Raw genomic sequence first — 72,089 nt, forward strand, 5'->3', positions numbered from 1 at the left:
TTGAGTTATTGAGATGTGAAGGCTACAAGCCTGCAGTGCTGCATCAGGACAACACCTAAACCAATACGTGAGGCATCGGTAAATACAACAAATCCATCACTCCCAGAGGGAAGAGTGAGGATAGGAGCGGACGTCATACGGTCCTTCAGATCCACGAATGCCCGCTTACATGCATTAGTCCAAATAAAATCTGCGCCCTTCTGAGTCAACCTGGTCAACGGGGCTGCAATACGGGAGAAGCCCCAATGAAACGTTGATAGTACCCTGCTAAATCAAGGAAACTACGGATCTCAGATGCAGTCGTGAGCTGGCCCCACTGATGCACTGCCTCAACCTTCGCGGGGTCCACTGCGACACCCTCCCTCATCACCACGTGACCGAAGAACCTCACCTCCTGCCAGAACTCGCACTTCTCCACCTTCGCATACAGCTGGTGGGCACGGAGGGTTTGTAAAGCGGTCTCCAGATGCTGCATATGGTCCTCACGGGTCCTCGAATATATTAGAATGTCATCGATGAAGACCATAACAAACTGATCGAGATATGGACGGAAGACCTTGTTCATTAACTGCATGAAGACCGCGGGTGCATTAGTCAGTCCGAAGGACATGACCTGAAACTCAAAATGACCATAACGAGTTCTGAAAGCCACCTTCGGGATATCCTCTTCTCTTACCTGAATCTGATGATAACTAGAACGCAGGTCAATCTTCGAAAAGAATTGTGCACCCTTCAGCTGATCAAACAAATCATCTATCGTCGGTAGCGGGTACTTGTTCTTGATTGTGACCCAATTGAGCTCGCAATAATTTACGCAAAGCCTCAACGAGTCATCCTTCTTCCTGACGAAGAGTATTGACGCTCCCCAAGGAGAACTGCTTAGACGAATGAATCCCAACTCACGCAACTCGTCCAACTGTCGTTGCAGCTCACGTAACTCCATCGGTGCCATACGGTACAGGGCCTTCGATATAGGCATGGAACCGGGCACAAGATTGATCTGGAACTCAATATGTCGACACGGCGGTAATCCCAGAATCTCCTAGAATACATCGAGAAAATCACAGACCACCGGTAACTGATCGATACATAAGGCAACGGGCTCCTCAACTGCGCAGGACATGAGGCAAGACAACGACTCTCCTCTAGGCTCGGCAATGAACTGGAATTGTGGCAAGCCGGGTATAAAGAATGTGACAGTCCTCGCGGAACAGTCCAACACCACGTGGTGCTTGGCAAGCCAATCCATGCCCAGGATGACGTCGAAATCTGACATCGATAGCTCAAATAAATCGGTAGGCAAAAAGATATCATCGACCCGAATGGAACAAGATGAACAGAAATAGCCCAACACTGTAGTCTTCCCCAAGGGTGTTGATACGGTCAACCCCTCGCAAGCAGACTCTATCGGCAATCCAGTCGATCGGCAAAAATCCTTAAACATGAATGAGTGTGAAGCATCGGAATTGAATAATACTTGGGCGATGCATGAAGAGATAGGAAGTATACCCTCAATGACTCCTCCGGAGGTCTGCGGGTCCTGTTGAGCCGCATAGAATCTAGCTTGAGCTGGCTGGGGGGTGCCTTTCCCCTCTGAGGTCCCTAGTGCTGCTGATGCCTCTGTTGCTGTGCTGGAGGCTGCTGCTGAGGTCGCTGCTGCGCTAGAGGTTGTTGTGGCCCTCTCGACTGCTAGAGATGAGGGTGAGGGCACTTAGACAGGCAGTGCCCTATCCCACCACATCTAAAATAGGTCCCTACAAATGGCTGATGGGGTGGCACTCGACGTGCTACTGGGGCTGCTGGTGCTCTAGCAGGTTAGTGGCTGTGGGCGCCGATGCTGTTAGGAGCTACTGGAGGGGGCCTGCCTCTTCCAACCTCTCCTCTGATCTCAATCACCCTGTGAACCGGTCCACTCAGTCTCGTAAATCTGGGGCCCTCTGCACTACTGCTTGAAAAGTCGGGAGCTCATGCCCAATCACATGGCCTCAAAGACCGTAACGTAAGCCGTTCTCGAAACGGCGGGCCTTCCACTCCCCATCATCAACCATATATGGCGTGAACCTCGATAGCGCCATAAAACGGGCCGCGTACTGCGCCATGGTCATGTCCCCCTGCACCAAAGTCTCAAACTCAAGTGGTCTCTAATGTCGAATGTGGTCAGGGGAGTATTGCTCCTCGAATCGGTCGATAAAGTCCTCCCATCTCTAGACATAGTCAAGTCCTGCAACGCGGATAACGGAGGTCCACCAGTACTATGCCTCACCCTGGAGAAGGAATACAGCCAACCGGACTTGTTGTTGGGTCGTACATGTCATAGTATCAAAAATCTTCTCCACATCGGAGCGCCATCTCTCAGTTGTTGTCGGATCTGGCTCGCCCTGGAAACGCGGAGGATCGAGCTGTCGGAACTCACGAAGAAGGGCACTTGCGCGCTCCTGCTCGACCTGGGCTGGAGAAACAACTGGGCGCCTGCCCTGCCCCTGAAGCACAGCAGTCACAGCCTGCAACATCTGCTGTAACTACGAGGCACTCACAAGCACGGTCGGGTCCGCACTGGCCTCAGGTGGAGGAACAACATCCTCAGGCTGTGGAGCAGGGATCTCTAGCGGTGGAACGGGAGGCGCATGTGGTAAAGCGGGAGCATTAGGTGGTGGAGCGGGAGTCGATCGAGTCACTCTCCTACGCGGCATGTCCTATAAGAAGAATAAGGATGCCGATCAACCTTGAGAATTGCACGTTAGGAAATTCAATCGGAAGGTTACGCACTCGGAACCTAGACTCATAGCAAACATGTGATGTTATTCTCGGTTATTCCCAAGTTATGCTCTGATACCAACTTCTGTCATACTAATCCGGCGTCGACAGCCTCCGTAGAACCCCATTCTCGGCTCCCGGTACCCATTTACCAGGTTCCGATCCTGGGATCCCCACGAGGAGGATTTCTAATATCATTTGATTCGTAATGAGCATAACAAAAGCATAACCCACGAACAATAACCACAAGAACACCATCACGAAATCCACTATGATCAAAAACTTTAAGTACAATGCGTATGAAAGGGAAATACAAGCTAATGAAAATAGCAGAAAACTCTAGAAGCTGGGCTGCACGCTCCAACGGCGGCAAGGCTATGGTTGCTTCCTGGCGTCACCTGCATGCATCAATCGTGCATAAGCTTATAGAAAGCTTAGAGGGTGGTGTAAGTGTGTGCGCAATACGAGCGTGCTCAGAATGCAAGGACAGAGTAATGTGGAATCATGCTGATGAGTACATGAATGTAATCAGCCGTACCAAGGCTATGTGATGCAAGATATGAATGCGATCGGCCATAATAAGACCAAGCGATGTGAGATGCAACACAAGCATGTTAATCCTCATATCAATGCAACCCATCACTAGAGCATCAAATATCAGTACAGTTCTCATTCTGGATAATACCGGGGTTTAGTACACTCCAAATGGCATTGCCGCTCTCCTAACCACACAGTCCAAGTGAGCGTAAGAAACCTCACTATTTGCCTGACCAATAGTCTGCTAATACCTATCCAGCACGTCGATAGGGGACTCATTCATGAGCTTGTCAAACTCAGCCTAGTATTGCCTCCTACTCTCGGGCGAGTAAGGTCACACCTTTTTCCAACTGACCACGACATAGTGGGAGATGCGGCCTCCTGGTATTTGGCCCTCGTGCGCTCATATATCCACTCGGTCTCGACGTTGGAGTCATCCTCTGGTACCATTGGGTTTAGAGATTTTCACCCAGGGACATCTATGGCGCCCCGATGCTAGAAACAGTATTTTCGGTATCCAATCTAGCCATCCACGATGTGTCTGTAGAATCTATGGCCCTGGTGTCGCAAGGGCATACAATAATCATAATCACACAAATGCAAGTGCATGAATCACTCTGCTAGACATGTAACAATCTTGCCCATATTGCGCGCTCATGTAGGGCAACTTCGCCTATCAGGGAGCCCATAAATAATCTACCCGAAGGCATATGCTATGATCAGTCACTCCTCAAATCAGGCATACATATGATGCATATGATCATGAATCATGGATCTATACTAAACATGTTATGTGGTGATGGGATCTGTTCATAGGAAAGATGGGCCTAGACGGCTTACATACTACAAGTATGGGCCTAACAATGGGCCCTAGGGAGAGTGACAATGTGGACATTTTACTACCATTATCCTACAATGTGGACGTCAAACCATCATTGCTCCCAAGGCATGACCTGCCATGAACATCATTACATAAACCATGGTGGAATCACACATTGTAATGGGCCTTATGTACATCCTATTGGGCCTTAACCCATGGACCTCACATACATCAAATGGGCCGCACAGCATGGGTCCTATATATATATATATCAAAGTGGGCCTCAGTGGGCGGGCCACAAATACATCAAGTTGGGCCTAATCACATGAGCCTTACATACATCAGAGTGGGCCTCATATCTATTAAGGCAGGCCTCAACAACGGGCCTCATACAAATCAAGGTGGGCCTCAACAATGGGCCATAATATGGTAAGTGGGTCACATGTATATCAAATGGGCCACACTCAAATATAAGTGGTGATAAGGATTTCCACCATTAGAATTCCCAAGGGTTTAATGGTGGACGTTCAAACCCACTGTTTTCTATAATGTGGTCCACTTGATCCTAGATCTGTCTTATATATATATATATATATATATATATATATATATATATATATATATGTATATATATAATTTTTATTCCATCACAGGCCTTAAAATAATCTCCAAAATGGATGGACGGTTTGGATGAAACACATGCATCATGGTGGGTCCCATAGGGATAGATGGCATAGATGAATTACATAACTCATGGTGGGGTCACACTAATAGAAGGTGTGGATTACTATACATACATACATCAGTGGGTCCCATGTGGGGCCCATCATAATGTTTATGTTCCACCTAACCTGTGGATAAGGTCACACAGATCTGGGGCCCACCGAAATGTTTATTTTTTCCCCATCCTGTTCACAAGGTCATACAGACCTGGGGCCCACCATAATGTTTGTTTTCCACCCAACCTGTTGATAAGGTCACACTGACCCGGGGCCCACCGAAATGTTTATTTTCCACCCATCCTGTTCATAAGGTCATACAGACCTTGGGTGAGGAGTAAAAACAAATTTCATACATGATCTAAAACTTCTGCAGCCCAAAAGGGTTTCAATGGCAAACCTTCAATCCAACTGTTTCCAGTGATGTGGGCTACTTGAGCTTTAGATAAGGCTGATTTTTGGGGGGCCCACTATCCGAAAGGGGACCTACCAATTGCATAGAATGGATGTTCCACATACATCATGGTGGGGCCCACGGCTGGGACCGTGAGTCCCTGCCAGTATGTCCGCACGCAGCAGCCGCCTGCACTGCACGGTCAGCAGCAGCAGGCGCTGCTGCTTGTATGTTTATTTTTTTTGAAAAAACCATTTTTCTATGGTTTTTCCGTGGTAGGGCCCGCATCATGTGAATCCACTCCAACCATTGGACTCCATGGCTCAAGACCGTCTAAATGAGCCCAATATGTAGCATGTTTTGGCGAGTAAAAACATCAATGCGGGTTTTAACGGTAAACACTTCTATTTCTCATAGAATGGCCTGCTTGATTATTAGATTCGCCTCATGTTTTGGCTCAACGACTAAAATGGGCTGGGGAACAGGATAGACAGCGTGGATTATATGTATATATCAAGGTGGGGCCCACATGAGCAGCCCACCCAAATACCTTATATAATTATATATATATATATATATATATATTATTTTAGCTTGTTAGTACACTCCCATGTCAGGACACGCACTCCATGTTAGCCACCCCTATCACATCCAGCATCCAGAGACACTGGATGACATGGATAAACATGGACATCATGGTGGGTCCCACATGTACGTGGCCCACCTGATGGGTCTGATATTTGTGTTTTTCCATTCATCTAGGCCCGTTAACTGGTTGGACGGTGTAGACCAACACATCCATCAAATGGGTCACACGAGGGTGGATGGTGCAGATAGATCACATACTTGATGATGGGGTCTACCTAGGTGGGCCTCACGGCCGCATCATCAAAAGAAAACAAAGAAAGAGAGAGAGAAAGAAAGACAAGAAAGACAGTGATGGAGGGGAGGGACCCCGCCACTATGGGCCCTGCCTTTCTTACATTACATACTTCAAATGAGTCCCACCACATGTGGCCCGAAAAATGAGAATTAACAGTGGATCACCCACCTCTAGGCCTTCTCCTTGATCCCTTGGACTCCTTAGCTCCTTACCTTCACTTTTGATGGAGGTTGATGGGGTTTTGATGGTGAGGATGAGAGATGAGTGGGTGGGCCACACTTGACTTTTGGGAGAGTTGGGGAGGCTTGGACATTTGGGGTTCTTAGTTGCTTGGAAGTGAAGAGATGGAATGAGAGAGAGAGAGAGAGAAAGGGAAGTAATGGCTAAAAGGGATGGGGTGATGTGGTGGTTGTAAGGAATGTATGGGTTTGTTTGATTTTTTTAAAAAGAGGGATGGTGAGGGGAGAGAGAGTTGACTTAAGGGAAAAGGAGGGATGGGTTGTTTGTACTTGGGGTAAGGTGTGTACTTGACTCAAGTGATTGATTGATTGATGGGACACATTGTAGAGATTCCCTCAAAATTCACAACGCGCGGCATTTCTTCTGGATGAATGCGGACCCACATCTCCTAGCCAGGGTATCTGTTCGGTGCACAAGTCGTGGCGTTAGAACCGCGGCGACGGTGCAGTCGCTAAGGTACAGGTTTCGGATTAAGCTGACTTCGATATATAGGACCCGGCTTAGAATCATGCTCAAATGTTGGATATAGGTTGAGGGTTACCGAAATTCGACCGGGAGGACCACGGAAGTCCACGGAATGGTACGGACTATGATACGGGTCTTACAATTGCAATACAAGGAAATATGTCTATATAACCAAACAATCAACCATACGACTTTCTATTACACCCGAAAATCACATTTGTACGTGAACTCCGTAAGATGGTTAGAAAATTGATATGCGAACTTCAGCTCCATCTGAAAATCTTGGTACAAGTGAAATCCATAAGGTGAATAGAAAATCAACCTTTAAACCTCTACTTCACTTAGGAATCATATTGTACGTGAACTCCGTAAGATGGCTAGAAAATTGATAAGTGAACTTCAGCTCCACCCGGAAATCATGGTACGACACTCTCTCTTCCTCATTTTTCCTTCTTTCTTTTCTTCTCTTTTTTTTTCCGTACTGTCAAGCAACCTGGACTAGACCCGTAGCGAACCTGGCCTATGCTTCGTTAGCTTAGCTCGAGCTTGAGCTGGGTTCAACTGACTCGACAGTGAGTCAGGTTTGAACCCACTCTCTCTCTGTCTCTCTCTCTCTCACGTTCTTCCTTCTCTCTTCTACTTTCCTTTTCTTTTTCTCACAACTCGCAGTGTCTGGGTTCAACCAGACACCGACCGAATCGAACAGAATCACCCGGGAGACTCAGCGTGTGCAGCTTGATGGAGCAGATGCGTCGGGCGTTAATGGCATCTTCCAGGTTGTCGCTGCTCCTCACAATCCCGTCCCTTGGGCAGTTTTGTAAGGGTCATAAGAAGCTTAAGTGATAGGTGGAAGGAGATTCAAACAGTGTTTGATCGGTGGGTTGGAGCTTGGGAGAAATAAGTGGTTTTTCTTTCGAGCTCTTGTAAGAGGTGAAGACCGACTACCCCTACCTGATCCTTTCTCATCTTAAGCACACCCTAAACTCCCCTAGGTATATTAGATCAAAGTTAGACGGTCCTGATTCGTTCCATGGCAGGGAGGCAGAAGAAAACCATTGGCGCAACAAAACTGAAATGGCCAAGTTATATGTCATAGAGGGGGGGTGAATAGGACTATGCCAAATTAAAAATAAATATTGCGAAATATGAAACAAGGAATACATAGCACTATACACCAATCACAGTATAGGAATGGAAAGCAACTTAAAATAGAGAAATTTAAACAAAAATTGTTTTAAGGGCAACCTTACACCAAAAACCAAAGTTTATGGTAGGACAACCTTATTTCTAGAACAAATAGAGAAACTGAAGCTTAAAGTAATGAAGAGAGCAAAAATATAATGCTGAAATGTAAATCTAAATTATTACAACATTCCCCACTGAGCTTGAAATGAAATGATTACAATATTCACATTTACACATACATTCCACAATTCTGAATGATAAAAGATAGGAAATATAAATCACACATCCACAACACAAAGAATTATAGTGGTTCGCCTGTGTGTTCACCAACTGTTAAACAACAGCCACATAGAATGCTAATCCACTCCTAATATCCTCACACATGGGATATTAGCGTTCACTATCAAATAGGTTTTCACAGGTTCACCCAAAACCTTCACAATTGTGTCTTTTTCAAAGGGCTTACACAATTCAAAAACCCTCACTTCTGAGTTTTCTGGCTCTCCTCAGATAACCAACAACTTTGAGATTTTTCTAGCTTAACCTCAAATAAAACCAAACAATGTAAATTACATAAATTGTAAAATACCTAATTTTCTCCTTCGTTGTAGCAGCCTAGAAGAACCAAGTCGGAGTAGAGATTTGAATGTCAAAGTTCAATGTCCAATACTCACTTTATAATGGTTCTAGGTTCTAATAGATTTTAAATTAAAACAAAAGGGCTAGCTCTAATTAATTTTGATTCCAGGAATGGAAGGATCAAGTTGATGCATGCCTTTGTTCAAGCGCCTAAGATATTTGCGCATATATTTGAATTGTAAATCATGGGTAACAAACATGTTTTCCATCTTAACATTTAGATTCTTAACTTTATCTTCCAATGCACTCAGACGTGCATCAAATGAAGAAGGCTCATAATCTCGATCATTTGTAGAATCGGACTCAAGTTCTTCAAAAATATCATCTATGTTAATATTATCAGGAGGAAGATCACCAACTTCTTCCTCATGTTCAGCTTCAGTACTGCCAACACCATCACCTTAGCCAGGAAGGAAGTCAAGCTTCATCTTATTGATATTGGAATTGTTAAATATCAGATGATAGATAGGAGCCTCTTCAACCAGCATGTTGACTGACATATGTGTAGCCAACACAGTCATCAAATATCCAAATGGAATGTCACTGTGACTAGGATGGAGTCGAAACTGAATGATGAAGTGACAAATCAACGATGGTAAACAAATGTTAACACCACTGACAACAGAATGAAGAATACGAACCATGAAGGACGTCAATTCAGATTTATTACCCGACCGAGGATACAAATTAGACACAAAGATTTTATGAAGAACTCGTATTTGGGTAACAAATATTTTGAAGGAAGCACATTCCCTTTATACGTCCATTGTACATCCAAATTGCATAAGTCCTTAGTCAGCATACATTTTTCAGCGACAGAGGGTTTATCAGATAAAGTATGGATGGGAATACCCTCATCATTCACTGGAATATCCATAAGAGTTGAAATCAAATGACGATCAATTTCAAATGGCCCTTCTCTTGTGGAGATAGAAAAAGTTAAATTTTCCAGTGAGAAAGCACATATACATGCAAACATGGATTGGGCAATGGACCGGTATGCTGGCCTACCCTAAAGTAATAAGTTATTCCAACTTATAGATTGGAGCATAGGTAAAATATCAAAAGGAGCAACATGATTAATATCTACTGGATGCTTAACAATAACATTATGCAATCTTATGTCCCGAACATAAGATGGATCGTCCTCAGGAGCCCTAAGATGACACTTAGTGATAGGGGCTGATCTGGAAGAGGAAGACGGACCACGGGACGTTGATTTTCTTCCTTTAGAAGCCATATGCAACAAAGATTTCAAGAATATAGAGAGTTGCAAAGGATTGAGAAAAGGGTTTTCTCAAATCAGATTTTTCAAAAGAAAAACCCCAAATCTCAACTAAATTTGAAATAGACAACTTCAAGAGAGAAATAGAAGAAATCTAGACACAAATCTACAAGTAAAATGCAAATGGAGCACTAACCTTGAAGATTTTGGAAGATGGGTTTGACTAGTCGTGTGTCGGCTCATTAGAGAGTGAAGTTAAAATGAAGAAGAAAGTGATTTTCCCAAATTTTAAGTGAATCCAGGATACTCACGACTAGTCGAGTACCACTTGAAATGGCTAAAAAAATTTGATTTTTTCATATTTTTCAAGATTTGAAAACTAAACTAACAAATATATACAATATGGTACAAATAGGCATAATTAATCATTTTAAAATGCACATGCTGAGATCAAATTTCATTTTGTTAAACTTGATTTTGTCGAGTGGTTTAGTGAAAATATCAGCACGTTGATTCTCGGTAGGAATATATTCCAAGGATATAACTTTTTCTTCTACTAATTCCTGAATATAATGAAACTTAATGGCAATGTGCGTAGTACGAGAATGCTGAATTGGATTTTTTGAAATATTTATGGCACTAGAATTATCACAATATAATAACATAGAATCCTGTTTAATTCTGTAATCACTTAGCATACGTTTCATCCAAACAAGTTGTGTACACGCATTACTAGCTGCGATATATTCAGCTTTAGCTGTTGAAAGTGATATAGAACTTTGTTTCTTGCTAAACCAAGAAACTAAATAGTTTTCGATATAAAAACAACCACCACTGGTTGATTTTCGATCATCAAGATTACCAGCCCAGTCAGCATCCGAGTACCCAGCTAATTGAACACTAGTCTAATGTGGATACCAGAGACCGAGATTAACAGTACTTACGACATATCATATAATCCGCTTGACAGTAGTCAAGTGCGATTCTTTAGGTTCAGACTGATATCTAGAGCAAATACAAACACTTAGAGCGATATCTGGTCTACTACTAGTTAAATACAATAGACTAGCAATCATACTCCGATATAGTTTCGGATCCACATTTTTACCTGCAGAATCTTTTGAGAGTTTCAAGGTTATACTCATAGGAGTATCATAGTTCTTACCATTCTCAAATTCAAATCTCTTAATCAAGTTCATAGCATATTTCGATTGAGAAATGAACATTCCATTAGGTTTTTGTTTTACTTGCAACCCGAGGAAATAATTCAATTCCCCAACCAAGCTCATTTCAAACTGAGATTTCATCAAATTTGCAAACTCAATAGTCATGTCAGTACAAGTAGATCCATAAATGATATCATCAACATAGACTTATACTAATAAAATATGATCCTTATGTTTTTTAATAAACAGAGTTTTATCAACACATCCCATTTAAAAATTATGGCTTAATAGAAACTTTGTTAGTTTCTCGTACCATGTCCTAGGAGCTTGTTTTAACCCGTAAAGTGCCTTTTTAAGACGATAGACATGATCAACATTTTTGGGGTTTTCAAAACCCATTGGTTGTTCAACATAAACTTCCTCATGTAGATCGCCATTTAAAAATACACTTTTCACATCCATTTGGTAAATCTTAAATTTTCTAAAACACGCAATGGATATAAAGAGTTTGATTGATTCAAGACGTGCTACTGGTGCAAAGGTTTCATCATAGTCAATACCTTCAATTTGAGTGTAACCTTGTACCTCTAGCCTAGCCTTGTTTCTAATTATATTGCCAAGTTCGTCAGACTTATTTTTGAAAATCCATTTGGTTCTAATGATGTATTTATCTTTAGGTCTAGGGACGAGTTACCAAACATCATTTCTTACAAATTGGTTAAGTTTTTCTTGCATTGCAACAATCCAGTTTTCATCAGTAAGAGCTTCTTTTACGTTAGATGGTTCTATCTGGGATGTAAAATATAAATAATTACATATATCCTTAAGTTGTCTACGGGTACGAACACCAGTGAGAGGGTTTTCAAGAATCTGTGTGGGTGGATGATCTTTAACAATCCTTAGTTCAGAATCAGTCTGATTAGATGAAGTATCAGGTTTATCAATTATAAGAACTTCATTATTATCTGAACTTGAGACAGGTGTGCTTAAGTGATCATCAATGACCACATTAATGGACTCTTGAATCACACTGGTCCTTTTGTTTAGAACCCTATAAGCTCGACTGTTCAAAGAATATCCTAGAAAGATCCCTTCATCACTCTTCATATCAAACTTTCCCAGATTTTCACGATCTCGTAAAATATAGCACTTGCTGCCAAAAACTCGAAAGTATTTGACAGTAGGCTTTTTATCAAACTACATTTTGTAAGCCATTTTATTATTACCTTTACTACTGTAAACCCGGTTAATAATATAGCAAGATGTATTGACTGCTTCAGCCCAAAGATTCTTAGAGAGCTTCATACTGTTCAACATGACATTAGCTATTTCTTAAAGCACTCTATTTTTCTTTTTCAACTATTCCATTTTTTTGTGGAGTTTTGGGCACTGAGAATTCATGTAATATTCCCTGGTCACTACAGAACTTCTCAAAACTGCTATTCTCAAATTCAGATCCATGATCACTACGAATCTTACTGACTTGAGAACCTTTTTCAGTTTGAATCCTTTTAAGAACCTTTTTCACTTCTTTAAAGGTTTCTGATTTGTCCCTTAAGAAGACTACCCATGTATATCTAGTAAAGTCATTTACAATTACCAAGATATATCTTTTGCCACCTCGACTTTCCATCTTGGTAGGTCCTACTAGGTCCATATGGAAAAGCTCAAGTGGTCTTGATGTGGTATCGGAATTCACCTTTTTGTGTGAGTTCCTTATTTGTTTGCCAATATGGCATTCACCACATATTTTATCTAATTTTTGTAGTTTGGGTAAACCTCTTATAAGTTCCCGTTTGCTTAATCTATATAGATTTCGGTAGTGTACATGTCCAAGACGTTTGTGCCATAAGTTAGTCTCGTCTGTATGGACCATGTAACACGATTGATTAGATGAGCTGGATTCACTAACAATATGGCAGTTTTTAGACGTTCTACATCCAGTTAGTATTACTATACCCTTATTGTTTAGAATCTTACAGCTTTGATTAGAAAACCGTACACTATGGTTATTGTCACATATTTGAGATATGCTAAGCAAGTTATGTTTTAGACCTTTAACATATAAAACATTTTTAAACAAAGGAAGGTTATAGAGTTGAATAGTACCTTGGCCCATAATCTTGCAGTTGTTGCCATCACCAAATGTGACTGAACCATCAGTCATGTCTTTGAGATCGGTGAATAAACCTTTATCAGCAGTCATATGCCTTGAGCATCCACTATCTAGGTACCACTTTGAATGGCTTGTAGCTTTGAAAGCGGTGTGAGCAACCAAGCAAGCAACTTTAGGAACCCATTTCAGAACTGTTTTGGGTTTAAGAGTATAGTTGGTCTTCTTCTGACTGATGTTGTAAGAATGACCTACTGAGTTAGATTTTAAGAGCTCCTTGAGTAAATCGACTATCTTTTCAGCAAGAGGGTTTCGGTTCTGATTTTTAAAGTTGACATGGCTGCTCTTAGGTTTTTGAGAAGTTTTTATATTTTAAAAAAAAACCATGATAAGTACTTTTCCCTTTTGAGTTTGAGGACTCTCCTTTCACAAACTTGGGAGGAGTATACTTTTGATTAAGAGATATATTCTTATCATAGCCCAATCCGGATCGATCGCCACTTTTTCTTTATCCAGATAATAGTTTTTCTAACTTTGGATCTCCTTGGGCATACCTCCATGTATCCTTTAAACTCAGAAGAGAAGATACTTCATTTTTAAGTATCTCATTTTCAGATTTCAGATTTTCAATCAGCGAGGTTTTGAATTCTAAATCGCATTTTGATTTTTCAAAACAATATGAAATTTGGGATTTTTCTAAAACAAGTGATTCAAAACATTCTTTGAGTTTAAAAAGCTTTTCTTTTTGAAGTTTAAGTTTGACAGCAATTTTACAACTTTCCTTGTATAGGGCATTATAAGCATCTTGAAGATCATCTTTATTTTCATAATCACTATTCAGATTTTCTTCGCTAGTCGAATCATCATGATCTGAAAAAGTGAATTTGGCTAGAGTCATAAGGGCTTTAACTTCACTGCCCGACTCGGTTTCAGAATCTTCTGATTCAGAAGAAGCTTCAGAATCAGATGATTCATCCCAAGTAGCCAACATACCCTTTCTTTTCGTTTTGTCCTTTTTAGGACATTTATTTGCTAAGTGCCCATACTCTTGGTAGTTGTAACATTGACTATCTTTCAAAGACTTCCAACTTTTAGATCTAGGTTTAGATCTTTTCTTATCATTTGATTTTTAAAAATCTACCCTTTTCCTGCTTTTGAAAATCTTGTAAAATTTCTTCGCTAAAAGTGCCATATCGTCTTCAGAATTTTCTAAATCCGAGTTTTTTTGAGAAATACCTTTAGAAGATTTGAGAGCAATAGATTTACTTTTAGGTGCTTTAAAGTTTAACTCATAGGTTTGTAAAGAACCAACTAGTTCTTCTACCCTCATATTATCCGTATCACGAAGTTCCTGGATTGCGGTTACCTTAGAGTTGAACCGTTCAGGAAGTGAGCGTAGTATCTTTGCACACACTTTACTTTCTGGGATTTTATCACCAAGACCCCACATTGAGTTCACAATGTCATTTAATCTAGTGTAAAAGTCCATAATCATTTCAATTTCCTCCATATGAATTTCTTCAAATTTGGTTGTGAGGAGTTGGACTTTTGATTTTTTGACAATTTTAGTACCCTCATGTGTCATTTCTAATATATCCCAGGCTTGCTTTGCAGTATCACAGGATATGATTGTTTTGAACTCATCCGGTGATAGTGCACAAGTAATTGCATTTAGTGCTTTTGCATTGGCACTACTCTCATTTTTCTGAAGGGTGGTCCATGAGAAATATGGTGTTACTCTCATTGATTTTAAACCATCAATACCAGTCACTTCAATGGTAGGTGGGTTCCATTTAGTCACTGTGGCTTGCCATACACTCTCATCCATTGATTTGAGGAAGATCCTCATCCTGGCTTTCCAATGGGCATAATTGGAGCCATCAAAGGGTGGAGGCCTAGTGACTGATAGGCTATCAAAATTTGACATCTTATATATAGCTTAGATCGTTAGCTCAGGAATTAAATCCAAATAAAAAGCAATAAGAGAGAGCTATTAGGCTTTGATACCACTTGAAATGGCCAAGCTATATGTCCTAGAGGGGGGGTGAATAGGACTATACCAAATTAAAAATAAATACTGCTAAATATGAAACAAGGAATAGATAACACTATACACCAATCATAGTATAGGAATGGAAAGCAACTTAAAATAGAGAAATTTAAACAAAAATTATTCTAAGGACAACCTTACACCAAAAACCAAAGTTTATGGTAGGACAACCTTATTTCTAGAACAAATAGAGAAACTGAAGCTCAATGTAATAAAGAGAAAGCAAAAATATAATGCTGAAATGTAAATCTAAATTATTACAACATTCCCCACTGAGCTTGAAATGAAATGATTACAACATTCACATTCACACATACATTCCACAATTCTGAATTATAAAAGCTAGGAAATATAAATCATACATCCACAACACAAAGAATTATAGTGGTTCGCCTGTGTGTTCACCAACTGTTAAACAACAGCCACACTGAATGCTAATCCACTCCTAATATCCTCACACAGGGGATATTAGCGTTCACTATCAAATAGGTTTTCACAGGTTCACCCAAAACCTTCACAATTGTGTCTTTTTCAAAGGGCTTACACAATTCAAAAACCCTCACTTCTGAGTTTTCTGGCTCTCCTCAGATAACCAACAACTTTGAGATTTTTTTGGCTTAACCTCAAATAAAACCAAACAATGTAAATTACATAAATTGTAAAATACCTAATTTTCTCCTTCGTTGTAGCAGCCTAGAAGAACCAAGTCAAAGTAGAGATTTGAATGTCAAAGTTCAATGTCCAATACTCACTTTATAATGGTTCTAGGTTCTAATAGATTTTAAATTAAAACAAAAGGGCTAGCTCTAATTGATTTTGATTCCAGAAAAAGGAAAACAACAATTCATCTTTTCAGATTAGATTGGAATGCAAGAAACAAAATCAATTAAGAAAGCTAAAGAAAGAGAATATTAAATATGCACACTTAGCTTAAATAGAGCACCAACTTATCTCTCAGAAGACCGAATTAAATTAACTTGAATTGCTTGTTTTGCTCTGAGATTCGTGCTCTATTTATAAGCGAAGAAATCTCGTCTTTGACTAGTCTAAGGACCTCTACGACTAGTCGTAGAACCAACAGATATTTGAAAATTTGGGCGCGATAAGATTTGACAGTTTCACGACTGGTCGTAGGTCTCCTTCGACTGGTCGTAGGATCCCTTCGACTGGTCGTAGGTGGCCAAATTTTAACATTGTTCTTTGAGTCGTAGGTCTACAACTGGTCAAAGATGCAGTCGACACTGTTCCTACGACTGGTCGAACACTCCCCAGTACTAGTCGAAGCCTAAAAGAAAATTTTTAATTTTTGTAACATACTTACGACTGATCCAGAAAATGTTTAGACAAGTCGAAGCAGTGCTAGGACTAGTCGAACAAAGTCTAGGACTAGTCTTAGAATAGGCCAAACTGACTTATATAAAACATATGAATTATGTATCCAAAATGGCCTACTCTAAAGGTCAACGTAAGGTCAGTCATACCTCAATAGTGAAGTATGGACATTGAAACTTTAGAGACGAGTGACCTTTGAAAGTAATGCAGCTTGAAGTCTTGATATCGTTTAAACTTGAGAGCTTTTTAAGATCTTGAGATTGAACTTGAAAGCTTCTTGAATCTAGTTGAACAATCTCACTTTCTCGACTCTTGACATATGAACAGTGCTTGTTAATCAAAGCTGATCTTGAGTAAAGCTTTGTTCTTCATATATGTAAGCTTCATAGTAGTGTCTTTGGCACCACAAATTTGACAACACAGAGGGCTATAAACTATGGCACTTATAAAAACCGACATCAATTTTCCACTAACAACCCTAATCGGCGTGATTTTGAATAGTGGGCCAGGATGTCTCTCATACTGTGGCTGAGATAGGGGAAGACTACCTTTTACAATCTGCCAGCTACACACAGAAGGGATTTTCTATTTTCGAAAACAAGCCGCAAGCAACTCCATTTGCGCTAGAGTTCCTGTACACACACATGCACAGTTCCACGTGAGAACACCTAGGGTTAGGTCAGTGATCTCGACTGATCATGATGGACGGTTCAGATCACCCGTACGGGCCATGGTGGTGGGCCACGATTGGAACCGATGGACGGCCCTTCGTCCGTTTAAAACGCGCTGAGCGAGGGAAAAAGGAAAGAAGGAATTTCCTTCTTTAGAAAATTTTCGGTCCAAGCTACTCTGACTAGTCTCCATCGTTCAGTGCACAGGGGGTGCACGTACCTGCTGTGTATACGCAGCAATTGTGGAGTCCACAGTGATGTCTGTGATCTAATCCACTCCATTCATGCATTTTGCCATGTCAATTTAGGGCCCGACCCAAAGAATAAGGTGGATCCATGGCTTAGGTGGGCCATATCACCTAATCGTGGCCCATAAGTGCCAACCACCGTCAATTTATGGTGATCTAAGGTCCACTCCTGTGATCAGAACCATTCACCTAACTAGTGGGCCAATCAGGTCCACAACCCATTTATATCAGTATCATCTTACTTATAAATATGTATATATACATATATATTGCATTATTTTATATTTGAATATAATTACTAACATATTATATTTTATATTAATAATCATTTATCAATTAATAAAGTTTAATTGGTAATATTATATATATATATATATATATATTTTCATGATTATCATTAAGAATATTCCAAGTGTACTATAGTTAATTTATGTAATATTCTTACACATTCATTATAATAATATTAGTAAATAATGTCTTAGATTATATAATAAAAATATATTTTTATATTTGTTTAGTATAATACATTAATAGTCATAGATAAGCATTTATTTACAATCATTAACATTTATAATGTACTTTCGTGATTATATATGATTATATTAGTATAGCAAAATTAATATTAAAAGATATATATTTTATATATAGTATAATACATTAGTATATAGTTAAAATTATAAATGTAAATGTTAATTAATATACATTGATTATATAATAATGTGTTGGTATACGATTTGTTTCATATATAGTTTAAATAATATACATAATTTAAATAATTTAAGTAACATACGTATTTTTACAAATAATTATAAAATTATTTTTGTATTATAATATATATACAATTATATTCCATTTAAAATGAATTATTTGGTCTTCCTGGTAACACCCGACTACTGAAAGTACGGGGTGTTGCACTCAATGTGTAGATGGGTTAGCACAAACACTAAAATAAGTTGAAAGCAAACTATTCTAGTCCTAAATTTCATGAAAACAGTAAACCTAACTACACCTTCGTCAGACTAAGAGGTCAATTCTGATACACAGGATCAATCGGAGGTATAAACATGTCCTCTGAATCAAATTTCTCAACAAATGGCTTAAAACGATGTCCATTCGCTTTAAAAGCATTGTTATTGTTCGAATTTTTATCTCAAAACCCCATGAGGATAGACATTCGTAACAGTGAAAGGGCCGGTCCAACGAGACCAGAGTTTACCCAGAAAAAGATATAACCGAGAATTGTACAAAAAGACCTTTTGACCAGTTAAGAATGATTTCCAAATGATGTTCTTGTCATGGAACACCTTTGTCCTGCCCTTATAAATTCTCGAGTTCTTGTATGCATCATTCCGGATTTCCTCGAGTTCATTCAATTGAAGTTTGTGCAGCGAGCCAGCATTGTCCAAATTAAAGTTCAAATTTTTAATGACCCAATAGGCTCTATGTTCCAACTCCACAGGTAAGTGGCAAGCCTTCCCATAGACAAGTCTAAATGGAGACATTCCAATAGGGGTCTTAAATGCGGTACGGTAAGCCCATAAAGCATCGGTCAAACAAATTGACTAATTCTTGCGATCAGGGTTAACCATTTTCTCTAAATGTGTTTAATCTCCCTATTAGAAATCTTAGCTTGCCCACTTGTTTGTGGGTGGTATGGAGTACTCACCTTGTGAGAGATGCCATATTTCTTCATTAAGTTTGCAAATGCCTATTATAGAAATGTGAACCTCCATCACTAATGTTGGCTTGAGGCGTTTTGAATCGGGAAATGATATTTTCTTTTAAGAATTTAATGATCGTTTGATGGTCATTATTCTAACACGGATTGCTTCTAACCAGTTAATGACATAGTCTACTGCTAGCAAGATGTATAAATTCCCAAAAGATCAGAGGAATGGTCCCATGAAATCGATGCCTTAGCAATTAAATGCTTTAATGATGAGAATGGGGTTCAAGGGCATCATATTTTGATGGGACAATGCTGCCAATTTCTGACAACGCTCGTAAGTTTTACAAAACTCATGAGTGTCCTTGAACATAGTGGGCTAGTAAAAGCCATGAAAAGGCCAAGCTATGTGTCCTAGAGGGGGGGTGAATAGGACAATGCCAAATAAAAACTTATAACAGTGGAATTAAAATGAATATGATAGCCAAAGTAAATCACAATGCAATAAATTAAAATAACCTCAAAATTCAAATCTTGAGAGGTTGATACAAACGTTGTTCTAAGGACAAACTTACACCAAAAACAGAGTTTATGGTAGGACAACCTTATTTCTAGAAAGATCTTTGTATCAAGTCTCAAACCGAAGAGGAATACAATAATAAATATAAACTGAATTGAAATAACTTGTAATTAAAAATGTATTGTTCTAGGGACAGCCATACACCATAAAAATGGCAGGGCAACCTTGCTGGAACAACTTTCAAATGAAATTAAAAATCAAGCGATAAAGGAATAGCAGAAAATAAATTCTAAGCTATTACAACATTCTCACAAAGCTTGAATTAAATAATTACAACATTCACCACCATACATACATCCCACAAAAGAATAATTAAAAATTAGAAGAATAAATCAATCAAACACAAGGGTTTATAGTGGTTCGCCTATGTGTTCACCAACTGTTAAACAACAGCCACACAAAAAGCTACTCCACTCCTAATATCCTCACACAGGGGATATTAGCGTTCACTAAAAATAGGTTTTCCCAGGTTCACCCAAAACCCTTACAATTGTGTCTTTGTATGTGGGCTTACACAATTAAAAAAACCCCACTTTTGAGTTTTCCTGGCTTTCCTCAGATAACCAATATAATAAGATTTTTCTGGCAAATCTTGAAAGAAACCAAAATAATAGAAAGGAATTTACAATATGTAAAATACCTGAATATCTCCTTCGTTGTAGCAGCCCAACTAAGTCGAGTAGATGATTGAATGTCCAAGTTCAATGTCCAGTACTCAATTACAATGGTTCTAATTCTAATAGATTTTAAATTAAACCAAATAGGGCTTGCCTTAATTGATTTTGATTCCAAAGAAAGAGAATAACAATTCCTCTTATCAAATCAGATTGGAATAACAGAAATAAAATCAATTAAATAAAGCTAAGGAAAGAGAATATTAAATAAGCACACTTAGCTTAGATGGAGCACAGAACTATCTCTCAGAAGTTCGACGAAGATTGGCTTGAATACTTTAATTAATTCGATGATTTCTTCTGAGATTCGTGCACTATTTATAAGTGAGAAGATCGGGTCTTCGACTGGTCTAGAGTGCTCTTCGACTAGTCGAAGCAACAACAGATATTTGAAAAATCCGGCGGGATATGCTCTGACCGTTCTACGACTGGTCAAAGCTTTCCTACGACTGGTCGTAGGTTTCCTTCGACTGGTCGTAGGTCTTGAAAATCTTCGCTGGACTTCGAGTCGAAGATTGTACGACTGGTCGAAGAGCAGTCGACACTGTTCCTATGACTGGTCGAACAGATTCTTGGACTAGTCGAAGGCTAATAGATTTTATCCGAAATTTGTAACAAACTTACGACTGGTCGAGGAATTTCTTAGACTGGTCGAAGCAAGTCTAGGACTAGTCGAAGAAGGCCTAGGACTAGTTGAAGAACAGACCAATCACATATAAAATAAACATTCGGTTTATGTATCCGAAATGACCTACTTCTAAGGTCAACCTATGGTCAATCAAACCTCAACCATGAAGTATGGACATTGAAACATTAGGAACAAGAGACCTTGAAGTATGAGCCTTGAAGTCTTGATGTAGATCAAACCTTGATGTAGCTCAATCTTGAAAGTGTACAAACTGCCTTGAACTCTTCTTGAAGTCTTGCAGCTTGAGTCTTGTCTTGTGAGCAGTTCTTTCATTTAAGATCTTGAGTCTTGTCTTGTGAGCTTTGCTTCTTGTGAGCTTAGCTTGTTCATGAATGTTGATCCTTGAAAGAGCTTCACTTAAGCAAGTTATATATAACATAACAGTGATTTTGGCACCACAAATTTGATAACAAACAGGGATAGAAACTATAGCACTTACAATCTCCCCCTTTGTCAAATTAGTGACAAAACACATAACCAAGATAAACAAAAGTAAAACTGGTTAATACCTGCAAATCCATATTCATTATTCAACATTCAACCAGTTTCAACATTCAACAATTTTCATTCAACAAGATCAAACATATACTCCCCTTGACTCCCCACTCCCCCTGAGTAACATAACCAATGCTACTCCCATAATCACATTAAGAAAACAAACCATTCTCCCCCTTTTTGTCACAATATGACAAAGGAGAACTAAATAAAGGAATTCATGAGAGGAAACATGAGGAAGTAAGAGAGTATAGCAAAAGAGTCATAGAGATACTCAAGATAGCATCACATATAGAATAAATATCCAGCATAAAATATAAATAGAATCCAACTCTAAATCAGCCAAGTGCAAAGTTATAAAGTTATTACATACCAAAAGTCTCATAAAAACTAGTCAGAACTAGAACTTGATGACGGAGCAGGAATAGAGGGATCAAGTTGGTGCATGCCTTTATTCAAGCGCCTAAGATATTTACGCATGTACTTGAATTGTAAATCATGAGCAACAGACATGTTTTCCAACTTAACATTAATATCCTCAACTTTACCCTCTAATGCACTCAGACGTGCATCAACATCAGATGGTACAAAATTTGGATCATTTGCTGAATCAGAATCCAGTTCCTCAAAAATGTCATCCACATTAATGTCAACACCAGCTTCTTCAGGACCACCACCACCACCACCACCTTGTTCAGGAAGCAGATCCAACTTCATCTTATTGATATTTGTATTGTTGAAGATCAGATGATGGATAGGTGCTTCATCAACAGGCATATCGACTAACATATGAGTAGCCAATACAGTCATAAAATATGCAAAAGGAATGTCACTATGACCGGGATGGAGTCGAAACTGAATAATGAAATGACAGATTAAGGATGGCAAACAAATCTGAGTACCATTGAAAATAGCATGGATAACACGAACCATAAATGAAGTCAAGTCAGATTTATTACCCGAACGAGGATACAGATTAGACACAAAGATTCTGTGGAGAATTCTGTATTTGGGTAACAAATACCTTGCGGGGAGCGCATTCCCTTTTTGAGTCCATTGAACATCCATATTGCACAAGTCTCTAGTAAGCATGCATTTTTCAGCCATTGAGGGTTTATCGGTTAAATTATGGATACGAATACCCTCATCATTCACAGGAATTTCCATAAGGGCTGAAATTAAATGACGATCAACGTCAAATGGCCCTTTTCTAGTAGAAATTTGAGAAGTTAAATTATCCTGTGAAAATGCACTAATACATGTAAACATGGATTGGGCAATGGACCGGTATGCAGGCCCACCCCAATGCAATAAGTTAATCCAACCTACAGCTTCAAGCATAGGAAGGATGTCAAAAGGTGCAATGTGATTAACATCAACAGCATGCTCAACAATAACATTACGAGATCTAATGTCCCTAACATATGATGGATCATCATTAGGAACAAGAAGATGACGCTTAGAGATAGCGGTCGATTTGGAGGAAGAAGAAGGACCACGTGAAGTAGTTTTTTTGCCTCTAGAAGCCATTTGCAACAAGGATTTAAAGGAATAAAGAAGTTACAAAGGATTGAGAAGTGGGTTTGTTCAAAACAAATTTTTTAAAATCTAAACCCCAAATCTCAAAGATTTTCAAAATAGAAAGCTTCAAGAGAGAAAAGGAAACAATCTTGACACAAATCTGCAAGAAAAACGGGATTTGGAACACTAACCTTGAAGGACTTGAAGGATGGGTTCGACGAGTCGAAGTTCGACTCTAAGGAGAAGAAAGAAGAAATGAGGAAGAAAGTGAAAAATTCCCAATTTGAAGTGAAACCCGAGTTCCATGACTGGTCGTGGGTATCTACGACCGGTCGTAGTACGACTGGTCGTGTATACTCACGACTGGTCGAATAAACCCCAAAAAATTCAATTTTCTTGCAATTTAAACAAAAATTGGAATTCAATCTAGCAAATATATACAATATTATACAAGAAGGCATAAATTATCAATTTAAAATGCACATGCCAAGATCAAATTTCATCTTTTTGAACCTGCTTTTATCAAGAGGTTTTGTGAAAATATCAGCACGTTGATCTTCAGTAGGAATATATTCTAGAGATATAACTTTTTCTTCTACTAATTCCCTTATATAATGAAATCTAATGTCAATATGCTTAGTACGAGAATGCTGAATAGGATTTTTTGAAATATTTATCGCACTGGAATTATCACAATGTAATAACATAGAATCCTGTTTAATTCTATAATCACTTAGCATTCGTTGCATCCAAACAAGCTGTGTACATGCATTACCAGCTGCGATATACTCAGCTTCAGCTGCTGAAAGTGATATAGAATTTTATTTCTTACTAAACCAGGAAACTAGACAATTTCCAATGTAAAAAGAACCACCACTGGTTGATTTTCTATCATCTAGATTGCCAACCCAGTCAGCATCCGAGTACCCAGCTAATTGGACATTGGTTTCATGAGGATACCAGAGACCAAGATTTACAGTACTTGCGACATATCTAATAATTCGCTTGACAGCAATCAAGTGAGATTCTTTTGGATCAGATTGATATCTTGCGCAAATACCAACACTTAGTGAAATATCAGGTCTACTAGTAGTTAAATATAACAAACTACCAATCATACTCCGATAAAGTTTTGAGTCAACATTTTTACCATTAGAGTCTTTTGATAGTTTCAGGGTAGTACTCATAGGAGTATCGAAATTCTTGCCATTCTCAAATCCAAATCTCTTGATTAGATTCAAGGCATACTTAGATTGAGAAATGAATATTCCTTCAGGTTGTTGCTTTACTTGCAATCTAAGGAAATAAGTCAATTCCCCAACCATGCTCATTTCGAACTGTGATTTCATCAAATCTGCAAACTCAGTAGTCAAGTCAGTACAAGTTGATCCATAAATAATATCATCAACATAAATCTGCACCATTAAGATATGATCATTATGTTTCTTAACAAATAGAGTTTTATCAACAGATCCCATTTGAAAATTATGACTTAAAAGAAATTTTGTTAGTTTCTCATACCATGCCCTAGGTGCTTGTTTTAATCCATAAAGTGCCTTTTTAAGCCGATATACATGATCAGTATTTTTGGAATCTTCAAATCCCATTGGCTGTTCAACATAGACTTCTTCATGTAAATCGCCATTTAGAAAAGCACTTTTCACATCCATCTGATAGATCTTTATCTTTCTAAAACATGCAATGGATATAAATAGTCTGATAGATTTAAGACGTGCTACTGGTGCAAAGGTTTCATCGAAATCAATCCCTTCAATTTGAGTATAACCTTGTACCACCAGTCTAGCCTTGTTTCTAATTATATTTCCACATTCGTCAGACTTATTTTTGAAAATCCATTTTGTTCTAATGATGTGTTTATCTTTAGGTCTTGGTACGAGATACCAAACATCATTTCTTACGAATTGGTTGAGTTCATCTTGCATCGCAACAATCCAGTTCTCATCAGCCAGAGCTTCTTTTACGTTAGATGGTTCAATTTGGGATGTAAAACATACATAATTACATATATCCTCAAGTTGTCTATGGGTGCGAACACCGGTGAGAGGGTTTTCAAGAATTTGAGTGGTTGGATGATCTTTAACAGTCCTCAACTCAGAATCAGTCTGATTCGATGAAGTATCGGGTTTATCAATGATTAGTACTTCATCATTATCTGAATTAGAAATTGGTGTGTTTAAATGATCATCAATGACAACATTAATGGATTCTTGAATCACACCAGTCCTTTTGTTTAGAACCCTATAAGCTCGACTGTTTAAAGAATATCCTAGAAAAATACCTTCATCATTCTTCGTATCGAATTTTCCCAAATTTTCACGATCACGTAAAATATAGCACTTGCTGCCAAAAACTCGAAAGTATTTAACAGTAGGCTTTTTATTGAACCACAATTCATAAGCCGTTTTATTATTATCTTTGCTAGTGTAGACTCGGTTAATAATATAGCAAGCTGTGTTGACTGCTTCAGCCCAAAGATTTTTAGAGAGCTTCATGCTATTCAACATGACATTAGCCATTTCTTGAAGCACCCTATTCTTTCTTTCTACAATTCCATTTTGTTGTGGAGTTTTGGGAACAGAGAATTCATATAAAATTCCTTGTTCGGTACAAAACTTCTCAAAATTGCTATTCTCAAATTCAGATCCATGGTCACTACGAATTTTACTGATTTGAGAAGATTTTTCAGTTTGAATCCTTTTGAGAACTTTTCTTACTTCTTCAAGGGTTTCAGATTTGTCCTTTAAGAAGACTACCCACGTATATCTGGTAAAGTCATCAACTATTACCAAGATATACTTTTTACTACCACGACTTTCCGTTCTGGTAGGTCCTATCAGATCCATGTGGAGAAGTTCGAGTGGTCTTAATGTGGTATTTGAATTCACCTTTTTGTGTGAGTTCTTTGTTTGTTTGCCTATTTGTCACTCACCACATATTTTATCTAATTTTTGAAGTTTGGGTAAACCTCTTACAAGTTCTCGTTTGCTCAATCGATATAAATTTCGATAATGTACATGTCCAAGACGTTTGTGCCATAAATCTGTCTCGTCTGTATGGACCATGTAACATGTTTCATTAGATGAACTGGATTCGCTAATAATATAGCAATTTTCAGACGTTCTATGTCCAGTTAATATTACAAAACCCTTATTGTTTAGTATCTCACAGCTTTGATTAGAAAACCGAACATTATGGTTATTATCACATATTTGTGATATACTAAGCAAGTTGTGCTTTAGGCCTTCAACATATAAAACATTTTTAAACACCAGAAGATTAAAAAGTTGAACTGTACCTTGGCCTATAATCTTGTAGTTGCTACCATCACCAAATGTGACTGAACCATCAGTCATATCTTTCAGACCGGTGAATAAAGCTTTGTCACCTGTCATATGCCTGGAGCATCCACTGTCTAGGTACCACTTTAAATGACTTGTTGCTTTGAAAGCAGTGTGAGCAACCAAGCAGGTGACTTTAGGAACCCATTTCATAACTGTTTTGGGTTTAGGAACATAGTTGGTCTTCTTTTGTGTATATTTGTAGGAATGACCTGTAGAGTTAGATTTTAAGAGCTCTTTGAGTAAATGAACTATCTTTTCAGCTAGTGGATTTCGTTTCTGATTAAAGTTGACATGGCTGTTTCTAGGTTTTTGAAAAGTTTTTGAATTTTTAAAAAAATCTTGATAAGTACTTTTCCTTTTTGAGTTTGAGGACTCTCTTTTAACAAACATAGGAGGAGTATACTTTTGTTTAGGAGGTAAATTTTTATCATAGCCCAACCCGGATCGATCGCCACATTTTCTTGATCCGGATAAAAGTTTCTCTAACTTTGGATCACCTTGGGCATATTTCCATGTGTCCTTTAGACTCAGAAGAGAAGATACTTTAGTTTTAAGATTCTCAATTTCAGATTTTAAATCAACAATTAGTGATTTTTTGAATTCCAAATCGCATTTTGATTTTTCAAAACAATCTGAAATTTCTGATTTTTCTAAGACAAGTGATTCAAAACAATTTTTGAGTTTAAAAAACTTTTCTTTTTGAATTTTAAGTTTGACAGCAATTTTACAACTTTCCTTATATAGGGCATTGTAAGCGTCTTGAAGATCATCTTCATTTTCACATTCACTATTCAGATTTTCTTCACTTGTAGAGTCATTATCTAAAAATGTGAATTTGGCTTGAGTCATAAGAGCTTTAACCTCATTGCCCGACTCAGTTTCAGAATCTTCTGATTCAGAAGAACCTTCAGAATCAGATGATTCATCCCATGTAGCCAACATACCCTTCTTCTTGGGTTTGTCCCTTTTAGGACATCTATTTGCTAAGTGCCCATATTCTAGACAGTTGTAACATTGACTATCTTTCAAAGATTTTTGAGATTTGGGTCTAAACTTCTTTTTGTCATTTGATTTTTGAAAATCAACCCTTTTCTTGCTTTTGAAAATCTTGTAAAATTTTTTAGCTAAAAGAGCCGTATCATCTTCTGAATCAGAATTTTCTTCTGAATTACATTTAGAAGATTTTAGTGTGATAGATTTTCCTTTAGGAGCTTTAAAGTTTAACTCGTAGGTTTGTAGTGAACCAACTAGTTCTTCTACCCTCATATTATCCGTATCACGAAGTTCCTGGATCGCGGTTACTTTAGAATTGAACCGTTCAGGAAGTGAGCGTAGTATTTTTGCACACACTTTACTTTCTAGGATTTTATCGCCAAGACCCCACATTGAGTTTACAATGTCATTCAATCTAGTGTAAAAGTCCATAAACATTTCATTTTCCTCCATATGAATTTCTTCAAATCTGGTTGTGAGGAGTTGGACTTTAGATTTTTTGACAATTGTAGTACCCTCGTGTGTCATTTCTAATATATCCCAAGCTTGCTTTGCAGTATCACAGGAAATGATTCTTTTGAACTCATCCGGTGATAGTGCGCAAGTAATTGCATTTAGTGCTTTAGCATTTGCACTACTCTCACTTTTCTTAAGAGTGGTCCATTGGTAATATGGTGTGACTTTCATTGATTTTGAACCATCAACTCCAGTAACTTCCATGATAGGAGGATTCCATTCGATCACCGTGGCTTGCCACACATTTTCATCCATTGATTTGAGGAAGATCCTCATTCTGGCTTTCCAATAGGCATAGTTGGAGCCATCAAAGGGTGGAGGCCTTGTGACTGAAAGGCTATCAAAATTTGACATCTTAAATAGCTTAAATCGTTAGCTCAGGAATTAAATAAAAAAAAAATGAGCTATTAGGCTCTGATACCACTTGAAAAGGCCAAGCTATGTGTCCTAGAGGGGGGTGAATAGGACAATGCCAAATAAAAACTTATAACAGCGGAATTAAAATGAATATGATAGCCAAAGTAAATCACAATGCAGTAAATTAAAATAACCTCAAAATTCAGATCTTGAGAGGTTGATACAAACGTTGTTCTAAGGACAACCTTACACTAAAAACAGAGTTTATGGTAGGACAACCTTATTTCTAGAAAGATCTTTGTATCAAGTCTCAAACCGAAGAGGAATACAATAATAAATATAAACTGAATTGAAATAACTTGTAATTAAAAATGTATTGTTCTAGGGACAACCATACACCATAAAAATGGCAGGGCAACCTTGCTGGAACAACTTTCAAATGAAATTGAAAATCAAGCGATAAAGGAATAGCAGAAAATAAATTCTAAGCTATTACAACATTCTCATAAAGCTTGAATTAAATAATTACAACATTCACCACCATACATACATCCCACAAAAGAATAATTAAAAATTAGAAGAATAAATCAATCAAACACAAGGGTTTATAGTGGTTCGCCTGTATGTTCACCAATTGTTAAACAACAGCCACACAAAAAGCTACTCCACTCCTAATATCCTCACACAGGGGATATTAGCGTTCACTAAAAATAGGTTTTCCCAGGTTCACCCAAAACCCTTACAATTGTGTCTTTGTATGTGGGCTTACACAATTAAAAAAACCCCACTTCTGAGTTTTCCTGGCTTTCCTTAGATAATCAATATAACAAGATTTTTCTGGCAAATCTTGAAAGAAACCAAAATAATAGAAAGGAATTTACAATATGTAAAATACCTGAATATCTCCTTCATTGTAGCAACCTAGAACTAAGTCGAGTAGATGATTGAATGTCCAAGTTCAATGTCCATTACTCGATTACAATGGTTCTAATTCTAATAGATTTTAAATTAAACCAAATAGGGCTTGCCTTAATTGATTTTGATTCCAAAGAAAGGGAATAACAATTCCTCTTATCAAATCAGATTGGAAGAGCAGAAACAAAATCAATTAAATAAAGCTAAGGAAAGAGAATATTAAATAAGCACACTTAGCTTAGATGGAGCACAGAACTATCTCTCAGAAGTTCGACGAAGATTGGCTTGAATACTTTAATTAATTCGATGATTTCTTCTGAGATTCGTGCACTATTTATAAGTGAGAAGATCGGGTCTTCGACTGGTCTAGAGTGCTCTTCGACTAGTCGAAGCAACAACAGATATTTGAAAAATCCGGCGGGATATGCTCTGACTGTTCTACGACTGGTCGAAGCTTTCCTACGACTGGTTGTAGGTCACCTACGACTGGTCGTAGTCTTGAAAATCTTCGCTGGACTTCGAGTTGAAGATTGTATGACTGGTCGAAGAGCAGTCGACACTGTTCCTACGACTGGTCGAACAGATTCCTGGACTAGTCGAAGGCTAACAGATTTTATCCGGAATTTGTAACAAACTTACGACTGGTCGAGGAATTTCTTAGACTGGTCGAAGCAAGTCTAGGACTAGTCGAAGAAGGCCTAGGACTAGTTGAAGAACAGACCAATCACATATAAAATAAACATTCGGTTTATGTATCCGAAATGACCTACTTCTAAGGTCAACCTATGGTCAATCAAACCTCAACCATGAAGTATGGACATTGAAACATTAGGAACAAGAGATCTTGAAGTATGAGCCTTGAAGTCTTGATGTAGATCAAACCTTGATGTAGCTCAATCTTGAAAGTGTGCAAACTGCCTTGAACTCTTCTTGAAGTCTTGCAGCTTGAGTCTTGTCTTGTGAGCAGTTCTTTCATTCAAGATCTTGAGTCTTGTCTTGTGAGCTTTGCTTGTTGTGAGCTTAACTTGTTCATGAATGTTGATCCTTGAAAGAGCTTCACTTAAGCAAGTTATATATAACATAACAGTGATTTTGGCACCACAAATTTGACAACAAACAGGGATAGAAACTATAGCACTTACAAGCCACACTGCAGAATTTTAGCCGTGGTCTTTTTGGCATAAAGTGACGACCACAGGCTTGAGAGTGACAGAAAGTGTAAGACCCCATCCATTCCGTACCTTTTCTATGCATATGTGCACGATGATCGCCGCCCTTGGCCAGACCTAAATTGGCCGTGCATAGTGCACACCCAACTGATCAGAACCCTAAGACCTTGAAACCCTTGCCATATCGATTGCCCCATCACCGCGGTCACAGAGGTACCACCTGTGCATCCGTGCGATGCTCCGTTAGTGAGATGTGCCGCAAAGAATCATTGGTGTATCATGTGCACATGGCGCCATATGTTCCATCTCACACATGTGTACAACACATGCTCTCACACATGCACCATACCACACATGGGTGAGAGAATCTCTACCCATGTGTGTGATGTCACCCTCCCATACCACCCCTCTCATGTGTACCAAAAGTCAACTTTTCTCCATACCATACCCTATGCATGATCTCATCATACCATGATATCCCATGTCCCTTTAATGCACCATTAAGTCATAATCATGCATTACTTGCCATAATCCTTGCCTAAGCTAACCATAATCACATTAATCTAACCTAACCACATTTTTATCCATTTCTCTACAACTACTCCTCCATCCATTAACATTTTCACCATTTTCCTACAATGAGAGAGAGAGAGAGGTGATCTTGGTGGGCCATCAACCCCATCCCTTCCCCCATCAACTCCATCCATCCATCTTAACCATCCATCTAGTCCATCAATGTGAGTACACCCTCCTCACTCATTCTTATTTTGTTTTCCTTGTGTTTATGTATGGTGGAGATGGTGTTGTTGATGAAGATAAAATGATTGTTGGTGAAGATAATTATAATGATGATAATGATACGATTAATGGTGTGGATGCATGGGAGAAAACATACAAAATCAACTTGGTCTAGATTTCATGTGGGACCCACTGACTGTGGGCTCCACCATGATGATCATTAGCCATCCAACCTATTTACATGGTCATAATGACATGGATGGAGAGGTCCTATATATATCAGTTTGATCAGGCCCACTGTGCCATTGTTATGCATTCATTTCATCCAAACTGTCCAGTCTGTGCACTACACTAAGGTGTAAACTCACATGCACCACACCCCTTCTATATGCAATGTGTATATAAAAAAATAATAAACTAATAAAAGAAAAGGAAAAAAGCATGGAGGAAGTGTCGACCTCCCTAGACGTTGTACGTCTAGAGAGGGACATCCTTGTCCACTTTTGGGTTAAAGTGATGTAGGGCTGATCATGGCCACACCATGATGTATGTGTTAAATCCACACGTTCATCCATCTTACCAGCTCCATCCATTGAAAAAAATCAGGCCGATTAGAAGTTCATGCAGGCCATACCACTTGGACAATGGGAATTGCACTCAAAATGCTTTGATGTTTCTGGGGCCCACCTTGGTGATGAAAATTATATCTGGGCCATTCATCCACTCCTTCAAACCATTTTAGGACATGAGTAAAAGAATGAGGTAGATCCACACCTTAGAGAAGCCACACCATAAGAAATAGTGTAGATTGATCCCTACCGTTGACTCCCCTTCCTAAGTCCACAGTAATGCTTATTTGCAATAGTTTTTGTGATGGCCAAGACTCATAAAAAATTTATTATTATAAAGAAAAATGCTAAGGGTTGAGCCTAGCAGAAATAACTACTGGACGTTACCATGGTGTATGTCATTATTCACACCATTAATCTGGTGGGTCCCATCTGAGACCACCATGATGTATGGGTTTTACCGGCATCATCCATCAGGTGGCACCATATCCTAGATCACCATGATGTATGGATTTCATTTACCTCCTGTATATGTTAAGTTGTTCAAAACTCATGTGGACCGCACCATTGAAACCTTCTTGAGGCTGCACGATTGTCCGAATGCCTGGATTTGTGGGGCACACTATGGGCCTCACCTTGGTATGTAGTTGAGCCCAAGATCGCACACTACAAGAAAACTGGTCTTTACCAGCGGTCAAAACTGCCGGCAAAGGCCCAAAAAACCGCCAGCAAAGCCTTTGCCCGCGGTTTGCTAACAGCTGGTAAAGCCTCGGTCGATAAAGGCTTTACCGGCGGTCAAGACCTTTATTGATGGATGTGCTGGAAGCTACTAAATCATCAGTTTTTGCTGCACTACAAAAAATGATCAAAAGCTATGGGTAAAATCCGTAGCTAAATATGCCTAGCCCACAGTATGACCGTAGCCATTGGTACCGTAGCTCTTTAAAACATTACTACGGATTAAATCCGTAGCTATAGGGAAAATCCTTTTAAAAAAATAACAAGAAAAAGACAAGAAAAGGTGACCCACATGTATACTAGTTTATTTTATTATTATTATTTTTAGACCACTCTAAGTAGCTAACATACCTTGGTTAATGTCAATGATCTCCTTATTGCCAATGATTGCCATTGTTTCTAAGGGACTGGTTTCTTCTGTCGATATTTGGTGAGCTATGTATCATAGCCATTGATGATGTGAAAAGAATGAAAGCACACCAAAAGCATGACCACCACTCTTCTTAATTCATTCCGAGTCAGCTATGAAATTAGGTTGCTCGCCTTGGCACATATACTCATCACAAACCAAAGCTAATCCCTAGTCCTTCCGGAGCCGGAATATGTCCTCAATGAATCTCGAGTCTGATGACCCAATGAACACATTCGCCATGGCACAGATCATCTTATGCAGCATGGCTTTAACCTCGGGGACAAAAAGGCATACATATAGCTTAAACCCAGGTAGGTGCAAGGATACTTCCCAACAAAAATCACCCATATAAAAATGTAGTTATGAGAAGGTTTCTGAAATTCCACACATTATGTTATGAGAAAATCTAAATGGCTAATTTGTGAGTCCATAGATAATAAATAAATAAATGTCAGATCATGTCACAGACTCAAGACATTCTGACTCGGAGTTCAGTTGGGTCAGGAATGAGTTCTTCAAGCACTCCTTTGTCACTAGGTTCTACAAAAACCTAGTGACTGCTTGACCCAAGTCTGGATTGAGTTGATTATATGCTTATGAGTAATTGATCATTATAAATCTTGTTTGGGTTTGTTTAATTTATTTCCTTTTATCTACTCTTTAGTTCATAGAAAGAAATGAGTAAAAAGAAGCTCTCCTTTTTACAACAATGGATCCCATTTTGAGGAGCTGTGACCTGGTCTTTTCACTAGAGGTATGGTCTTGCTATTTTGCATGGTTAGTGCCTGTAGAAGATCAGTTTCACTTTCAGTTGCATCTATAGACAGATAAATTACTGGCACATTGGCCCTCTCCACCACTCAGAGAATGCACTCTTTTGCCTAAGGAACTGGAAAAAAGCAGCTCTCCTTTTTCACATTGTTGAGGAGTAAAATACCTTTGACTGGTGAAAAGGAAGACGCATGAAAAGAGTAAAGGCATGGTACAGCGGCACAGTCAGAAATACCTTTGGCTGAGCTATTCTAAAACTCTCAAACAATTCAGGGTGCTTGATTGGAAGCTCAATAACCTGAAAACAATGAGATACTTAACTGGATCCATCAATACAAATTAATTACCTAAAACACATGGATCTTAAACTCAGTGCTTTGTGAAGAATTATCAAATCAAAAGAAGAAAAGCAGATATATATCACTGGGATATGCTCTCCAACTACAAAAATAAACTAAGGGCCTGTTTGTTTTTCCAATTACCCCAGTAATGTGAATTTGAATCTGAAAAAAAAGGTGCTTTTTTCCTTTAATACAAAATAATTCCACTCCCCTTTAATCTCTTCATCTACCATTGACCTTTTCCTTTCCAAAAAATCTAGACTAGTGGTCACATGTAATTATCTCACCCATATCCTCATCATCAACGCCTTATCCCAACTAATTGGGAATATGTGATTACCTCAGGACAATAAAACATAGAGGTGAATGCTTATACTACCAGGGGAAAATGTAAGCTAGCTTCCAATGAAGTTGAGCATTTTGGATTCATATTTCATAACCATAGATGTCATTCCTCGCTACTTTAACCGTAGGCATTCTTTTACAGGTCATAAATGGAAAATGGTAGCCTTATATCTTTTAGATAGCAAGCCCAACATTTGAAACAAACATAATCTAGTGTCAAAAGAAAATACTAGAGAACATATGAAAGGAAGAACCAAACCTCACCTTTGCATTTCCTCTAGCACTAAATGTTAACTGTTTATGCTCGCCATATGACAAATTCAAAACATGCAGCTCATCATCTCTTACGTAAGCGAGCATACTTCCATCTGGAGAGAGATGGGGATCAATAATTGGCGAACCTGCTGAGCTTTGCAGCTTAAGTTCTGGTTTAGAACAGGAGACATCCTTAAAATAGATCTATTGATTGAGTGTAAAATCATGTCATTATTAAGTTTAAGCCATGTGTAAAAGGAATAAGTAACTGTCATACTTTCAGAGGATCAAATCATCAGAAACAAAATCATATATAGACGAAAGGCAACAACTAAAAAATAAATGAATTGTTTGAAGTAGGACAATAGCAGTAGGATTTCACAACATTGATGACTAGCATGAATTGATGTCTTGAGTCTTTAAATTGAAATTGAAAAGAAAATATGAAGAGTGGAAACTTACATCTCAAGACCTGACACCTAAAATTTTAGGACTTTGTTTGTTTGTCCAAAGAGAATTCAGGACTTTGTTTGTTTGTCCAAAGAGAATTCCCACACAACGAGAATAGCCAAATCAAAACCAAAACTAGCCTGATTTAGACGCAGCCCGATTAAGCAAGGAAGTCTTCTCAGTTTAGATAATTTGGCTATAATACTGACAAAGTTGGGCAAAGAAATGTATTGAAAACCAAAACAGTTGATTGAGTTATTCTGGATGCATGGCTTGCTCCAATGGATGTTCATGATTTGGAGGGATGTTATTGCAATCCCTTCCATTGATCAAGGCGAGAGCTCTGCCTTCCCATGAGAGATGTGCTCATCCATGCAGGGCTTTCTTTTTTTGGATGATGTCTCACTTAGCTCATTCCCACTCACTGAAAATTCCATAAAGACATGCCATGATTTGCAAACTATACACAAGCACTTAGAAAGAAACAAAAATATAATATAATGTTTACTGCAGGAAAATACACAAAAAGAAAAGACCGCATTATTCTGATCTAGTTGTCTACACAAGTAAATTTGCCTGTATTGTACTACAGGCTGTCCACTTCTTTAAATGAACTATCCTTTTACCAAATGATATTCTAATCAATAAATATGGGTAAACTAACCACAGTTCAAGATCCATAAACAACAAATCAACAAATAAACTTACAGAGATCAAGATAGGATCTCAAACAAATTTTATTAAAAGAAAGGCATAATAAAATCTAATAAATCAATTTTAGAGGCATTAATCTCAATAATAACTAAGTAAAGAAATGGTAGGACATGTCTTAAACCTAAGAAAATGTATCCTCACAACCATCAGAAATAAAACAAACCAAAATTCAATGCTTGCATCCCATCGTGGGGCAGAAATTAGACAGCTATGTATGCACATTGCGTTATTTGTAATAAAAATCACTTTTCATCTTTGCATCATTCATCGACAATCCCTTCGAAACCATATACCTATCATCTAAAACTTTTCTCTGTTATGGAAGAAAAAAAAAAGTCAGATTTTTTTTTTGAAAGAAAAAAATCACTTTTTAAACAAAACCATAGAAATACTAACCACGAAACTCTTTTAAATCTCAAGACAATCAAGCAAGTCCATTAAAACATCGAGGGTCAGTGGTGAAATTCAATAAGAGTAATCAGATGGTGCAAATCATCCAATCAACATGATTTTTAGGCGGTGCTCCATCCACAATAGATCCACGATTTACACGGTCCTAATCCCAATACAGCAAAGCCACATGAACGACGGATTGGCACCATCACCGCCATCAATTAAAATTGGGATCCACAACTCCACTCAATCAAGGACCATGTCCTCAGTTAAAAAATGATAGTGAACTATCACTAAAATCGAGCGAATTCAAACCGAAACTGCCTAAATCTAATTCATATGAAAACCAAAAATTAGTAAAACTAAATTAGTGAATAAAAGAATTCCCAAAAGACAAAATCCATAAGAATTCAAGTAACATATAGCCCATCTCGTCATAAAATCAACCCATTATTTTCAAACTTTTATCAAGCTCAGAGAGAAAACTGGTAATTACCAAATAACCTTAAAAAAAAGTAAATTACCACCACGATTCTCTTCTTTCCACTATAATAGTTCAAAATTTTCACTATTTCACAGAGAGAAAGAGAAGGAAAATGTAAGTGAAAAATAAAGGCACATGAACTTGAAAACCATAGCAGAGATTTTTTCTAACCCTAGACATACTAGGATTCCATGAATCTCTCACTGTAAATGCAGAAATTTAAACAATGAATAAGAATGGGGAAGTCGTTCCCACGTGCCAATGGCACGTGTGTGTGCATCCTGGTCCACTACTCGGGTGGGCCAAATGTGTACGTTGGATGTGAACCATTTGTTATCTAACTATTTTTAACTGTCTGTTCTTTCATCTACGTACGGCATACCTGATGAGTGGATCGATCTGATTTCGAGATCTAGGATAGATCCAGAGTGGGGCTAGCTGATGAATAGCCCGGATCTTGCATACATGTGATGTGATGGCACGTATGGAGCTGCGGGGAAGCACAGGAAAGATTGCTTTATCATTAGTGTAACCTTGTATTCGTCTTTAGGATTGTGATTTTTCAACTATTCCTATATGTTTTGAAATGTGGACACTAAACCACGATGGTGATCGCATATACACTAAAACCATGTAAAATTGTGGAATTATTTGCCTGACCATGCGAAAGTTTGATAAAGTGGATGCCAAATTATGTGAGTTATGGTGTGATGAGAAAAAGTAATCATGTGATCTTGAATCTTTAATGATGTGGGTAGAGTGCTATTTGTGTGGCCACTCGACCATAGAAACTTTGATAATTGAGTGGCCACGAGATGGTGCAGACTTATGATAATTGTGTGGTCACTTGGATTTGTGAACTATACTAATTGTGTAACCTCTTAGGCTTGTGAACTTAAGATGTGTGTCAGGTTGATTTGTTAGACCTAACTTGTTGATGGTATAAGACCACTTTGTACTCCCTAATGATGTGTTCACTATGAAATTAGAATGGTGGGCTCGCCAGTCTTGAGGCTCACCTTAAGTAAGTACCTTGTGGTCCATTACTGGTAGGCATATTGGACCTATGTTTGGGCCTCTTGTGTAACGCCCTGAATTTCGAGGGTCGAGCAAAGCTCTACTCTCGAGATTCAGAACATCACTTATGTATTATGGATGATAATATTCAGATTTCTTCCATGTTAATGAGTTAAGCATGCGTGGGATTATACTAAACAACACACCATACTCCAGATTTAATTAAGTTAAGCAATAGCGGAAGTCTAAAACATATTTGTATAAGTACACAGATGTTTCACAAGGTTTCTTCCAGAGTATGAATACGTAACCGGGTTCAATATATACATGCATAGTTTCAAAATGTGCAAAAAGTGGTAGTGTAAATATGTCCAACTAAGCCCTGATGCCCAGTGTCCTTGCGTAACGTGATTTACATCGACCTGCCCGAGAGTTGAAAGTAGGAGAATTCATCCTCCTCATCCAAGAAATCCTACTCCAGAGCATAGACATCATCTGTACTTGCATCTACATTAGAGTCTGGTTGGTGTTTTAAAACACCGTCCCAGAGTAGGAGTGAGTGATCAACTCAGTGGTTCTATAAGGCAAAAGTTACACATGTTATCAAGTCAATCAAAGCAGTAATGATAAAGCAATCATAACAATCACTTCCTAACTACTCTTTTTAATGCAGGAATGGGGTGCAAGTAATGATGTATGTCATCACACTAAAGCTCCCTCACACGCGACTCCGACAACCTATTTCTCATATGACAACACTTCCTCAAAACGGTGTAACTCCAATGCCTTCTTGGCACATCCTAACTAATGCGATGCAATGCATGGTCATGTTAGCCAAGTAATTAATTAAGCTTATTCATACAGTAAGTTTAGAAAGCTAGGGTACCTCCCTGTATATCATTGACCCAAATCGAACACTCGGCATCGGACAACCATAGTGGTCCTACTCCGGTGCTCTAGATCTATCTAGGTTTGCCACTCCTAGTTAAACACATATGATAGGCAAGTTGTAGGTTCGCCACTCCTAGTTAAATGCATACGATATGCAAGTTGTAAGAAATTGTGCTCGCGGTCACTATGGGGAGGCTCGTCACCCCAACGTAGGCCGACAGCACGAACACGGTGTCCCATATCACCATGCCTGGCTCATAAGTATTAAAGGTTCGTGGTATCATAGTTATCGTGGGTATTTAAATTTGTTAGTGGTACCTTAGATTCAAACAGTCGTATCCATATATGGTGAACACACAATAGGTCAATCGGTTCATTAGGCAAACTCGATTGGTACGGGCACACGTTGACTTAATCGACATGGAGCGCGTAAGCACCCCTCGTGGCCTAGCCACTGTCGGTAATCGTCGTGCGACTCGAATTCATCGAGTTTACCCAAGGTGGTGAGATTAATTCGGCCACCCGAACAAGGACTTTTATCGATTGCCTGGGATACGTTTGTAGTCTCAATCCTACTCAAAATGCTGCTACAACCATGTGTGATATCTATCCCAGCATTCAACAAAACGATTCAAGTGGATTGTCATTTGGGCATTTCATCAAACACATAGACCATGTCAAATATAACTTGCAGTTTATCTATTGATTTCATAAAGGAAACAATACATATGCATAAGACAACAGGGAATCCTATCGTAATACTTATAATGAATACAAATCATCAACAATTTCTCATTTAAACAATTTATCAAACACATAGGCTACATTAGTTACAACATATGTTTTATTAATTATTCATATAGAGAACTCTATATGCATATGACAATGATGAATCCTAGATTAGAAATCATTGCAAGCACTTATCACTCTCTATTGCTCATTCAAACATTTCAACAAACACATAAGGTGCATCATTTATTTATCTCAGTTCATAGGTGTATCTCATACAGGAATCAACACATTTAAGACAATATGGTAGCAATCAAAACAGACATAAATCATTAGCTGTCATGAAAGCATTGATAAACTGCAACCTAAGCATTTATAGTCTGCACCTTTCATTAGAATGCTCGACTCGGACTAGGTCCAAACTCTATGTTTCCAAAAATGGAACGTCGGGCACCTAAATGGTGAAACTGGTTAGCTAGGTTAACGAAAGCTATCCGGGAGTTCAGCATCGATATTATGGTTAGTATTTATTACCCGAAATCATAGTTGAAAGAGATTTGGTAGCACAACGGGGCGATGATTTGGCGTGAGGATTCGTGGGAGAAGTTTCCTACAATGATCTCCCAAAGTTTCTCCTTCAGTCTTTCCTCTTTTCTCTCTTTTCTCTTCTCTCTCTATCTAGGGTTTGAAATTCGTATATGAGAGAGAAGGGGTGAAATGAGGGCTATTTATAGGCCCAGATGTGATGCAAATGGCCCCATGGTCACTTTATACCTTGTTTATACCCCGTGGGCGGCTGTTTCTGACGAACGGGGCTCATAGGGAGGCCCACTGCTCATCTACGTTGTAGGGTACGCTCCCTGACTATGGATCCATGTCAGGGCATTATTTTGGTGTGATCGGATAAGCCGATCGACCGTGGAGAGCCTGTTTCAGATCAACGGTCGTACGTGTCCAATCGGGGCCACGGTTATACGAATAGGTGCAGGGAAATTTCCTTTCCCTATAGGTGAAGTTTGGTCACAAACTAACAGTCCGAATTCTTCAATTTTGCATGAGAGCAAACAACCCAATTCACTTAAGTTTCAGTTCATTTTCTAAGGATATTCGTGTTTCTCACACACTTAACTCACGGCTCAAGATGGACGTTTCTGGACACTATCTGGGCTTGATTCCCGTGATGGTTGTCAAGCCCAGTAGGACGAACATAGTCTTATAATTTCACGATCATTGGACCCTCGACGTGCTGTATAGGTTCGTTACCGAGTTTCAACGTACTCCCGAGGGCGATGGGCCCTTGGGATTTCTCCTAGGTCTTAAGATGACATTGAGTCAGTGGTACTCATGGTTTTAGGCCTTCGCATTTGTGAAAATGGTGGCCTAAGCTTAATCCACTGATCATTTAGTACTTAACTGAATCCCGTCTAATTTATACGACATGATGCAGTCCTTGGGTAGTTCTGCCTGAGGTGGTACTCGGGTCTTTGTATGGATTTTTTCGGGACGTTACAATTTTCCCCCCTTAAAGAAAAATTTCATCCCCGAAATTAGTACCTTTTCGTACTCCTCGAGGATTTATGGGTAGTTCTTATGAACTTCATCTTCCTTTTACCAAGTAGCTTCCTCCTCGGTGTGGTGCGTCCATAACACTTTCACGAGTGGAATGACCTTGGTGCGCAATACTTGCACTTTCTTATCTAGAACACGTGTTGGCCATAATTCATAGGTAGCATCTTTCCTTAGCTGCACTTGCTCTCACCTGATGATATGAGTAGGGTCGTGAACATATTTTTTTAGCATCAACACATGAGATACGTTATGCACACCTGCGAGTGGTGTGGGCAAGGCGAGATAGTATGCCACCACACCCACTCAGTCTAAAATCTGGAAAGGGCCAATGAATCTTAGCGTGAGTTTCCCCTTCCTGCCAAAACGAAGTACTCCCTTCATTGGGGAAACTTTAAGGAATACATGGTCCCCAACTTCAAATTTCAACTGCTTACATCTCGTATCTACATAGCTCTTCTGCCTACTCTGAGCTATAAGGAGTCGACACCTGATAATATCGATATTCTCTTAGGTCGCTTGAACCAGGTCTGGGCCAACCAAGCTCTTCTCACCAACTTCCACACAACAATGCGGGGCCCAACATGGGCGTCTGTACAAGGCTTCGTAAGGAGCCATGCCAATGCTCACTTGGAAACTGTTGTTATAAGCAAATTCGGCATAAGGGAGACAATCATCCTAGCTATCCTTAAAGTCAAGTACGCACGCTCGTAACATGTCCTCAAGTATCTGATTTACCCACTCCGTCTACCCATCGGTCTGTGGGTGGAGCGCGGGACTAAACTTTAGCTTCACCCCCATCGCCTCTTGTATTCAAGTCCAGAATATAAACATGAATCATGTGTCTCGGTTCGACACAATCTCTAAAGGAACTCTATGCAGTCGTATTATCTCCTTAATGTATAGCTTGGCTAGTTCATCTGCTGAATTACAAAACTCTAATCGGGAGGAAATGGGCCAACTTTATCAATCGGTCCACAATCACCCAAATGGAGTCATAGCCTTTCCTCGTCTTTAGTAACCTGGAAATGAAATCCATAGATATGAAATCCCACTTCCACTCGACTATAGGCATGGGCTGAAGTAAACTAGGGGGTCGGTGGTGCTCGACCTTGACTTGCTGGCACGTGAGGCATCAGGACACAAAGTTTGTTATTTGGGCCTTCATGTTGTCCCACCAGTACGAACATTTCACGTCTCGATACATCTTTGTACTACCCGGATGCATCGCTAACTTTGAATTGCAAGCAACCTCTAAAACTTCTCTCCTCAAGTCGTGAAGGTTCGAGACGCATAGGTGGCCAAGATATCGCAAACCTCCATCTAAGCCAATCCTCCATTCTGATTCTTCACTATCGCCTACAAGCTCTCTCATCTTCACCAATAGCTCATCTTCTTTCTGAGCCACAATGATTCGGCCATCAATAAGTGGTTGCACGTGGAAGTGTACGACACTCTCGAATGGCTCCTCCACTATCAACATCTGTTCAAAATCTCGCACGAACTCCACCATATTCCACTCTCCTACCATCAGTGGGGCTACAAATTCTATAGTTTTCTTGCAGCTCAACGCATCGGCCACAAGGTTGCCTTGCTAGGATGGTAGGAGACTTCAAACTTGAAGTCTTTTAAAGTCTCCATCCAACGGCATTGCCTCATATTCAGGTCCCTCTATGTAAAAATGTACTTGAGGCCCTTGTGGTCGCAAAAGAGCTCGAACTCCTTTTCGTAGAGGTAATGTCTCCAAAGCTTTAATACAAAAATGACTGCTGCCAATTCCAGGTTGTGAGTGGGGTAATTTTCTTCGTGTTTCCTCAACTGTCGTGAGGTATAGGCGATCCTGCATTTCGAACTGGTCCCATGTCCATGCAAATCCTGTGAGAACGGTTCATAGGACACTATCCCACCATAGGCTAGCCTCCTCAAACATGTATGTAACTAGCTCAACCTATTCTGCTTCAGTATAGTGTAATGGCTTCAACATCTTAGAAATACAATCCAACCAGTACTCGGCCTCCATGGGTCTATGAGTACCTACAAAAGTAGGAGGATGGAGGTGCTGAAAGTGCTCAAACAGGCCACTTGCAGCCATTGTTCCAGTAGCCTGTACGTGTTGCATCGATGGGGCCACGTTCATATTCTGTGCAATGGCCCCTGCTATAGTTGCTAGGACCTGTTGTTGCTGTTGCATCAAGAGCATCATCTGCTCCAATCTATCAGGGGGAGGGGCTGCCTGAGGCATATGTGGCATTGAGGAAGACGTGCGGTTCTGACATAGAACCAGTGGTGCACTCGGCGTTGGCCCATTTGTGGGGCCAGTGGCCGGTTGTGAATCTGGCATCGTTTCTCTACCTGGACCCAAACTAGGGTCCATTTGGCTATCGCTCGGGAGAGGAGCCCCGTCAACCAACCCACCAAGTGGGAGATATACCATGTTCTGAGTGGTTTTATGAGGCATTCCGTATATACAATATAGGGTACAAAATTTATAGAGTTAGGGTAACATCATCAGCTTTTCTCAAACATTCCACACATTACTAAACAAAAATAGCTCCATGCATTTCATTAAACAAAATTTGTCATAGTTACGTATGATATGGCATTACAAGTACTATGACAGAGAACACATGACAGCTGATTAACAAAAGACTTCAACATTTACCAACCTAGCCTCCAAATTGAGCCTATCCAAGGCTATTACAAAATGGAAACAAAAAGGAACTACAACTATACTACTAACCCTCCGATTCTGGCGAAGGTGGAGGTGCTCCCTTATCCTGCATGCAGCATAAGAGGGCTTTCAGTGTACGGGACATCCTCTTGAACTTCTGCTTTAGTTAGGCCTGGTTTTCCTCGAACTTCTGTTTCAGGTAGGCCTGGTTTTCCTCTATCTTGGCAATGCGGGCGTCTTGGGTGGCCCAGTCTTGGCGGTCTTCACAAGCAGTGGGAGGCTCTGAGTCGGAGTCCTAAGCCTCCACTTCTTCCTCCTATTCCTCTTCTTCATTGTCTTCCTCTTCTTCTGTCTCTTCTTCTATCTCATCCCCAAATTCTTCAAGTTTGGCTTGCATTGCCTAGGACCCATTTTCATGTTGTTAAGGGTAGTCTTGTTGATGAAATGGACAGGGGCGAGATTGTCCATGTGGAGCCTAAATCTAAAATTACGGGCGATCTTTCAAACCAGTCGGTCGAATGGGAGGGATGAGTCTCACTGAGTAGATTGTGCCACCTTAACTATCTGGGTCAAGGCAAGAGTGGGCAGGCACACCTTTTCTCCCTATCCCACTCGGTACAAGAAATCTGCCATAAATCTAGTGCATTTCGTGCGGTTGCTCCATCTAGGATACACGTTGTATGTGCATATATGGTGGAGCAGGCAAAAATCATCCATCATGCGTGTCATTGGGAGGCTGTACCCTTGCCTCCAATTAATGAGTCGGCCGCAAAGGTAGCGAGTGCGACGATCTCTCTCCCATCCACTAGTGAGATTAGTCTCATTGGCATGCACATCACCGCGCTCCACTCCAATGATGCCGGCCATGATGTCCACATCGACCCTGGTTTCTGTTCTCCCCAACGAGATGGTAAACTGGAGAGGCTCAAGAGTTGGGTCCCTTATGTATGCATAGAAGGCTCGCACGGTGCCCTCACTTAGAATGTGTTTTTCCTTCAAATATGGGGCCCCGCCCGTTCTCCAGGAGGTGGTCGATCACTAGATACATCCCAAACAATTTCTCATCCATGTGAGCTTCGAAAATAACCTTACAATTACGGAACTTACCGAGTCTGATGCCCGCCGGTAGAGACCTCTCTATCGGGATTTGGGGGTCAAGGTCCCGCTTTGACATCCGCTCGGCGTTCGCACTTGTCTTCTTTTTGGAGCGACTTGGATGACTTGGCCCGGCCTCCTCCGGGGCCACTAGCTTCTTCCCCATAAGGGAAAGGAGCATTGAAATGGAGAAGATGGCGGCCACGATCTCGAAAAGGGCCATGGAGATGGAAGGGATATGGAAAGGAGGGATTTTTGAGGAGATGAGTGTTTTGGGAGCCCTGGGTGATGGGTTTGTTGCTTAAATGAGCAAAAAGGAAGAAATGCAAGGGATATTAGGAGAGAGTTGTGGTGAGGGGGTGTAGAATGCAAGGAAAAAGGGATTTTGAAGCAAGAAAATGGAGATTTGAGAGAGGGAGGGTTTTTGAAGGGTTTGGAGGGCTAAAGTGGTTTGAAAATAGGTGAAAATGAGGAAAGGAGGTGTTGTGGGGTCATATAAGTGGACCCCCACACGTGGGAGGGGCCCACCTAGTCGGACCAGTAGCGGTGCATCACCGATCCCGCGGCGTCGCCGCACCTCGCTGGACAGGCCAGCGGTGCGCAGCCAATCGGGCGGTGCCGCCGTGGCCCGCTAGCCAGTCCGGTGGTGCCCCCACCATTCGGCAGTGGCCACCCCCTCTGGATGGTTATTTTTGGTCCACGGGACCGCCTTGGCCCCATTAACTCTTTTTTATAGGTCCCCGATAGGTCGAGTCCGCCCATAGTAGTTTGCAGGGGTGTTTCATCGGGTGTTCTGAATCCCTTTGTGATCCAGAAATCCATCAATTTATGATCCAGATCACCAAGGTTATTCGGGAGCTTCTTTCCTTAGTCGGGACTAAATTTGGCGAAGATCTATACTCAGTTTGAACTACAAAGTTCAACGTTTAGGCCATCTTGGCCTTATTAGCTATTTGCGCCAAGTCCCACTGTACTATGATCGAGTTGACTTCAAGTCGACTTGATTGGTTATCTTTGGGTAGAGGTGACTTAGGACATTACACATGATCTGAGTCCCCCAGTTATAAACCTTCGACTAAACTACAGTGTTTAGCCTCGCCTGTCGGCGAAACTTTGAGATCCTAAGATCATCTCTAAATTCCATCACCCACTTCCGAAGTCAAAGTGCGTCACAATGCGTCATGTTAGCTTATAATCCCAAGTCCAGTTTAATCCAAATCATACTCTGATACCATCTTATAACGCCGTAAATTTTGAGAGTTGAGCAAAGGTCTACTCCCGAGATTCAGGTCCAGTTTAATCCAAATCATGCTCTGATACCAACTTGTAATGCCCTGAATTTCGAGGGTCGAGCAAAGCTCTACTCTCGAGATTCAGAACATCACTTATGCATTATGGATGATAACATTCAGATTTCTTCCATGTTAATGAGTTAAGCATGCGTGGGATTATACTAAACAACACATCGTACTCCAGATTTAATTAAGTTAAGCAATAGCGGAAGTCTAAAACATATCTATTTAAGTATGCAGGTGTTTCACAAAATTTCCTCCAGAGTCTGAGTACGTAACTGGGTTCAATATATACATGTATAGTTTCAAAATGTACAAAAAGCGGTAGCGTAAATGTGTCTAACTAAGTCCTGATGCCCAGTGGCCCCTGCCTAACGGCACGTGGTTTACATCGACCTGCCCGAGAGTTGAAAGTAGGAGAATTCATCCTCCTCATCTAAGAAATCCTGCTCCAGAGCATAGACATCATCTGTACTTGCATCTACATTAGAGTCTGGTTGGTGTCTTAAAACACCGTCCCAGAGTGGGAGTGAGTGATCAACTCAGTGGTTCTATAAGGCAAAAGTTACACATGTTATCAAGTCAATCAAAGCAGTAATGATAAAGCAATCATAACAATCACTTCCTAACTACTCTTTTTAATGTAGGAATGGGGTGCAAGTAATGATGTATGTCATCACACTAAAGCTCCCTCACACGTGACTCCGACAACCTATTTCTTATGTGACAACACTTCCTCAAAACGGTGTAACTCCAATGCCTTCTTGGCACATCCTAACTAATGCGATGCAATGCATGGTCATGTTAGCCAAGTAATTAATTAAGCTTATTCATACAGTAAGTTTAGGAAGCTAGGGTACCTCCCTTTATATCATTGACCCAAATTGAACACTCGGCATCGGACAACCGTAGTGGTCCTACTCCGGTGTTCTAGATCTATCTAGGTTTGCCACTCCTAGTTAGACACATATGATAGGCAAGTTGTAGGTTCGCCACTCCTAGTTAAATGCATACGATATGCAAGTTGTAAGAAATTGTGCTCGCGGTCACTACGGGGAGGCTCGTCACCCCAACGTAGGCCGACAGCACGAACACGGTGTCCCATATCACCATGCCCGGCTCATAAGTCTTAGTTGCTCATTGGTCACTACGGGGAGGCTTGTCACCCTAGCATAGGCTGATAGCTTGGACACGGTGTCATCACCCCAGTATAGGCCGACAGCACGAACACGATGTCCCATACCACCATGCCCGGCTCACAAGTCTTAGTTGATCATTGGTCACTACGGGGAGGCTCGTCACCCCAGCGTAGGCCGACAGCTCAGACGTAGTGTCCTATACCATCATACCTGGCTCATGAGTCTCAGCGGATCGTGGTACCATTGTTAACATGGGTCTTTACATTGGTGAGGGATACCTTAGATTCAAATAGTCGTGTCCATACATGGTGAACACCCAATAGGTCAATCGGTTCATTAGGCAAATTTGATTGGTATGGGTGTATGCTGACTTAATCGACATGGAGCCGTAAGTGCCCCTCGTGGCCTAGCCACTGTTGACAATCGTCGTGCGACTCGGATTCATCAAGTTTACCCAAGGTGGTGAGATTAATTCGGCCACCCGAACAAGGACTTTTACTGATTTCCTGTGCTACATTTGTAGTCTCAATCCTACTCAAAATGCTGCTACAACCATGTGTGATATCTATCCCAGCATTCAACAAAACGATTCAAGTGGATTGTTATTTGGGCATTTCATCAAACACATAGACCATGTCAAATATAACTTGCATTTTATCTATTGATTTCATAAAGGAAAACATACATATGCATAAGACAACAGGGAATCCTATCTTAATACTTATAATGAATACAAATCATCAACAATTTCTCATTTAAACAATTTATCAAACACATAGGCTACATTAGTTACAACATATGTTTTATCAATTATTCATACAGAGAACTCTATATGCATATGACGAGGATGAATCCTAGATTAGAAATCATTGCAAGCACTTATCACTCTTTATTGCTCATTTAAACATTTTAACAAACACATAGGGTGCATCATTTATTTATCTCAGTTCACAGGTGTATCTTATACAGGAATCAACACATTTAAGACAATATGGTAGCAATCAAGACCGACATAAATCATTAGCTGTCATGAAAGCATTGATAAACCGTAACCTAAGTGTTTATAGTTCGCACCTTTTGTTAGAATGCTTGACTCGGACTCGGTCCAAACTCTACGTTTCCAAAAAATGGAACGTCGAGCACCTAAATGGTGAAACTGGTTAGCTAGGTCAACAAAAGCTATCCGGGAGTTCTGCATCGATATTATGATTGGTATTTCTTACCTAAAATCATAGCCGAAAGAGATTTGGTAGCACAACGGGGCAGTGATTTGGCATGTGGATTCGTGGGAGAAGTTTCCTATAGCAATCTCCCAAAGTTTGTCCTTCACTCTTTCCTCTTTTCTCTCTTTTCTCTTCTCTCTCTATCTACGGTTTAAAATTCGTATATGAGAGAGAACTGGTGAAATAAGGGCTATTTATAGGCCTAGATGTGATGCAAATGGTCCCATGGTCACTTTATACCTTGTTTATACCCCGTGGGCGGTTGTTTCTGATGAATGGGGCTCATAGGGAGGCCCACTGCTCATCTACGTCATAGGGTATGCTCCCTGACCATGGATCCATGTCAGGGCATGATTTTGGTGTGATCGGATAAGCCGATTGATTGTGGAGAGCCTGTCTCAGATCAACAGTCGTACGTGTCCAATCGGGGCCACGGTTATACGGATAGATGTAGGAAAATTTCCTTTCCCCATGGGTGAAGTTTGGTCACAAACTAATGGTCCGAATTCTTCAATTTTGCGTGAGAACAAACGGCCCAATTCACTTAAGTTTCAGTTCATTTTCTAAGGATATTCGCGTTTCTCACACACTTAACTCACGACTCAAGTTGGATGTTTCTGGACACTATCTGGGCGTGATTCCCATGATGGTTGTCAAGCCCAATAAGACGGACATAGTCCTAAAATTTCATGGTCATCAGACCCTTAACGTGCGGTCTTGGTCCGTTACCGAGTTTCAACGTACTCCCGAGGGCGACAGGCCCTTGGGATTTCTCCTAGGTCTTAAGATGACATTAAGTCAGTGTTACTCATGGTTTTAGGCCTTCCCATTTGTGAAAATGGTGGCCCAAGCTTAATCCACCGATCATTTAGTACTTAACTAAATCCCGTCTAATTTATACGACATGATGTGGTCCTTGGGTAGTTCTGCCTGAGGTGGTACTCAGGTTTACATCTTGGTAAGTGCATGAGATACTCCTTGTGATGTGTGTATGCCAAGTTGCATTTGGACCTCATGAATGAATTATGATTGAAGTCTTGTATGGACTGATAGTGGAGATCAAATGGGCCACTCAACAAGCCAGAAGGTTAGGATGTAACGACCCATTAACCGACCCATTCAAGTGTGGCAATGAACTGGGCCTTAGTCCACTTGAAAATGATAGCTAGACATGTTGAGGTGTTGGATTGAAATCAAACTATTTATGTGGCGATGACACATGTGCGATGATTGTGTGATGTGGTACTTATGGCGATGTTGATGTATGTATGTGGTTAGATGTGATGATTGTATTTATATGGTAATGCTAATTTATGTTTACCTACTTGGATGGTGATCAATTGGACATTATGACTAAGTGGACCACCGTATGTATTACCTTGGGTCATAGATAGTGCACCTAGCGCCGTATAGTGGCATGACACTTATGCACCCACTTCCTATAGAATTGATGAGGTGGACCACTTAACTCTTAACCGTGAACGAATATCTTGGTAATATGGCTTAGCTTCTGAATAGCTTTAGATCTTTGCATACAGATTTGAAACATGTTATTGTATATGCATATCCTTGCACATGTTTGATATATAGGTCGTTGTGGTGACACTATATACGATTCCGACCATGCGATTGGTGCCGAGTGATCGATTGATCCTAGTTGTGCTATTATGTGGTTGGTGCACACTTGTGATGTGGAAGATGTGGACACTTGCGTAGCCCCATGATCCTGAGGGAGAGTGCACATTATAACATTGTTTTACCATGTTGGTACCATGATAATTTTTTACTGGCCTTATGATATTTGTGCACATTGCATCTGCACGCACGTATGCATGTACATACATCATGGATGAGTAGTACATGGTGTGCATGGTTTGCTCATCCGGAGATCATATGCATGTGGTAGAGGATGTTGGTGCGGGGTGCACATGATGGAGTATGTACGGATGTTATCTGGTCCGAGTGACCATGGGGTTGGTCCCTAGGTTAAAGTCCCTAAAGCGAATATATCGGGTATGGTCCCTAAGTTGAATTCCCTAAAGCTCACTTGATGCTACATTGTAATTTATGTTTATGTCGATGCTGATATTACACTTATATCCTTTCCATGATGAGCATGGATTATAGATCGGATGTGGTTGGCAAAGGAGCTCGATTTGGTATTAGGGTGCCTTGTATGCATATATAGCTTACATGCATAGCATTGCTTGAGTGCAATTATACTGTATAGCGTGCTTGTGGATTATCATTACATTTCGCATAACATCCTTGTATGATGGATTGAACACCACAGCAACACCGTGGTTATACTAATGAGACGACCACAGTGGCATCATGGTTGGTATTTGTGGACACCAGAAATTTGGATTTCTTTATACTGGGTCCCAGACCCCTCGGTGAAACTCCTTAAACCTCGAGTGGTACCCTCGAGCCTCATTGTCAAGACCAAGCGGATACCATAGGTCACCTGGTGTCGAAGACCATAGTAGGCCTGACTCCTGCCGACGTGGTCGGGTGAGAAGAGGTTCGGCCATGCCTAGCTGAAGAGTTAGAGCGAATGTGGTTGGGTTTGACCAGCCCCTGAAATGGATCCGTTATTGGTGTGCCGGGTGGGTATTGGCATGGCTATAAGCCCCCCACTGACAAGGCAGGTATGCGACGCCTCTATTCAACAAGTTTCGGACTTGCTTTGGATATCAGGCTCCGGTGATTCCCAATGATAATAATTGTATTATGATGGACTTTTAGAGGAGGACTTGTATGCCTGCATACCTTTGCATATCATCTCTTGCATCGAATCCTTACCTCTTGGTTCTATGTAGCATTACATGGTCAACATACTCCATTTTATGTACTCTGATATTTTGATTGTTACTGCATGCTTGTACACTACGCACACACGAGTGTACTCACTTGGCGTTTTGCTTAAGCCTCCCATTTCCTACTTTTTCAGGGCAGGATTAGCTTGAAGGATATAGCTTTCTGGATACATTATATCATTTTGTGATTTGGCAATATCTGTGTTGTGTACCTTTTGAAAAGCATTGTACTTATAGTCATTTGGATGTATAATGGAGACTGTTGCTTGGCATTGTGATCACAGACCATCATGCTCAGGTATTAAAAAAAATCACTCCAAGAAAATTTTAGTTAAAAAAAAAATCTTCCTTGTGGTGCACCGAACTCGAGACTTGGTGTATGGAAGTCGAGTGCCGGATTCGAGGCATTACGAAAGTTATCAGTTCCCGTATTTGGGGCATGATAGAAGGAGATGACACTTTAATGTTCATTGTCTGGCACACATCTCCTTAGAATTTGATCTGGGTAATATTTAAACAAATAGGAACATCCCAGAAGAATTTGCATACCTCGGCGAAGAATTTTTTCTTATCTTGCGCAGTCCAATGTGTTAACGTGAAACTTGTGGCAAGATAATTAGCAATATCAGCAAACCAAGGTAAGTGGGAGAATTTAAACAATTGTTCGTCAAGGAACATGTCATTTATGGGTGCCAGCTCAAGGGAATCAGGATGATCAAGTCATGAAAGATGGTCAACCACTACGTTCTCTACTCCTTTTTTGTTTTTTTATTTCTAAATCAAATTCCTGGAGTAAGAGTATCCATCTTATCAAGCGGGGTTTAGCATCATCTTAGAAAGAAGGTACTTGAGCATCGCATGATCAATGTAGATGATGATTTTAAACCCAATCAAGTAGGAACTAAATTTGTCCAAAGCGAATACTACGACTAAGAGTTCCTTCTCCGTAATAGAGTAATTCACTTGGGTAGGATTTAGAGTTCTACTTGCATAAGGAATGACGTAGGGCTTCCTTTCTTTTCGCCGACCTAACACCGCCCCATAGCATAGTTAGACATCACACATAATTTCTAAAGGAATGTTCCAATCGGGTGGCTGCATGATAGGTGCGGTAGTTAACATGCCTTTGAGCTTAGAGAAAGCTTTTTGGCATTGCTCAGTCCACTTGTATGGTACATTCTTTTGAAGTAGATTGCAAAAAGAATGAGAGGGTGACTAAAGTCCTTTATGAATCTCTTATAAAATCTGGTGTGTCCTAAGAAGGATCGCATGTCTCGTATGCTCTTGGGTGGAGGTAGGTTAGAGATAAGATCAATTTTAGCCTTATCTACCTCAATTCCCTTGGACAAGATGTTATGTCTAAGAATAATTTGTTTCGACCAGAAACGAAATGCATTTGATTTGGGAGAATTTCTTATTTAACATCAATAAAGATAGAACAAAGAGAATATTCATCAATTTCATTTATTCTGAGTTCATTAACATCCTCTTAATCATTTGATTCCAAGATAGAATCTCTTAATAAAGAGAAAAAATGCGTAAGTCAAATATAATCAAAATGTAAATTTTGATAGCATTCCTGCGCATTTTCATCAAATCTCCAGGGGAGACGAGTTGTGCGGATTTCCGCTGCTAAGATCCCTTAGAAATATTCAAAATAACTTAATCATCTGTCAGAAATTTTAGCATAACGGCTGCCCTTAAAGATAACCCACACAACTCATATAGGAGTTGCGCGGCTGGTGAGTTGCGTGGACCCACACAACTTACTATGAGTTGCGCAGCCTTCCTTCTTCCCTTCTCTTTGCCCTCAATACCTGTCAAAGGGGCTGACCTCCTGAACATCTAATCTGTCAAATAAGGGGGTGAGGGGGTATTTATAGGCATTTGCATGTGTGAGCCCTCGATTCTTGTGCCATGGGCCCCACCTCGCATCACTAGTTCCTTTTTTCCTAATAAAACCTATGCGCCCCAGCACAACTCGGGCAAATTGTACGGACCTGCACAACTTAGGTCTAGCGCAACTCGGGTACTGCGCAACTCAGATCCTACACAACTTTTTCTCTCCTTTCATGCCTTTCTCTACCTCTTTCTCCTTAATCATTTTTTATGCCCCAACAAATGCCCCCTTGATTCGAAATTTAATTTTTCTAAATCAATTTGAAGGATCAAACTTTGTCATGGAGAATCTAAGTTGTGCAGTCCCGTGCAACTCTCTGGCGTTGCCTTGAGCCTATAAATATCAACCCCTTCCAATCATTTCCATCTCCCAATTTTCTATCTCTCGGCGATTCCCCTGTTCCGCGCTTCAATCCCGCACAACTTGCCCGCACAAGTCTTTCACGGAACTCATCCGCACTTAGTGCGGTAAATTCTTGCCCCGAAACTTGCCGAAATTTCTAACTTTTTCTGGACTTAACCATTTTTCCTGAACTTCCCAACTATGGCTCGTACTAAGAGAACTTTTCATGTAGTAGAGCCACCCACAAATCGCCCCTGTCATGCTAGCCTTCCTAATTCTCGTCCAACTTCTAATCCTTCACCAACTTCTGCAACTCAAGTGGCCCCTTTTTCCCCAGTTCAAGCAGCCACTCCTTCTTCTCCAGCTCACGAAAGTCCACCACATAAGCGAATTAATGTGACCAAGAAATGACTTGCATATATTAAGGTGCCGATATTACCTGTCCTTAACTTTTCTGACAGAGTCAAGTCACTATATTGGTTAATATGTTAGGCAATCATCTCTGGAGTCATAGCATCGCCTCCAGAGCAAGGTCGAGATGTCGACTGGGATACTTAGCTAGAATCCACAGCCAATCTGTGCATAGGCATCATTCGATCACTAATAAGAGAAGATACACCACCACCCACTCTTTCTCAGAGGAAGCGGAAGAAGTCGAAACAGTAGATACTTCAAGAAAAGATCCAGAAACACAAAAAGAAGAAAATCCCAAACTCTTGGGACACTATAAAGGTTCATGATGGCTTCGTACAATTCAACAACCCTCTCAGGAACGAACTGGTGACAATTCTTTTGAATATTCGACGACATCAGTCCATTCTTAAAAGTGAGCTAATAGATCGAACCTTGCAAAGACGTATGATGTATACTCCGACTTGGTCGATTCAAGAACCCCGAATGTTAGAGGGCATTCTTTCAGAGAGAGGCTCAAAACAACAAATTGGCGAAGTACATCCTATGCGATTCCTGGTTCCAAGTTACAACCCTTATGCACGCTTTTCTATAGTCTTTTGTGAGACGATACGTCAATGTTTCAGAGAGAGAAAATCATTGTAGGAATCTAGAAAATTTCACAAGCGAGGCTTCCTGACATCTCATAAATATTACATTGACTAGTCCAAAGCTATCCTTACCAAACATACTACGACATTGATGTATGTTGGCCTCTATGGCGCTATTGAAGCAACTTTTGAGTACTTTTACAAGGATCACATGATTTATAAGGGTTTCCTGAGTTATTGGTGTCCCACCACAAACTCCTTTCATCTTCCTTTTGGTGAAGTCAACATTACTTTGTGGGATCTTCACAAGATGACGGGTTTACCTATGACATGTCGTTTTTATGATGAATACGTTCCCACCAACGAAGAATTCTCGCATTTCTCTTTTTCCAAAAGACAAGCGCTAGTATCGAATGCTACTGTTGAACTTTTTAGGGAGATGCCCGAATTTCCCGACATTGGCAAAATCTCTCATTTCCTTTGGCTGGCTCATTTTTCCCAAGAGCTACAGTATATTCTTCTCCTTTTCATTGTGATCTTCTTATATTCACCAATCATCATTTTTTTCTCATGATTTTCCTTCCTTGGCCGGTTTAAGAACAGTAATTCGGACAAATTGGAAAATGCACGTCGCAGAATACGAAGCCCATCAGAATTTTCATCCAAGGGTGAATTGGCGACTTCTTAGCATACTGGTTAAGTACAGTAATGCTTCCAAGTTCCAAATGGGCAGACGCCATTAGACCATCCATATTTGTCATTGTAGGCGAATTGGCAGAAGGATGAAGATATTCATTAGTGCCCCCTGTGCTTTGCTCATTATACCGAGCCTTCAGGGACGTTGTTACGTATTGCCAGAACCCTTTTATCGGGGCTAGTTTAACATTCACCCCATGACACTACTTTTCTGGGTGGCTGGGTATATATTTCCCATGGCCATTTGATGACCCAGAAAAATCTTACGTTCATCTATCCCGACTCCCTTTATGCCACTATCAGAGGAGGGTTATGCCAAAACGAATGTATGAATGGGTCATCAATGCCATTGAGTCAATGAATGCCATTAATTTTTACCAGTTCTCATTCGCCCAATATATCGTGGATTATGAAGCTGTTGACGATGATGAGCTCCCTCCGCTTGAGCGAGCATTCTTTATATCAATACGATCTAATAGCCTGCCTTTACTAGAAGGCAGTGAGTTTTGGATAGAACTATGTTACCCTAGCCGATTCATGTGACAATTTGGGTATGATCAGACCATTTCTGACCATTCAGAAGAGGTGACTCGCAACATGCGCTATTATGGTACAGGGCCATTCAACTGGGGTTTAGTCTGGAGATAATTTCTTACAGCCCACATCAACTCAAAGTTCATTATACCAGGTTTTGGTTGTTTCATTCACACAACTTATCCATGGATGCATTGGTGGGTACATCAATCATTCCTCATTCATCGATTCTTGCCACTAATTTCGCCAATATGGATCCCCGCCCCTCGACTTAGGAAACGCGACAGAAGAGACGGGATAGGCTATACTGTTAAACATGATCACGCCCCTGCTCCTGATGATATTTGTGTGAATATTTTCGTAGGAGAGCACATTCGTGAAGTTTAACCAGCTAACACTCTTGAAGGCTGGATTGCTCATGGGTTTCCGCTAATGCATTTCAAATGTCAGAAAAAACCTAGAGCTAATGAAAATGTCCCCATAGATGTTGACGAAGAAAGTGCTCCTATGGATGTTGACAGAGCAACTCCTATTTCGACTCCTACGGTTCCTATTCACGCCTCCAAAGCTACTAGGCCTTCAAAGCTCTAAGAAGTACCTTCCCCTGTTCCATCACCACCTCCTCATAGAGAATCCTTATCGCCTGTGACCTAGTCATAAAAGTGAGCAAGATCTTCTACCTCTTCCATGGGTACTGCTACAGAAAACCTAGCTTCTGTCGAAAAGACGGAATCATACGAATGGGAAAAGAAGCAGTTACCAAAGAATCTCCCCTGAGATTGTCATCATCTCCATCATCTTCTGAGGAAGAAGATGAAGAGTTCGTCTCTTGCAGGTCTACTTCTACCAGTCAGACATCCTCTTCCAGCGGTTTAGGAGAAGAAGGTGAATCAGATACCGACGCAGAAGAAGTTAAAGTCATAGAAGAAATGGAAGAAGGGGAGGTAGATAATTGGTGAGGACGACAGAGTCAGAGTGACTACTAGGGTTAATGAGGAGTTTCCCCAAGTAGACATTCCTCAGTTCATTATTGGAGATGTTGATGAGGGAGAAGAACCCCTGGACTATGGAGATTATGGGGATATAGCCGGAGCTGACTTAACTATATCTTTCAGTAGCAATTATTCTCCCATCTCGCGTGTTGTACCTTCCAATCCTCTGACTAATATTGTGGCATCTCTAGAGATTCTCCCGACTCCCGTGGATACGGTTCAAGTTTCGCTTCCCACTTTTGGCTCTGATAAGCGTTCTGCTAAAAAGAAGAGAGAACCTCCCAAACTTCCCATCAAGACTAGCAGAGCAGTTCATGGCATAACTTTTCAAACAAAACCTGCTACTGTTACGACCCCAACTACTTTGGCGTCTAGTTTTGAACTTAAAGCTCCATCTTTTGCCAATATGGCTTCAGACTTACCTGAACCTCCCTTAGAGGAAAGGCCATCTGTAGAAGCGGCGACTCTAGCTCCATCTACTTCGGTAATCGCTAGTATACTTCACTTTATTTCCCTGCTTCATATTAACTTTACATATATATTCTTTAACTTATGCATTTTACTGTATTTCGCAGTTTATGCTGTTTCGAGTGGCTCTACAAGCTCAAATTTTGTTGCCACTATATCAAATACCATATCTTTGGAAAAGATTTCTCCCCCAGCATTATCTTTATTAAGAAGCTCCATATCAGCAGCCGTTTACATCTTTAAGGATCCATCTCAATGGTTTGACTTAGAGATAGTGATATCTTCTCTGGAAAATGCTGCACGAATTGCTGTGTTCAATATTTCTCCTTTGGGCGAGTCTTTATCCCACTTTTACAAGACCTTCTGCAAATTGGTGGATGTTCGTAATATGACTATTGCACCTGAAATTCTTACTCAGCAACAAGAATTATTACAGCTAAAAGAAAAGGTTTCAAAAATAGTAGCAGCAGTTTCTATTTATGATAAGGAGTTTCATTCTTTAGAGGATCAGGTAAAGGCTGCCAAGCATTCCTTGGTAATGATAATAGAAAAAATTGCAAACCTCAAGTAGCAAATTCTGTATTTAGAGGCTCAGCAATGTGAAATAAATTCAAAGGCAAGTCAGCTTGAGGTTGATATTGAAGTTAATAGGCGGATAGCCGATCTGGAGCGGCTGGAAGTTTCAAGAGGAGAGGAGGCGATAAATTCTTTGGAGCAGGAGCTAATCGACACTCCAAAACAGGCTAGGCTTATCATTGAGGCTGAAGTCAAAAGTGCAACCGCCGAAGTACAACTAAGAGACGACCTGCATCATTACATGCTCACTCTGGGGATTTCAGATGATATATGAACCCCCCTTTCTTTTCAAATATTTATCATAGCTTGTTTCCGCATTTGATATTTTGTCCTTTTTTAACATTATAGACAAGCTTTGAGGAGTTGTGCATGCCCATTTCAAACAAATATCACGTATGAACATAATGGCTAAAAATCATGCTTAATCAATCAAATTTTCTTATGTTGTGTTTTATCATTAATCATATAGTGTTGTGTATGTGGTGTTATTTTGTGTGGGTATCGCTAAGTTCTGGTTTCAGTTAGTAGCACACACAGTTTATGCTCATAAGTAGTTGGAGCTACCACAGTTTAGACTCATAAGTAGTTGGAGTTAGTATTATGCGAATGGTCACTGTAACTCTCTAGAGTTCACGGGGCTTATCGTGGTCGGGGAGTTAACAAACTGCGATCCATCAGAGGGGCCCAATGAAGCTACTGGGGTTGTGAACTCGATAGGATTTACGCACAGGGTTGGCCACAGTAACTCTCTGGAGTTCACGGGGTGCGCAAGGCTACTGTGGGGTACCAGATTCAAGGTCGCCAGTCCATCAGTAGAGGGTCTCCTGCTTCAGAGACTTGCCCCCATGAGTTACTATTGAAATAAAACCAGGGATCTAGGGAGTCATCCTGCTTCAGAAACTCACTTTTCCTTCGCTTGTAAGGTCAGACCCATTCACAGGGGGCGCTCTCTGACATCCTCATGACGCTCCCTGAAACTATATAGATGGCATGGGTCTTACATGACTGCTTCGTCAATCGCCTGCATGGGTGCACGTAAAGCTCTCTATGGGCTTTTTAGGTAGACTTCACTACCGCCCGAATAATAATATATATATATATATATATATTATATGTTGTTGATGATAGTAGGCCTTATATGTAGTCAGCCATATACCTGACTAGGCTAGCCTACTTTAAATGATAAGCCGTCAACATGGTTAGCCATATAGTCTTATTCCACTGCGAAAGATGGTGAATCAAAATTGATATTTCACCACTGTTGATAATGCTCCACCAACATTCATATTATATCTAAAATAATATATATATCAGCTCGGCGATGATAACAATTTTGTTAAGATAGGTTTGCACGAGTGATTAATGATGACAATGATAATCATCAGCATAATCATTGGCGTAATCATTGGTGTAATCATTGGCGCATGTAATCATTGGCGCACATAATCATTGGCATAATCATTGGCACACATAATCATTGGCGCACATAATCATTGGTGTAATCATTCCATTCATTATTTTTTCATTACCTATTCTTCCCCCCCTTTGGGTTTGAAAGGTATATCATTAATGCCTTTTGTAACCAAAATCATTGTCACTCTACAGGCTAGCTTATCATCGACAAATCGGACATAAGCGTCTTCGCAGAAAATGTTTCACACCTTCCTCCTAGTTTCCCCTTCTTTATCAGGGTATTCAAGCTGCAATACTCCGTCTTTCCATTATCAGGCATTTCGAGTGTAGATGCCCCCAGGCTTTCCTTCTGATTAATAAATTGCCTCACTGATTCATTGTTTCGGCCACTAATAGAAAACAGATTCTCTAAATCAGTCTTCCTAACTGGCATCACTACGATCTTCTCACAGTTGTTAGATTTGTTGTCACCCTTTGTCGCCTTTCATTGCCCTTTCTCACGACAATTTTCCCTCACCTTATCATTCTTTGCAGTATATTTTTCAATGTGAAGCAATCTTCTGTTTACTGTCTCAAACAACGATGATAACGACAATAATTCCTTTCCTTTGTCATTGTAGCTTCTTCTAGGTATCTTGGTGAGGGCAATCTAATAGTTCCAGCGGCCAATAATTGTTCCATCATCGGCAATATATCCTCTTTTTCAAATGCATACTCTTCATGAGAATCATAAAGTTGTGGTCATTTATCATTCTTATAACCTCTGCGCCGATCTGACCCTTCTCTTCCTTTTATTTCCTTCTTATCGCGGAATGTACTTTTCCTTTTCTCCTGATCGACAGTGTTTACCACCACCCTATTCGGCCCATCCTTTCAATTCTAACTTGGAATGTTGTTATCTTTTTAGTCATCAGCTCTAATGCATGTGCTTTGGTGGCCAAATCTCGAAAAGTTTTTATATTGGCACTGGTAAGTCCAAATGCGATCCCTGTATCCATGGAGCTTAAGCATATTTTTACATGTTCCCTCTCTTCAGGCAATTGATGGCATGCTGCCCCTAAAGTTTTCCATCTTTCGATGAATTTTTCCACTGATTTATTTTCCCTTTGTTGTATGGATGCTAATTCTGCTATGCTAACATCGTGATCTGATGAGAAGACATTTGACATAAACGCATCCTGCATTTGTTCCCACGTTTGTATTAACTCCAAGGCTATACTTTAATACCAGCGAAATGCTTTACCCATCAAGGAAGACCCGAATAGACACAGGCAATATTGGGGAACAATGGAGAAATTTTTCATAGATGTGATGAAATGCATCAGATGTTCATCAAGCGATCCGTCTCTGTTAAATTTCTGAAACTCGGGGTGTTTAAAATTAACAGGAAAGGGTATATCCTCTACTTCTTTTGGATATGGCGTTCAATACCAGAACCTTCCCATGCTATCATGCTCTCTCACTACTTCCGTAATCACTTATCGCACTTCTTCCTGTGTTATAATTCTCGTCGCAGGAATGGACCCATGAGACCCCGCTCGAGGCAGTTGGAAGCCTTTAGGTTGTTGTTCCCGTTCATTCATAGTAGCCATCATTGGAGGTGATATTATTTGGGCTACATTATGTGCGAGAGTAGCCAAAGCATCCCAAAGATTCTTACATTCATCCATTAAGCCTTTTACGCTTGAGCCATTTCAACTAATCTATCCTCGACGGTGGGCAGAGGATCTTCACCTGTCCCGGCCATACATACTGTGGCTTCTCCATTTCCTGGTGAAACTGTTACCGGGATAGAGTGAGAATAGGATGGTGTGTAAGGACTTATCGAAGAAGGCATTCTACTTGACCCTGTTGTGCTTTCATATAGTCCAACTGATTGTGGCGAAAGACTTCATGGTGATACGCATATTGGAGAATCTTCCATACATGATTTATCCTTCTGTCTTCTAGTCCATTGAATTCTTGCTGCGGGTAGAGTTGGAGGTTCTTGGGGCGATAATGAAAATGAAGCTTTTTCTAGATATATTGTTAGAGGAGCAAGTTCAGGGTTTTTCTTTCCTGGGTTTCGTGTAACAGGTCCTCCGGTTCTCGGTATCGATGAACTCATCCTGACCATGACCCTTGATCTTCGACGCGTCACTATTATCCATTCATTCTCATTTTTCTGTGCTATTGGGGAGACTGTTATGACCCCAATAGTGACTCTCAGTTTATTTCTTTTATTCTATATAGGCTGCTCCTATGAGTGTGATGATGATCAGATGCATACTCGACTACAAATCTGTTGGCATGAAACAGAAGGTTGTACTTCTTGTTGAAAATGCCATATCTCCTGGTATTCCGTAATTTAAATGTATATATATTCCTGTCAAATGTCATGCGTAATGTCAGCTGGTGTTTATTCATAAATGGATTCTATCCTAGAGATGAAAGGGAGGATGTTTCCACTGAGAGTCACGATTTTGGCATCTTATAAGACGCCAAACAATGATAAAATTCCCTAAGTCATCCTTAAATCAACATTGAATAAGATTATATCCCCAGTGGAGTCGCCATTATTTCGACCAGAAACGGAATGCAATTTTGATTTGGGAAAATTTCTTACTTAACATCGATAAAGATAGAACAAAGAGAAAATTCATCAATTTCATTTATTCTAAGTTCATTAACATCCTCTTGATCCATTGATTCCAAGATAGAATCTCTTAATAAAGAGAAAAAATGCATAAGTCAAATATAATCAAAATGTAAATTTTGACAGCATTCTAGCAGATTTTCATCAAATCTCCAGGGGAGACGAGTTATGCGGGTTTCCCCTGCTAAGATCCCTTAGAAATATCCAAAATAACTTGATCATCTGTCAGAAATTTTAGCATAATGGCTGCCCTCAAAGATAACCTGCGTAACTCATATAAGAGTTGCAGGGCTGGCGAGTTGCGCGGACCCGCATAACTTACTATGAGTTGTGCAGCCTTCCTTCTTCCCTTCTCTCTGCCCTCAATACCTGTCAAAGGGGCTGACCTCATGAACATCTAATTTGTCAAACGAGGGGTTGATGGGGGTATTTATAGGCATTCACATGTGTAAGCCCTAGATTCTTGTGCCATGGGCCCCACCTCACATCACTATTTCTTTTTTTCTGATGAAACCTGCATGCCCCAGCGCAACTTGGGCGAATTACGCAAACCTGTGCAACTTAAGTCCCACATAACTCAGGTATCACGCAACTTAGGTCTTGTACAACTTGTTCTCTCCTTTCATGCCTTTCTCTACCTCTTTCTCCTTAATCATTTTTAGTGCCCCAACACAATTCCCTTACGAACTATGAAATGACACTTGTAAGGCCCGTATCCTTGTATCGTACCATTCCGCCAACTCCCGCTATCCTCCCCGTCGAATTTCGGTAACCCGCGACTTGTGGATAGCATTTACGCATAACCCTAAGTCCCATCCCATAGATTAGTTTTGACTCATCCCGAGACTTGTACCCTAGTGACTGCGCTGTTACCACAGTTCCAACGCCGTGTCTTGTGCACCCATGCAATACCCGCGCTAAGAGTTGTAGGCCCACATATATCTCGAGGAAACACTGTGCTTTACAAATTCTGAGAGATTCCAGAGAATCTCTACCCACTTTTCACATCAATTAATCTAGTACACATCCCATCACTAGCCCATGCTTTCTTTCTCCCTAAGACAAGTAATATACCCAAGTCAACCCTCATGTCACTCACACCCATCACTCCATCCCATCTCCCTTACAACCACTCTCTCTCTCTACCCATCCAAAGTAACCAAAAGAGGTGTGGACATCCAAGCTTTCTAAGAAGAGAAAGAACCCAAGTGTGTGGTCCACTTCCTACCCCAAATCTCTCATTCCAACCCTTCAATCTTCATCATCTTCCATCAAAGAAGAAGCCAAGGAGCTTAGCATTCTAAGGAACTAAAAAGATTAGCAATTAGTGGGTTTTTTTTGAAAGATTAGATTATGATTTTAGTGATGGGCCAAGTGGGGCATACCGTTTGATGGTATGGATCTCATTTTGGACCCAAGGTGTGGCCAATGGCCCACCATGATTCATATGTTTAATCCATGATGGAGCCATTCTCCATGGACCCCACCATGATGTTTATTTGATGCTCAACATGTAGAGGTCATCTAGGCCTTAGATTTGTCGTGGGGATGGTTTCCCTACCTTGATTTCATGTTTGTAGGCTCACATGTGTTGGGACACATTTGATGTATGTGTTGTAATGCATAGAGGAGAGCTCATAGTGGCGAAGCTCCTCCCTCATACACACAATCTCTCTCTCCCTCTCCTTATCTCCCTCTTTCCCTGTGGATGACCCACCTTGATGATGCTTAATTTTAACCCACGCCGTACATTTAGTGGACCACACCACTGTCCAAGCGGGGCCCACCGTGTTGCCATGTCCTGTCGGCCCACCTTGCTGTCCATTTTTGGGACGACATGGATGAAAGAAAACCCAAATATTGGCTTGGTCCATGGCTTGTGGGCCACCCATGTGGACCCCACTATGATGTATGCTTTGTATAGTCACACCATCCACTATCTGGGACGGTGGGATCCACCTGGCACGTGTGGTGTCCACACCGTCCTGCAGATGGGACGGTGGACCCACTGTGGTATATGAGTTTTATCCTCATTGACCATCTGGATGATGGTACTCCACCACGATGTGTGTGCTAGATGTACACCATCCATCTGTGGGGCCCACACGTGATGTATGTGCTTCACCCACACCATCCACACGTGGACGTGGGGACTATACGTGATGCATATATTTTTATATCCACACCGTCTAGCGGTCTGGAAGGCGGGAACCATCGCGATGTATGTATTTTATATCCATGTCATCCGTCCGTTTTGCTAGACGCACCTGCTGCATGTGTGGTGTTCACACCATCCAGCTGGGATGGTGGGACCCACCGTGATATATGAGTTTAATCCTCACCGTCCATCTAACGGTGGTATCCACCCTAATGTTTATGTTTCATCCTCATTGTTCACGTGGGATGGTGGGATCCACCGTGATTTATGTGTCTTATCCTCACCGTCCAGCTGGGACGGTGAGACCCACCAGATATGTGTGTTGTCCACACCGTCCAGCTGGGATGGTTGGCCTTACCATAATGTATGCTTTGATCCACACCATCCACCGTCCAACAAGGGACAGTGGGACCTACCATGATGTACGTGTTTCATATCCACATTGTCCACTCGGTGGGGCCCGTCTGCCACATGAAGAGCCCACCTGTTGTTTGTGTAGGGCCCACCTGCTGTATGCAGGGCCCACCAGATGTATATGAGACCCAATGTAATATATGTAAGGCCCATTGTGGTGTATATGAGGCCCATGTATAAGGCCCATTGTGATGTATATGAGGCCCGTGTATGAGGCCGATTGTGATGTATATGAGGCTTTTTGTGATGTATATGCGGTCTGTGTATGAGGCCCATTGTGATGTATATACGGCCCATGTATGAGGCCCATTGTGATGTATATGAGGCCTGTTGTGATGTATATGTGGTCCATGTATGAGGCCCATTGTGATGTATATGCGGCCCGTGTATGAGGCCCGTTGTGATGAATGTGTGGCCGCCTTGTAAGGCCCACCATGCTATACGAGTTGTACACATGCTAACCATCCACTTTTTTCGGGCCATGGGCTGCCCCATGAGGCCCACTTTGATGTATGTGTTACACACACTACCCACCCGTTTTATCTAGGCCATGGGCTATTTCATGAGTCTCATAGTGATGTATGTGCTATAAGCACACTACCCATCCAGTCTAACTAGTATCGTAGGGTCGTGGGCCCCATTGTGAGTTAGATTTAAGTCTCAAATGGACCACACCATAAGGAATAGTGGTGGTTAAATGTCCACTGTAAACCATCCTAGGGCCCACCATCAATCTCATCTCCTCATCCTCTCTTTTTACCCCAGCCTTGAGTAGAGTCCCACCATATGAATGTGTTATATGTACACTGTCCATCCATTTTCTGTACCAAGGGTTGCCTTATGAGGCCCACCATAATGTATGTGTTATTTATACATTGTTCATTCATTCTACAAGACCTCATAGGGCCATGGGCCCTATTGAGAGTCAGATTTAAACCCCAAGTGGACTACACCATAGGAATGGTAATGGTTAAACGTCCACCATTGGAAACCATATCTTGTAGGGCCCACTGTTATACCTAATTTTCAACCCATATTCCCTTATTGGACTATCCCAAACCATTGGGCCCCCATTTGATAAATAGTGTGTTCCACCATACCTTTGTAGCGCCATCTTAAAACCTTGGAGCCCACCTTGTGTTCATACCGGGCCTTCCATAGGAAATGTAGCCCACCTAGATATGTGTGTTTACCCCAGGTTTAGTATCTATACCCAAGGCCCACTTAGATGTAGAGCGGGCTACCTAATCCGCGTGGAAGGACATATAGTCCTAGATATATGGCCCCTACCAAAGCCCACTTTGTGTTCATATCGGACCCCCATAAGAAAGCACAGTTTTTTACATTATAGAGAGGGTGAGGAAGCCCACTTATTGTTCTTAGACTCATCCTCTTAACTCGCCTTTTTGTATACCCACTTGACTCACCCTATGAGGCATATCTTATTCTTGGACCCAGTTGCTAGGACCACGGTATCATGTACATATCATCCACACTCTCCATTTACTTTTTGGGACAAGCGTGAGGCCCATCATTGACGTTAGTTTATCATTTAGGCCATCCGCTGTCTGGAGGAGAGAACATCATCTCCCCTTGCCATAGATAGAAGAATATGTGGTATTAGATTTGGTGTAACCATTGCTTAGTATATCATCACCCCTTGCCGCAGATAGGAGGATATGTGATACCAAATTTGGTATATCCACCATTTAGAACCTATTTGAATATTTGGGCTAGATCCGCCATTCCTTTGTGGACCCCACCTTAGGATATATAATATGCTAGTACCTTGAGTAGGTTATGATAGTCTAACATGGACCATTCCATATAGACTTTTATATTCTTATGGGGCGTATCGCCAAGTCCCTACTCTTATAAGTAACATACCGGTTAAGGCCGATCATCTCCCGCTATATCTAATAATCATGCAAGTGTACTTTGTCTAGTAGGAGACACTGAGAACATGCTTAGTATTACATCATGATACATATTCATACGCATCATTTATATGCCTGTTATAAGTAATGTTTGATCATAGCATTGCTGTTGGGTTGAGTTATTTAGGGGACTCCTTTGCGAGATGGAATTTCCCCACATGATCGCGTGCTACGCGCAGGTTGATGCATGACTGGATGGTATCACTCATGCATCTCATATTTTGTGTTAAATGATCACCTTGCGCCCTAGCAACATCAGGGTTGTGGCCTCCACAAGTATATCACGGATGGTTAGATGGGATACTGGAAGTGTTTGGTTCTGGCACTTGGGCACGTTCGATGTCCTTAGCTGAAAGTCCCTAAACCCCTTGGTACCAGGGATACTCCAACATCTAGACCGAGTTGATACATGAGCACCCAAGTGCTGAATACCAGTAGGCAGTGTCTCCCATTGTATCGTGGTCGGTTGGAAGGGGGTGTGGCCTTATCCGCCTAAGTGAGGGGGCTGTAAGCTAGGCTGAGTTTGACCAGCTCGTAAATGGGTCCGCTATCGACAAGTCGGGTAGGTATTGATAGAGTGATGTGTACTAGACCCTGGTGATATCCTAGAGATATACTATATTGATATGTGGACTTACTGAGTAGGAGTTGCGTACTCAGCATTTGACTCATTCATTCATTCATTCACTATCCACTTGGGCTAGTGGTGCGCAACTAAATCATCATGTGTACCTTCGCAATGGCCATGATTTTGGTTGGGTATGCGACTACCTGAGAACATTGTGTCCAGCTATCCAAATCAGGTATAGGCCAGTTTGGATAGAAATCCCTTGTGATGAACCCCATAGCTTGTGATACCACATATTATCGTCCAGACTATACACTCCAGCTTTGTCATTTCTTTTGCATTGCATCCTCTGTATATGGCATTTGGTTTATTATATTTTTACATTACATGGCCTAGAGAAGGCTGTTTGTATTCGTGGACTTGTCAGGATTTACACATTGATTGCATCCTCAACATATGACATTTAACATACTATGTCTTGCATCACATAGCCTTATTATGATTGACAGTATTCATAGACTTGCCAATATTTCTGCTTACTCTGATATTGGTGTGCTTGGCACATGTATGGCGCACACACACTCTACCCTCTGAGCTTCTTAATAAGCTTATGCATGACCGTTACGTGTAGGTGACGTTAGATCCCTGCAGCATTGAGGCATGAGCTTATGGCAGATCACTTTAGAGAATTTTTTATTTATGTATTTCCCTTTCAGTATTGTAATCTAATGTTTATATTAATGGAAATGTGATGATGATGTTGTTCTTGTGATTTGGGTACTCTTGTGATTATGCTTCTTTGCAAAAAAAAAATCATACCGAAAAATCCTCCTTGTAGGATCCCAGGATCGAAATTTAGCATATGGGCGCTGGGAGCCGAGAATGGGGTACTATGGAAGCTGTCGGTGCCAGATTCGGCAATCAAAAATTCTGTGAGCTCGGTTTTCGAGTTTGGGGCGTGAAAACACATCTCCCAATTTAGTACCAAATTCTTTTCCTCACATTACTTCAGCACATTTTTCAGATTTTCCAAACATTGTTCAAGGATGGACCAAAGACAGAAATCATCCATGAAGACATCTAAATATTGCCCCACCATATTAAAAAAAATACTCAACATACATCGCTAAAAAGTGGTGGGGGCATTGCACAGTCCAAATGGCATCCTTCGGTAAGCAAAGGTGCCAAAGGGACATGTGAATGTGGTTTTTTTCTTGATCTTTAAGGGGTATCTCTATCTGGTTATGGCTCGAATATCCGTCAAAGAAGCAATAATAGGAGTGACTAGCTAGCCTTTCTAAGATTTGATTAATGAAGGGCAAAGGAAAGTGGTCTTTCCTCGTGACGATTTTCAACTTCCTGTAGTCAATGCACATTCTCGAACCGGTGGTGACCCTAGTTGGCACGAGTTCATTATTGGCATTAGCTACGATTGCGATTCCAGACTTCTTGGAACCACCTGAGACTCACCCATTAACTGTCAGATATAGGGTAGATGATACCCACATCTAACAACTTAAGGACTTTAGCCTTAACCACTTCTTTCATATTTGGATTTAATCGACATTATGGTTGTCAGGAGGTTTTCGCATTATCATCAAGATGAATGCGGTGAGTACAAATCAAAGGGTCAATTCCCTTGAGGTCCACAATCGACCATCCAAGGGCCCTTTTGTACTTAATGAGAGTAGAGATAAGCATACTATCCTGTTCTTGCTCCAAGTGGGAAGAAATCACCACCGAGTATGGCTCATCTTGACCTAAATAAATATATTTCAAATTTAAAGGCAAAGGTTTTAGGTCAAGCTTCGGTGCCTTGAGGTTAGATGATAAAGGCATTACATCAGTTTGGGGTATTTCTTTAAATTGTGGCCTCCACTGGTTAACTTCAAGTACTGATACAGTATCAAGCATGACACCCATCTCCCTAATCATGTCATCATCTAAATCATGGGAGTGGACCAAGTACATCTCTAGAGGGTCAGAGCATAGAGTCAAAAGAGTTCTATCTTTCACAAAGAATCAATCATGTTAATGTCGTGGGTATCATCATCATCCTCTGCATGTTTGCCCATATTAAAAAAAATATTGAGCTCCAATGTCATATTTTTGAAAGATAAATTCATAACTCTATTCCTACAATTAATGATTGCATTTGATGTGGCAAGGAATGGGCGACCAAGAATGACAAGAATTTAAGTGCTCATATTAATGATAGGTTCAGTATCCAGAATGATAAAATCTATTGGATGGTAGAATTTGTCAACCTGGACCAACACATCCTCAATTATCCCTCTCGGCACAGGAACTAATCGATTAGCAAGTTGTAACATGGTCTGGGTGGGTTTTAATTCACCAAGACCCAGTTGTTTATAGACCAAGTAAGGAATCAGATTTATGCTCGCTCCTAAGTCAAGAAGTGCATGCTCAATCCAATAATTCCCAATTACACAAGCGATGGTTGGGCTACTGGGATCTTTGTATTTTTGTGACACATCTTGTTTTAGGATGACACTCACTTTTTCTATTAAAAAGATTTTCTTTTGAATATTTTGTAATCTTTTGGTTGTGCACAGATCTTTCAAAAATTTGGCATATGAAGGTATTTGTTTAACGGCATCCAGTAGAGGAATGTTGACATTTACTTGTTTAAGCACCTCTAGAATATCCTAAGAGTTAGAGAGAGGTTTTGGTTCAATCTATCGTTGGGGGAATGGAGCAACTAGTTTAATTTGAAGTTCCGGTTCTAACTCATGTGGAGCATTGATAGGTCTATCAATTTCATCTACTTTTGGGTCCTTAGGTTTTTCAGCCTTTCCAGAATAGATTTGACAATTGTTTTCCCACTTTTAAGAGTGGTAATAGACTGAGCTTGCTTCGTCTAATGTGAAGAGCTTGGGTCGCTAATTTCACATTGTGGCTTTGGGTTGGGGAGAGGTTGAGCTGGAAGTATCCCTTTCTCCCCAATTGTATGTTTCGCCTCAAGTCCTTGTATGACCTTTATAAGGTCTTGAAAGGCTTATAGCATACCCTGGTTAAAAAGCTCTTGATTTGGAATATGTTTTAGAATTAGATCATCTTGAGGTTTCCTTTGATCCAAAAATTGGTTAAGGATCCCTTGAGGAGAGGCAGTTTGTCCATTCCTCTAACTAAAATTTGGATGATTTCTCTAACTGGAATTGTATGTATTTGAGGAGGTTCCTTTAAAAGGCCTCTGGTAATTCTTTATGACATTCGATTGCTCGTTCAGAACTTCTTGAAACGTAGATTGTTGGATAATTTTCAGTTATATGAATATTGCAAGCACAAATACCGCAAACAGTTTCCTTAGCCTTATCCTTCTTAAGTTCTATGACCTCGAGTTTTCTTGTGAAATTAGCCACTTTAGCATTTATATCATCTTCCTCTTTCAACAAGTAGATTCCACCCCTCTCTTTTAGTTGAGTAGGCTTAGATGTGGTGTTTGGTCTTGGGGAGATGTCTCATAATTGTATGTTTTCAGTAAGTTTTTCAAAATAATCCCACACATCATTGACATCTTTGTTCATGAATTCCCCATTACACATTGTCTCAACCATTTAGCGCATGGAAGATGTCAGTCCATCATAAAAAAAAAAAACTTTTAATGCGCTACATTTCAAAACCGTGTTATGTGCATGAACTGATCAAATCCTTGAACTGCTCCCAACATTGGAAGAATGTTTCATCTTCCTTTTGGGCGAAGTTCATGAACAACTTTCTAAGGGTGTTCGTTTTATGATATGGAAAAATTTTCTTAATGAACTCCCCTATCATATCGTTCCATCTACCAATAGATTGTGGACGTAGTGAGTGCAACCACGTCTTAGCTTTCTCTTTCAAGGAGAAGGGAAAGAGTTTCATCCTGACCGTTTCCTCAGTCACGTTAGGAAAATATAAAGTGGTTATAATCTCATCAAACTCTTTCATATGTAAATATTGACTTTTAGATTCAAGTCCGTGGAAGTTTGGAAGGAGTTGGATCACTTCTGGCTTGTTTTCATATTTCATGTATTTTCTGAAAAAAAATCGTACAGGAAGGTGTGCTCACCCCCATCGGTTGTAAATAATCTCATAAAGTACAAGGTGGGGGCGCTTAGTGCACCTCATTCTCATCTTGAACTACCTCAATCAGAGGTTGAAGTTGAATTGTAGGTTGATTGGTAGCCATCACTTCAATTGACTCTTCGGATCTTACGTGGTGTCTAATCCTGTGATGGATAGATAACCCCTCTCAACCAATCCTCCTTCACTCAAGAGACATCGAGTATTATCACGAACCCACTTGGGCTTGAAACACTCTTAGTCCTTAATTTAAGAATTTTTAACCTAAGATCTAAGAATTGAAAACTACAGCAATTAGGATATCTAAAAGAAAGAGAGAGTTTAGAACGAAGTTCCCAGATAGGAGTTGCTAGGTTAGAATCCTACAAAATAAAAAAACCAAGTTAGTTTCTAAATACAGTAGAAAAATTATTAACCTAAAAATAAAACATAAAGTTAACCCTAATCTTAACCTAATTCTAATATTAATTAAATTTAGAAAAACACAACCATTGGTCCTCGGTAATGGTGCCAAAAACTTGTTTACAACCCCAAGTGTAGGGTCGCGATGTAGTAATAATCTCGGTAAAACTGAAGTCGAATCCACAGGGACTAAACTCCTGCATATTCTCAAAATAACTAAAATTAGAAATAGAAGAAGATCTAAATTAGAAATCTGGGTAAAAGAATAATTTTAAATATTATTGATTAAAACTTGTAAATTTAAAGGTGGGAACTAGGGTGCTAAGGATCCACTTATAACTATTGGGATGCTACCTTACTTGATTCAATAGATCCAATTGGAATCAGAGTCCTATCTTATCCAATTGGAAAGAGAGATGATCAAATCTCTGAACTTCTCATTGATCTAGCCTTAATGGAAGAGAATTGTAAAGATTGGAAGGGATTCCATCACCCAACCATGCCTAGGAGACAATGGCAAACAACAGGATTTACCAATCCAACAATCTCAAATAGGAAAAGAAGATAGTCAAAGCTATTGTAGATCTACTGTAATTTGAGTCACAACAAACCATTGAAAACTAAAAGTATTCCTTAAAATCAACTAGAAATCAATGAACTTCAACATAAAACCATGAATCAAAGAAAAATAAACATCCCAATCATGCTACAAGTTTCACCTCTTAGCCTTAGCTAAGAGGTTTAGCCAACCAATGACATAATTGAACTAAAATCTCTTAAGAAAAGCATTAAAAAAAAACTAAGGAAGAAAAAGACTCTTAGCGGTGACTCTCCATGCTTTTGCTTCACTCCTTAAACCCTAGAAGATGCCTAGGAATGTCACGCCCTAAATCCGGGAACGGACAGCTTCCGTAATGCCCCGAATCTGGCACTCGACTTCC

At 40.3% G+C, this 72,089-nt stretch overlaps 2 long non-coding RNA genes across 2 annotated transcripts; one reads left to right on the forward strand and one right to left on the reverse strand.

Annotated features, from left to right (window-relative positions):
• Nucleotides 1-32,706: 32,706 nt before the first annotated feature.
• Nucleotides 32,707-36,423, reverse strand: LOC131231653 (uncharacterized). The gene is made up of 3 exons (XR_009164487.1): nucleotides 35,832-36,423; nucleotides 34,556-34,750; nucleotides 32,707-33,903 (listed from the first exon to the last, which is right to left on the reverse strand). It is a non-coding gene; the product is annotated as an uncharacterized LOC131231653 (long non-coding RNA).
• On the forward strand, nucleotides 34,172-34,753 carry LOC131231654 (uncharacterized). The gene is made up of 2 exons (XR_009164488.1): nucleotides 34,172-34,308; nucleotides 34,625-34,753. It is a non-coding gene; the product is annotated as an uncharacterized LOC131231654 (long non-coding RNA).
• Nucleotides 36,424-72,089: the final 35,666 nt, after the last annotated feature.

This window comes from Magnolia sinica, chromosome 17, assembly GCF_029962835.1.
Source record: "Magnolia sinica isolate HGM2019 chromosome 17, MsV1, whole genome shotgun sequence".
NCBI classification, from domain to species: domain Eukaryota; kingdom Viridiplantae; phylum Streptophyta; class Magnoliopsida; order Magnoliales; family Magnoliaceae; genus Magnolia; species Magnolia sinica.